This window comes from Helianthus annuus, chromosome 15, assembly GCF_002127325.2.
Source record: "Helianthus annuus cultivar XRQ/B chromosome 15, HanXRQr2.0-SUNRISE, whole genome shotgun sequence".
NCBI lineage: Eukaryota > Viridiplantae > Streptophyta > Magnoliopsida > Asterales > Asteraceae > Helianthus > Helianthus annuus.
The window spans coordinates 60,716,022-60,788,110 of NC_035447.2; the positions used below are offsets into that span (position 1 = coordinate 60,716,022).

The window sequence follows — 72,089 nt, forward strand, 5'->3', positions numbered from 1 at the left end:
CGAGAATTCCACCAATGGTAGGTGTTTGTTCCAACTACCTCCAAAATCTATAACACACGGTCGGAGCATGTCTTCAAGAGTACGGATCGTTCTTTCAGTCTGTCCGTCGGTTTGAGGGTGGAATGCAGTACTCAGATTAAGCGACGTACCAAGGGCCGCTTGAAACGTTTCCCACAATCGCGAAGTGAACTGAGCGTCGCGGTCTAAAATGATGTCACGAGGCATACCATGATTACGAATGATCTCGTCGGTGTAGATTTGGGCTAGTCGCTCCACCTTGTAATCTTCTCGTATAGGCAGAAAGTGGGCTGACTTCGTTAGACGATCAACTATGACCCAAATACTGTCGTGACCTGATGGCATGGGCGGGAGCTTCGTTATGAAATCCATAGCTATACTCTCCCACTTCCATATAGGTATCGGCGGTTGTTCGAGTAAGCCAGAAGGTCTTTGATGTTCAGCCTTGACTCTTGCACAAGTCAAACAGCTTCCAACGTACAGAGCGATATCCCTTTTCATACCCGACCACCAGTACTTATAACGTAGGTCCTGGTACATCTTGTCTGCACCGGGATGAATAGAATATCGGGATTTATGGGCTTCGTTCATGATAATCCTTCGCAAATCGGTCCGCTTAGGGATCCAAATTCGGTCCAGATAATAGAATATCCCATCTGGTTTGCTTACTAACTGAGCTCCATCGTGATAGATCCTTTCTCTCTTCAATGTACGCTCGTTAAAGCAAGCATGTTGAGCTTCTCGGATAAGGGTTTCGAGGTTGTGCTGTGCTTGGATGTTTCGAGTACTGAGCACGTAACTCTTTCTGTTGAGAGTGTCAGCAACCACATTCGCCTTGCCTGGGTGATAACGAATCTCACAGTCGTAATCATTGAGAAGTTCTACCCATCGGCGTTGACGCATATTAACCTCTCTCTGATTAAAGATGTGTTGTAAACTCCTGTGATCAGTGTAGATTGTACACTTAGTGCCATACAGGTAGTGTCGCCAAATCTTCAATGCAAAGACAACCGCGCCTAGCTCGAGGTCATGGGTTGTGTAGTTCTTCTCGTGGATCTTGAGCTGACGAGATGCGTAGGCTATAACCTTGTCTCGCTGCATGAGAACACAGCCGAGACCAAGGTTAGAAGCATCACAGTAGACAATGAAGTTGTTGCTTCCGTCGGGCAGTGTAAGAATCGGTGCGTTGCACAGCATATGTTTAAGGGTTTGAAAGGCAGTCTCTTGTGCGTTTCCCCACACAAAAGGCTTGTCCTTATGGGTAAGAGCGGTGAGCGGCACAGCGATCTTGGAGAATCCTTCGATGAATCGTCGATAATAGCCCGCTAGTCCGAGGAAAGAACGAACTTCTGACGGGTTATTAGGCGTAATCATGCTTTTGACAGCTTCAATCTTCGCAGGATCGACATGGATACCCCGACTATTCACTATGTGACCCAGAAACTGAACCTCCTCCAACCAGAATTCACACTTGGAGAATTTGGCATAGAGTTGGTTCCCCTGAAGTAACTCGAGAACCAAACGTAGATGTTGCGCGTGTTCGGCTTTCGATTTGGAATAGATCAAGACATCGTCGATAAACACGATGACGAAACGGTCAAGAAAAGGCTTACACACACGATTCATGAGATCCATGAAAACCGCGGGTGCGTTGGTTAAACCAAAGGGCATGACAACAAATTCGTAATGGCCATAACGGGTTCGAAAAGCGGTTTTAGGTATGTCTTCCTCTTGAATCCGTAGCTGATGGTATCCTGAACGCAGATCGATCTTAGAAAAACATGCTGCACCTTGTACCTGATCAAACAAATCTTCAATTCGTGGCAAAGGGTATCGGTTCTTGATGGTTAGTTTATTCAATTCCCGATAGTCGATGCACATCCGGAATGACCCGTCCTTCTTTTTGACAAAAAGGACTGGCGCGCCCCAAGGAGAGGTGCTCGGGCGAATAAAGCCTTTTTCTAGTAGTTCCTGGAGTTCGTTCGAGAGTTCCCTCATTTCGGATGGAGCGAGTCGATAAGGGGCTTTGGCAATGGGGTTAGCTCCAGGAATGAGGTCGATACGAAAGTCGATATCACGACTTGGTGGTAGTCCGGGAAGATCGTCAGGGAACACCTGAGGAAATTCACGAACCACTCGAACATCTTTGACTTCAACTTTCTTTTTCTTTCCCTTCTCCGCTACTACAATGTTGGCCAAAAAGGCTCGGTATTCCTTGCGGAGGTACTTGCTGGCTTGAATACATGACATAAGCTTGAGACCTTTCGACGTTGTTTCACCGTATACACACAGGAGATCACCATTCGCGAGCGAGAATTGAATCATCTTTTCAAAGCACACAACTTCAGCATGGTTTTCACGAAGAAAGTCCATGCCTATTATGACGTCAAAACTCCCGAGTTGCATTGGAATAAGGTCGATTGGGAAGATGTGATTGTTGAGTTCGAGTGTGCAATCACGGAGTACTGAGTTAACGGCAATAGTTCTCCCTGTAGCAACTTCAACTTCGAATGACGAGGATAGATAAGAGCGCTTACGACTAAGGAGCTTCTCGAATTCAAATGACACAAAGCAGTTATCGGCTCCAGTATCAAACAAACATGATGCATAAATACCATTCACAAGGAACGTACCATTAACCACGTTGTTATCCGCCTGAGCCTGGCGGGCATTGAGGTTGAAAGTTCGGGCATGGGCTGCTTGCTGCTGCTGCTGAGGCTGCTGTTGTTGCTGTTGCTGCTGGGGCTCTTGCTTGACTACCCTGTTCGGGCACCTGTTGGCAAAGTGGTTAGGGTCACCACATGCAAAGCAGACTCGAGCATTGACTGCTGGTGCTGGAGCTGCTGGTTGGCCTTGAGGAGCAGGGAGTAGAGCTTGGTTGACAGTAGCTTGAGCTGGGGCTTGGCGAGGACCATAGCGGCAGTTCGCAGTGAAATGACCGTAGAGGTTGCAGTGAGCGCAAAAACGACAAGCTAGGCCCACTGGATGATGATACGAACATGTCGGGTAGAGTGGGTGAGGGCATGTGTATGCACGCTTTGCTGGCGGTGCATTAATCACTGGAGCTGAACGCTGGTGTTGCTGCTGTTGAGCTGGTACAGATTGCAGGGGAGCGGCGGTGGTTGCGGCAGCACAGCTCTTGTTGCTGGAGCTGTTGTTGTTGTTCTTCTTCTTCCTTCTTGAAGACTTGGAGGATTGAGCAGATGAGTCGGTGGGTGTTGCAGTGGCTTGATGCATAGACTTGGTTTGCTTATCCCAAAAACCTGACTTGACTCGCTTATCGTTGATCTCAGCGGCGAGTAGGTAGGTTTCTTCGATCGTTGCTTGTTTGGCGGCGTGAACAAAATCGGCTACACAGTCGGGTAGGGCACGGATGTACTTCTTGATGGCTTGATCTGAGGTCTTGACTTGATCAGGACAGATAATGCTAAGCTGCTTGAAGCGAGCAGTGAGAGCAGCGTTGTCTCCATCCTTCTGCTTGATTCCCTAGAACTCGTCCTCCAGCTTTTGGCGCTCATGAGGAGGGCAAAATTCTTCGATCATAATCGCCTTCAACTCCTTCCACGATAGCCCGTAAGCTGCATCATTTCCTCGCTTGTTTCGTTCGGCCGTCCACCAGTCTAGAGCACGGGACTGGAAGACGCCTGTTGCATTGAGTGTACGGAGATGCTTAGGACATCCGCTCTGGCGCAGAGTGACTTCGACCGAGTCGAACCAGTGAAACATGGCTGTCGGACCATCTTCGCCAGTAAACTCCTTTGGCCCGCATGCTTTGAACTGCTTGAAGCTGAAAGCAGCCTTGCTTGAGTCTTTAGGGATTTCAGCTCGTGATTCTTCAGACGACTTGCTGGCGTTCTCATACACCTCACTCACAGCTTTCGCCACAGTTTTGGAGATGATAACAGCGAGACGTCTGTCCCTCTTTTCCTGGCGGGTAAGTGGGGCTCGGGGTCGGGATCCAGACGACGACATGGTCTGCATTAGACATCGTCACGAGTCTCAACACAACGAAATCGAATCTCACCTCATGCGTCTACTACTATCTAAAGCTTAGAATCACGTCGAAACACGTATCACATAAACACATAAACACCTAACCACATATACACGTAAGCACAGAAACACATAGAACATGTAGGTCACAGAAGCACATAAGTACAAAACACAAAAACACGTAAATACCTAGGCACTTAATCACTGAAGCAGTCAGAAAACAGAAACCTATCCTTCTAAGCTCGCGTGTCGTTCGATTAGCATGTCGAATAGCGTCGTATTAGCCTAACTTAGTCGTACAGCACAGTATAGTATGATATCGTCTTAGAGTTGCGATAACTGAATGTCGAATTGAGATAGAACAGCAATTGCGAATCGTGTGTGTCGATAGCAAAATCGAATAATATCCCAAAGCATAAGTGTACAATAAGAACGCACACATAAACACATAAAATCAACAAGTCATCAGAGTACACAGTTACGGTTCTCAGAATCGAAACACATAAAATCGAGAGATAGATTGTCTGCGGCTACTAGACATCGACTACCCAAGGCAACTCGACTATTCACAGTGGACTTGTCATCACTTTTGACTTTAGAGGTCGTGTTTCTGCCTCGATTCTTGGGCATTCCGCACGCGCTCCCTAGGTCATATTTGTGAGTTCAGGTCGTTGGAGTCCATCGAGGCCTTGGTGAGATAGATAAAATCCAGAACAAACTGCCAAGGTCAGGTTTTCACCCCTTGGCTCAGCAATTTCTTCCTTGTTTTTAATAAAGTAAAGGAGGTTATTCGTCAAAATATGGAATTCACTCCTGATTTGGCATAACCTCCATGGTTTGTTGGTGAAAATAACGAGATGAGCATAAATAATTGAATAGAATCGGCATAAGTCAGGCAGCTTGGTCAGGAGTTTGCGGCTTTCACACCTATTCCCAGCCAAATCTACTGACTTTATTTGAAAATCCGAGTGCAGTGATAGGGAAGAATTACAGAACAAGGCACATAAACTGGGTCTGATGGTTCCTAACTATAGTCTAGATCTCTAAGACAGCGACCCGGACTAGGTTGTGTCTTCCTAATTCCCTATAGTTATGGCTCTGATACCAATCTGTCACACCCCAACCGATGGCGGAATCATCGGGGCGCGGCACTGAGCGAAACAGATTGTTCAAAGAATTTCCATAACAACTATTATTACCAAATAGTTTTAAATATCACGTCCCATACCGTTACCCATAAAATAAATCTAGTTATTACAGACATAGGTATCCTTTAAACAAAACAAGTTCCGACAACTCAGATTTAAACACATAAATGTAAATTGTCTTGGTTTCTAGACTCTTCCTAGCCTCAATTTCATCACCATACACCTAAGCATCCTAGCAGCTTAAACACCTGTCACATACGTTAAAATAAAGTCAATACATAAAATGTAAAGGTGAGCATACAAGTTTGATAATAGCATATAGAGTTTGAATTGTTTACGCATAACCAGCACGTACACAGAGGGCAATGATGCAAGTAAATTATCGACATGGACCTATCAATACCAGTGACTGCGGGTTGACTGTCCGAGACAGTTCGCAATACATGATCAATACCGTAAATCATGCAAGTAGATTGTCCTTAACAACCCCCGTGTGAACGGGTGCTGAGTCCAAACTATAGTATACGTTGCTAAGGCAGGTAGACAGCATTCCACGTGTAAACATAATAACAAGCATACATTTAATCACGTAATACATGCAATCGGTTAGCGTTCAAATAGTTTGTATAGTGTGTTCGATTGTGATTTTGATAGGTAACGTATGTAACACCCAAAAGTGCTAAAGTAAAAAGGGTTCGAGTATACTCACAGTGATTGATTGTGGATTGAAGGGAGCGCTGAGAGTAAGATTATCCTGAATATTTCGATAGCATAACAGATAAGTAACGCGGAAAAGTAAACAAGTATGGATGGATCGAATGGGCTGGTCGATCGAACGGCAGGTTCGATCGGACGGCCTGTTCGATCGGCTGGTATATCCGATTGGATAGTCCTGTTCGATCGGCCGGTTGGCTCGATCGGCTGGACCATTCGAGTGGATTGTTTCTTCCTCTGGTGTGTTTGTGTTAGAGGATTTGAACTTTTGAAGTTTTTGTTGCAGTATTAGAGAACAATGAAGTGTTCCTACCTTTCAAGTCGGTCGATCGAGCGGTTCGCTCGATCGGCTAGCTCACTCGATCGGCTAGCTCACTCGATCGGCTAGCTCACTCGATCGGCTAGGAGCTTCAGGGTTAGTCCTCAACTGAATGTCACTCGATCGAATAGTCTGTTCGATCGGCTGGCATTCCCTACTACGAACAAGTTGTGAAAACGATTAAGTGTTGAAGCATAGTATCTCATGTTCCGAACAGTAATGTTTACCCATCGAGTGACCCATTCGATTGAACATTAATTCGTCAATACTATTCTTCAAAAGTTTGGGAGTGTGGGACCATGTGCTAGCCGATCGGCTGGCCCGGTCGATCGGCTGGCATATCCGATCGGCTGGGTTGTTCGACAGCCTAGCCGTTCGGCCAGCATTTCTGACCTGGTCGGCCTTTCGTCTAACACTTGGTTGTTTGTTTATTTGCCATTCTTTCAAGGTATCTTGACAACGTGTTGAACTGTGATAACCTTCGTTCCTACCTGTTCCCTTGGCTCGAACAGGAATCACCCAAGTCCGGCCGGTGAACGGTTCGGAATGTCGGTTTAGAGTTTAACCGATTTCGGGTTAACCTTGTATATAGAATCCGGATCTGGAACCTTTTAATCTATTTGAATGATTAGTTAGCCGGTTTAAGCTCTGTTTCTACCGGTTTGAAAGCATTGAGCGTAAAAGAGTGGAAAGAAAGTTGGAAATCCTCCCGTCAATCTTTCACGTCATGAAAATGTTTAGATCTATGATGGATCTTAACTTGTTTATGTGGAAATCGGTTAGATCTAAGCTAATCATAGTGGAATGAGGCCAAAACATGATATTCTTCAAGAACACCATGATGACGTCACCCAAGAACACTTAGATCTTGGTGATTTCACGGTTAAAATCCAAGTTTTGAAAGATAGAAAGGTGTAGAATCAAGTGATGATTAAGAACGTACAAGAATTAGAGTGAAAACTTACCGGGATTGAGAGAAATCTGAGAAAAGGTAGAGAATAGGAGCTGGCCGGTCAGAACTTTCCAAAAGTGGAAATGAAGACAAGGACAGCCCTATTTATAGGCTTCCAAAAGAGGAAAGTGGCAGCCGATCAGCTGGGAGCTCCGATCGAGTGGGCTGCTCGATCGGCTGGCAAGGTGCTAGCCGATCGGCTGGCCTGTTCGATCAGGATGGTTCCTGTTCGATCCGCCACGCACTTCGAGTATTTTGCGAAGATTTTCGACGTTTCGATTCCGATGGACGATGATACGAATACAATAGAGTTCCTAGTCAAATTACTTTTAATCCCAACCACTATATCTAACATACAATCTTCGTTAAGTCACGTTTCGATGTCGGTTTCGATTGAGTTCGATTGCCTTTCGAGTTCGATTCCATTTTTGATTGATTTGCTTGAATACCACACCAAACATAAAGTAAACACGCACAAGTAACACATATAAGGCACACACACGTATAGCAATACCACAAGTCGCATAATTCGAGTCTCGAGTTCGATTGATTGTTAGATCGGTTTGATTACTGATTAGGTTAACTTTATCGCATTGTTACTTCCTACTTATTCACAGTCGTAGATCGGTTCGCTTTAAAATACATTCGATTACTTCGATTCTTGCTGATTACAACACTTACTCCACATAATACAACTAAAAATATAAAATCGACTATCTACAGTCAAAGAAAGTCAAAGTTGAATTGGACTTTGACTTTGACTTTGACATTCGAAAACACGGGGTGTTACATTTTGTGCCTTGTGCATTCAAATCAATTTTCTTAAACATTTTCAAAATGAGTCGGTTAATTGTGTTTACCAGTGAAAACTGACGTATTTTCCCAAAAAGGTTAAGTGCAGGTACTAATCGAAATAGGCTGGTTTCTCCTAACATCAATAAAGAGTCTTGTAAAGCTTAGATGTTTAAGAATCTGTTGAACAATGTTGCTTTTATCTTTGATCCGCCTGTGGATCCTTTACAACCGTTTTTGTAATAATTGATATTACTTTCATTTGGTTTGTAATGATTTTATCTTTCGACTTCCGCTGTGTATTAAACTATGATAAATTGTCTATGATGATAGCAACTACGTCACGATACTCCCCACCGGGCCCACTGGTAATACGTGGAAATATCGGGGTGTGACAGGTAGGTATCAGAGCCAATATTGAGTGAATTAAACACTAGCCTTTTGTGTTTAATCTCAATGACACAGTTTGCACATTCCTAGACTTCCGAGTCTAGACAAAGAACTTAGGACTAATCCTAATTTATTTAATTTTATTTTGCTCTTTATTGTTTTTCTTTGTAGTTTCTTTTGTTTGTTTTGACAGGTTCAACAAAATGCCACCAAGGTTCAGAAGAGGACGAGGCAAGGCGCCATTTACCAGCCACGATCATGAGGTCGGGCCTTCCCATCGGCGAACTCCGTCTGTAACAATTAGCACAAGTCCTCAGGAGGATTGGAGGACATATTTGGAGCCCGCGAGGCGATCCGTCTCGCTAAGTTCATCACCCTCCTACCATCATTCATTTTGGCTGCAATCGGAGAACGAGCCCAACGTTTCGCACCATTCTTACCTACCATTGCAGCGGTCGGGGTCGCACCGCGCGTTTCAAGACCCGACCCCATTTTTCCAGAGCCGGTTTAACCCGGTAAATCAGATTGAAGAACCAATGGGTCATAACCCATTGGTCCCAGAAGACCATTTCCCTGAAGCTCAGGACATGGAGATGGATAATGATCCGGATCCCGCCGAACCACCGTTTGGGACACCTACTCACCCCATCGAGATTTCGGATGGGTCGTCTTTTCATGGATCACCTTATCGTGGTCCAGACAGCTATGAGGTAAGATTTGCCTAATGCGATTGGGTGTTTACCCCCTCCTACCACTCAGCACCTCAGCAGCAGCAGCAGGATCCCTCTGAGGATTCACGTTTTGTAGCGGTCACTCCACCGCCACCATCTCCAGTGCAGCAGCCGCCTCCGGAGCCACCGAGGCGAAGAAGATCAACGCACGGATGTCCGTGCGAGGGGGAGTCCGTATCAGCACCCGTCAACCTTCTAGTGGTAGTCACTAACCGCCACTTTACGAAGACCCGCAGATGGGTGGGCCTTCGAACCCGGTTTCCGAGGTGGAATCTGCGCCAGTTGCACCACCACCATCATACGTGGGTTATGATAACCCGATTCCTGCATACCCCGGTTCAGCGGCGTACAACCCTTTTGAGCAGCCGACCTATACTAACTACAACTACGCCGAAGTTGACCCATACCTCGTAGCGGCGAACTACAATGCTCTCCATCCTGAAGGAACCTATGGAGCTCCCTAGGGGATTGGATACTCGGCCTATGGGTACCAACACCCACCACCTCCTCAACCTCCGCAGCAACAGCAGCCGCCGCAGATCCAACCACCACAGCAGCAGGAGATTCTTCAAAGGTTGAGTCAGGTGGAGCGTGAGGTTCAAGAAGAGCGTAGAAGCCACCGAGGATTTCTTAAGGGTTTGGCAAGTTTAATCAAAGGGAAAAGCAAGAGGGATTTTTGAAGATTCCTTATTTATTTAATTGTATTGTAACTTCCTTGTTTCAATCAAGTCCCTGCGTGGACATCTATTTCTGTATTCAGTCCCTGCGAGGACTTGTATTTCCAGTTAGGCCCCTGCGTGAGCAAGTCACTTCTGTTAAAGTCCCGTTTAGGGCATTCATGTACTCTTTTATTTTATTATGGAATGTGTTAAATTTTAATTATCATTACATGCATAAATATAATATATAAAATAAAGCAAAATATCATTCCTTTTGAAAATTAATTCTGCCATTTTATATAAAATAAAATCTTAAAGGCAAAACCTAGCCCATGTGTCATTTTAAGACAGGGCCATGATGGTAATTCCTTATTAAGATTCAGATCCTTGATAACATCTGAAAACATGTTAACACTCCTGGCAAATGTGATTCGATAATATCGCATAAGTCACCCTTATATTGGATTCTCCCAATACCTGTCTCTAAAATCATCCATTAGTGGTGAAGTGCCTACGGGCCATAATTAATGTCCTTTCAGACTAAAGACAGTTGTAGTCTACGACTCCCTGTCAAGAAAAGGCAATGAACTATGATTCAAGCCTCAACGCCTCGATCCTATAAAATCTTGGCTTATAATTTAAATTGTCCTTTTCACTTGGCCTTTTGTGCCATTATTATATTTTTAATTATAACTGAGGATAATTATAATGAGAATCCTGAATGAATATACTTATCAAATTAAATAATATGGTTTATTAATACCATGGTTAATAAATCTTCAAGAATGATAGTATTGTTATAGACTTCTGAATAAATCATTGTCATTATTATATGTAGCAATCAAGCTACATGGCAGAGTCTGAAGAAGTCAACAGTCACCCTCTCGAAAATCATGATACCACCAGAATCAACATAGCTGGTGCAGAACTGCAGGCATTAATAGACAATGCCGTTACTCGAGCTCTGGACAGACGAGATAATGAATCGAATGGTACTCGAAGCAAGACCCTATCTGCACCTCATTCTAAATCATACCCTAAGACTCACTCTGTGGCTCATAGCAAGCCACCACCTAAACCTCATGAGTCAAAGAAAGATGATGACCGACACTCATCAAATCAGCATAGTGTTCCGTCTAAGAAGATTGTATTTGATCAGGAGCCACGTGCAAAGACCTGCTCCTATAAATATTTCGTTTCTTGCAAACCCAGGGATTTCACCGGGGAAAAAGGAGCTATTGACTGCATGACGTGGCTAGACGAAATGGATACCGTGGTTGATATCAGTGGTTGCGCTAATAGGGATGTTGTGAAGTTTGTATCTCAGTCGTTTAAAGGAGAGGCACTAGCTTGGTGGAGGTCTCTAATCCAAGCTACTGGGAAGATCCCGTTGTACAATCTGTCTTGGGATCAATTTGTGACTTTGATCAAGGAAAATTTTTGTCCTCAACATGAGGTTGAGAAGATCAAGACTGACTTCCTGATGTTAGTTATGAAGAATTTGGACTGTCAGGCATACCTTACAAGTTTTAATACCATGTCTCGATTGGTTCCTTATTTGGTGACGCCGGAACCAAAACGAATAGCCCGTTTCATTGGGGGTTTAGCCCCGGAGATCAAAGCTAGTGTTAAAGCCTCTCGACCGACTACCTTTAGGTCCATAGCCAATTTGTCGTTATCCCTTACCCTTGACGCGGTCAGGCAGAGATCGCTCAGGAATACTGATGCTGGAAAAAGAAAACGTGAGGATGATAACTCACACCGTTCAGATAAGAAGCACAAGGGTAACTCTGACCACAAGAAGAGTTCAGGGTTCAAGAAGGATGATCAACAGTCAGGTGAGAAGCCCAAGTGCAAGACCTGCAAGAAGCGCCATCTGGACAAGTGTAGGTATGAATCGAAGTCCCAATCACAACCTAGGGCTTGTGGGATCTGTAAGTCTTCTGAGCATAAGACGTTAGATTGTAAAAAGATTAAGGATGCAACTTGTTACAACTGTAACGAGAAAAGGCATATCAAGTCTAATTGCCCAAAGTATGCCAAGAAAGCCGAGGAAGGTAAAAAGACCAATGCTAGGGTCTTTCAGATGAATGCACAAGAAGCAGTTCAGAATGACAACGTGATAACAGGTACCTTTCTTATCAATGATGTTTATGCAAGGGTATTATTTGATTCGGGTGCAGATACGTCATTTCTTAATGATAAGTTTTGTAAGCTATTAAATCTGCCTGTTAGAACCCTAAGCATAAAATATGAAGTAGAATTGGCCGATGGTACCATAGAAACTGCTTCAACCGTGTTAGATGGATGTTTCATATCCATTAGGAACCACTCTTTTCCGTTGTCTTTGCTTCCTTTGAAATTAGCTGGTTTCGACATAGTAATTGGCATGGATTGGTTATCTCACAACCAAGCTCAGATAGTATGTGATAAGAAACAAGTGATTATCAAGACTCCGTATGGTGAGCCACTTACCATACAAGGAGATACTCAGTATGGGTTGCCTAAGCAAGTGCTTATGCTTAAGGCGTCAAGGTGTATGAAGAAGGGTTGTGTCATTTATATGGCACTAGTGACTATTGATGAACCAAAGCCCAAAGTTGAAGACATCCCCGTTATTTCTGAATATCCAGAAGTATTCCCTGAAGAGCTACCTGGTTTACCCCCCAGATAGGCAAGTGGAGTTCAGAATTGACATCATTCCTGGAGTAGCACCTATTGCAAGAGCACCTTACAGATTAGCACCGACGGAGATGAAAGAATTAAGGACTCAACTTGATGATTTATTGGCAAAAGGATTTATTCGACCTAGCTCATCTCCTTGGGGAGCAACGATCCTGTTTGTGAAGAAAAAGGATGGATCGATGCGTCTATGCATCGATTATCGAGAACTGAACAAGGTCACAATCAAGAATAGATATCCATTGCCCAGGATCGACGATCTGTTCGATCAATTGCAAGGGGCAAGCTACTTTTCCAAGATCGACTTAAGGTCTGGTTACCATCAGCTGAAGGTTAGAGATGAAGATGTGCGTAAGACTGCATTCAGAACTCGCTATGGTCACTACGAATTCTTAGTGATGCCGTTCGGGCTCACTAATGCACCAGCAACATTCATGGATCTCATGAATCGCGTTTGCAAACCCTACTTGGACAAGTTTGTTATCGTCTTAATTGATGACATTCTTATATATTCAAAGAATCAAGCTGACCATGAGAAGCACTTTCGTTGTATTCTTAAACTTCTTCAGCATGAGAAGCTCTACGCCAAGTTTTCAAAATGTGAGTTTTGGCTTCGTGAAGTCCAATTTCTTAGACATGTGGTTAGTGAGCGTGGTATCCAGGTAGATCCCGCTAAGATTGAAGCCATCATGAGTTGGCAAGAGCCGAAGACGCCCACAGAGATTCGTAGCTTTTTGGGTCTGGCAGGCTATTATAGGCATTTTGTTGAAAACTTCTCAAGGATTGTAGCGCCCCTAACTTCACTAACCCACAAGAATATCAAGTTTGACTGGGGTCCTAAGCAGCAAGAGTCCTTTGACATTCTTAAGCAGAAGTTGAGCAATGCACCTGTGTTGACATTGCCTGATGGAATAGAGGAATTTGTGGTTTACTGTGACGTATCACACATTGGTATAGGATGTGTGCTCATGCAGAAAGGCAAGGTTATTGTCTATGCTTCTCGACAATTAAAAGTGCACGAAAAGAATTACACCACCCACGATTTGGAATTGGGTGTCGTTGTGTTTGCACTAAAACTTTGGAGGCATTATTTATATGGTGCCAAGTGTGTGATCTATTCCGATCACAAGAGCCTTCAACATTTGTTTAATCAGAAGGATTTAAACATGAAACAGCATCGATGGATGGAGACTTTAAATGATTACGATTGTGAAATCCGATACCATCCAGGCAAGGCGAATGTAGTCGCCGATGCTTTGATCAGGAAGGAAAGAGTTGAGCCCATTAGAATCAATGCCAAGAGCATTGAATTGAAGAGCAGTTTGAATGACAGACTGTTAGCCGCGCAGAAGGAAGCCGTATTAGAAGCTAACTATCCAAATGAAAACTGGGAGTTACTGCAGAACAGTTATCATATGGCAAGGATGGAATCCTAAGATTGAATGGGCGAATATGGGTTCCAATCTATGGAGGACTTCGGGATGTTATCCTTCAAGAAGCCCACAGTTCCAAGTATTCTGTTCATCCTGGAAGTGACAAGATGTACCAGGACTTAAAGGCAAATTACTGGTGGATAGGTTTGAAGAAATCTATAACCACTTATGTAGCCAAATGTCTGACATGTGCTCAAGTTAAAGCAGAACACTAGAAGCCGTCAGGTTTGCTACAACAGCCTGAGCTTCCCACCTGGAAGTGGGAAATGGTAACCATTGATTTCATCACAAAGTTACCAAAGACAAAATGAGGAAATGATACTATTTGGGTTATAGTGGATAGACTAACTAAGTCAGCCCACTTCCTACCTATTAAGGAAACACACAGCTCAGATAAGTTAGCTCAGCTGTACGTGGACGAGATTGTATCTCTCCACAGAGTGCTAGTGTCTATAATCTCTGATAGGGATACGGGGTTTACATCGCATTTCTAGAAAAGTTTTCAGCAATCCCTAGGCACTCGATTGAACTTCAGCACAACATATCATCCTCAGATGGATGGTCAAAGGGAACGTACTATACAGACACTCGGGGATATGCTACGAGCTTGTGTTATTGACTTAGGAGGATGTTGGGATGATCATCTTCCATTGATAGAATTTTCATACAATAATAGCTATCATTCCAGTATACAAGCTGCACCTTTTGAAGCATTGTATGGAAGAAAGTGCAGGACGCCCGTTTGTTGGGCAGAAGTTGGAGATGTCCAACTAACAGGACCTGATATAGTCCTGGAGATGACATACAAGATTGTGCAGATAAGAGATCGTCTCAAAGCTGCCAGAGATAGGCAGAAAAGCTACGCAGATAAAAGGCGTAAACCTCTAAAGTTTGAGGTTGGTGACAAAGTGTTACTGAAGGTATCACCCTGGAAAGGGGTAATGCGTTTTGGTAAGAAAGGCAAGTAAAGCCCAAGATACATAGGACCATTCAAGATCATCGAATGTGTCGGAAAAGTGGCTTACAAGTTAAACCTGCCTGAAGAGCTCAGTGGAATCCATACTGTATTCTACATCTGCAATCTAAAGAAATGTCTAGCTGATGAGTCACTAGTCATGTCACATAAAGATGTGCATTTTGATGGGAGCTTAAAATTTCTTGAAAAACCTTTGTCGATCGAGGATCGACAGGTTAAGAAGCTTCGAAGGAAACAGGTACCGATTGTAAAAGTTAAATGGGATACCCGTAGAGGTCCCGAGTACACGTGGGATGTAGAGTCCACAATGAAACAGAAGTACCCTCATTTATTTCAGTAAATCTCGAGGTCGAGATTTCTTTTAAGGGGGTGAGGATGTAACACCTCGTAAAATCACGACCAGTATTATAAAGACACGTGTCATGGAAAGTAAACGTGTTATAAACCCGGATCAATTGAAAGATATCTGAAGGAATTAAAAGTGTCAACATGTTAAAATTGTTACCTCTGAGTGACCTTTTATTAATTCCAAACCTTAATATGTTTTTATAAACATCTGATATTAAATCAAATCCAGTTAACTAATGTGATGAATAATTCAAAATTTCAAGAATGGAATCTTAGGTGCATTTACAACAATTCTCATTCATTAACCTTCATCAATAAAGTCCAAGAACTTTCAAGTGCATGGCAACACATGCAAGGGCATGCAAGGCCTGATTATATGGTCCCTCTACTGGAAAAAGACATAAGATTCGAAGTTATAAAAGTTGCATGGTCAAAGCCTAAAAGTTTAAAAATTTTTGTCTTCTGGTCAACGGATGCGGACCGTATGAGCCTAGGCTTACGGTCCGCAAGGACTGTAACTGGGTAATTCAGATCAGAGTCGGATGCGGACCGTATCCATTCGGACTTGTGGTCCGTATGAGGTGGATGCGGACCGCAAGGCTTTTTGCTTACGGTCCGCAAGACTGTCGCTGACAGTAAAAATAGACAGATGCCTGTTCCAGCTAGTTCCACCGCCTTATATGCATGGTTTTCGAATTCAGGGGCTGCACCAGTGGTATTTCATGCATAGGGACACCTGGGATTCATCAGAGATCACTTGTAGACTTGTGTGTAATGATCCTATGCAATTAAAATCACTATATAAGAACTTGTTGTTGCAACATCTTTCTTGCTCATTTTGAAAATCATTCTCATACACTCTCTGGAGCTCTCTGGACTTCAAGCAAGCTTCTATCAACTCCTAATTCGTGCTAAGGACCATTGTGAGTGTTCTTAGCCTTCCTAATTCAAGTTTTATTAGTCTAATGACCAAAAGTCAAAGCCATCGTAATTAAGCTTTGACTTAGTGATTAATCACTAATGGTCCAGTCATTTTTCAAATTGAAAATGGCTATGAGTTGGTAATTATGTGGGTAATAAACCCTTAAAAGGGCACCCTCTGATTTCCACTGTAACTAGATCAATTGTCGGGTCAAACTTATATATAAAAAGTCAACAGAAAGCTATTTTGCAAATAAATACATAATTAGCAATGTAGAAGCTATGAAACCTGTTTTGACACTTATATAACTTGGTAACTAATGTAAGAAAATGTCTAAGCATGTTCAATCCGACAATATTGAATTTAGGCTCGGTTCGAAACCGAAAGTCGCAAAAGTAGACTTTTGCTTTGACTTTCAGTTCTGACCCGATTTAGCTAAGTTTAGGCATGCCTTAGAGTTCCATTTGGACCAGGTTATAGGTTAGTATAATCCTCTAAGATTATACAACTTGGTTCTTAATTTATCCGATTCATTTGTATATTTCCGATATATGCCTAAAAGTTGACCATTATGCCCTTTTGACCTTAAAACGAGATTCTTGAAAATGTGAGAGTAACAAAACCTTTATTACTGATTTATAAACATGTCCTAAAAATTTGAAATCAGTTTGAGGTCTAGATTAGGAGTTATGCTCAATAGCGTAAATTGAAAGCTTTTTATTAATTAAATGGCTTATTCGGCATAAAGCCTATTTAAACTCGAATTTTTATAGCAAACCTTTTATCCACTGATGTAATATAATATTTTGGGATTTTTGAAGATTTTTATTTATTTTTAAACTGAGCATAACATAGGGTTCTAACTTTAATTCGGTAATTGTCGGTTTTACCCTTTTCTTGAATAAAATGAGTTTTACATAACATTTTGATACCAAACCTTTTGCTACTGATTTTATATGATAAAGAAAGTATTTTGAACTTTATAAACTGATCAAAAACTCAGATTTCCAATTTTGACCTTTAAAGCTTATGTGAAATTAACAAAATGCCCCTACGGTGCATAGTTTGGTTAGAAAAGATAAACTTCACATATACGTAATACCCTACTGATATGAATTCTAAAAATAAATATTTTTACTGATCTTTTCAGTCCAGAATCTCAAATTAATGTTTAACCTCTTTTATAACCTTTAAAATGACCAAAATACCCCTACGGGGCATAAATTGATTTTAAATTCGTTTTGGGCATAATGGAAGGTATCCTACTGATATCACAACATATTTAAAGCATATTAACTTAGGAAACCTGTTCATGACTCATTTTGTTTACCCGTTATGCATTTTTCATGTTCGGTGCGGTTTATGTGACTAGGTTGCACAAATTGACCGAAACGGGTCAAACCTTATTATTTTTATCTCAAAATCCAGAATGTGTTTAGTTTACCCATATTATACAAGTCTTCAAACTTGTTGGGTCTAAACCACATTCTAATCCGGTCTTCGCTTAATCTTGCGTTTTGAACCATATATCTTCCTTTAAAACTAACCGGTCTTAGTTTAGACTTAATTAAGACCCCTTAGTAATCTAATAGGTTATTAAAACCTTCGTTCCAGATTTGGAGCCCCGTAAAAGATACTTGCAATTGCTGAATTGTACGGCCGGGGTAAATTTGTATAATTTGCTCAGGTAAATACTTTTAACTTATTTCCCTTATACGAGCTTGGGGTACGGTATATAAAATACCGCTTGGTCGGGTATTGAATCTTTATACGTATGAAGGTTAAATCATTGAGATAACCCGTTTATTCTGTTATGTTTGTTTTAAGCCTTTGAGGGGTTAATGTCCATGTCCTGGATATCCTCGGCTCATTCATTGAAATGGTCACGACTTAAGCACGGGGTGTAGGCATACACCTGCCAGTGCGTATGTAAAAATAATATACTCGCCTGTTCAAGAATAACTCGCCGCGAGATATATTATGTGGTGTGTCTATTAATCTTTAACCCGGTATTCAGCCCGGGCTACTGAACGTATAATAAACATGTAATTCTTTTACAAGATTATTTTTAAATAATTATCCCAAGTTATAAAAGATATTTTGTGCCTTGTGCATTCAAATCAATTTTCTTAAACATTTTTAAAAAGAGTGGGTTAATTATGTTTACCAGTGAAAACTGACGTATTTTTCCAAAAAGGTTAAGTGCAAGTACTAATCGAAATAGGCTGGCTTCTCCTAACATCAATAAAGAGTCTTGTAAAGCTTAGATGTTTAAGAATCTGTTGAACAATGTCGCTTTTATCTTTGATCCGCCTCTGGATCCTTTACAACCGTTTTTGTAATAATTGATATTACTTTCATTCGGTTTGTAATGATTTTATCTTTCGACTTCCGCTGTGTATTAAACTGTGATAAATTGTCTATGATGATATCAACTACGTCACGATACTCCCCACCGGGCCCATCGGTAATACGTGGAAATATCAGGGTGTGACTGAATTAGCATGATCAGAGTTAGCAGATAATAAAGTTACATTCTACAATAAATTCATATCAACATCACATTGCGAGCAATACTGAAGCTGAAAATCATCATCATCATCATCTTGACAGTCAAATTTTCTTCTCTTACCGGTGCCAGAAGTCTTAATATCGGAATCTGTGCTCCGGCGAACGATTCCGTGTGAAATTGAAGACAAAATAATGGACATCATGTCAGGTGAACATGACAAATTTTTAAGTTGGGTTAAGGGTGGTGTTAGTTGTAAAGGCCAAAATTTTTAGATAAATAATGTTGGGGGTACAGATGTCAATTTGTTTTGGCTAATAGGGTAAAAGTGACATAACCATAGTGGCAAAATCGTAATTTACTCGTTACATTTAAATAATTAAAATAAAAATCAGTTAAAGCTAGGGTTGTTCATGAGCCGAGCATGAAACCATGCTGAAAATCTAAGCTCAGTCACAGTTTAATTTTTAACCAAGCTGACTCGGCTCGGATTGGTTTAGCTCCATTTTAAAAAGAAAACTTGATACATAGCTCTCAAAATCCAGCAATTTAAAATATTATTTAATACTTCAAAAAAACATATCCAATATAATTTAACCTAATACATTACAAGCTAAAATAAGTTTAACAACACAAAAAAGGTTTAAATTTCAACAAAATATACCACTGGTGGTGGAGTGGTAAGGGAGAGACTTGATTTTCCATGTGGCCCAAGTTCGATTCCTACCCCCACCATTTAGTTTCGGTTCCACCTAGTGATGATGATAGATTATACGAGTAGGCGGCGATCGCTAGTTCGATCCTTGAACTGAGCGGGGTTTACCTCACTATATTGTTGTGCCTTCGGGCGAGTGTTCACGGGCTTCGACCCTAGGTGAGGGTTTTCCCTGGTTCGGAGGCGACTGTATCCCGATGTGGTTAATTTCGCCAATTACCCATTTGGAGAATTCGTTGGCCGTTAGAAAAAAAATTACCATAAAAAATATATTATAAGTAAAATAATCCGAGCTATCAAGCGAGCCAAACCAAGTTAATCCCGAGCCAACTCTGATAAATCAAGCCAGAGCGAGCTGCGAGCGTTTTGAACAGAAGGTAATTTGGAAAAAAAAAATCAATTATTATTAGGAAAAAACAAGAATAGTTAGAAATATTAATTTAGTATTCATTGTAGTTCTATTTTAAAATATATAACCAGTGGGATTACTCGTGTTTCATGACACAGGCTGACAAGAATTTGGTCATTATCGTTTCAGCTTGGTACGTTACCGGTTCTCGCTATAACAAGCGAAAAATGAAACCCAAGTAAATAAAGTCATAAAAGCCCAAAAGTATAAAGTTACCGATGTTTCGTCGGTGTGGTGCATCAAGGTATCAGCACCACACCATACTGACATTCGAAAAATAAACATGCTATTTTATTATAATTTTGTTGTAAACAAAATTTATAAGGGACTAAACACAACCTTATATTAGTTTTTTTAGAATTCAAGAGCACAAGTTATCAAAAAAGAAAACAAAATTTATAAAGAACTAAAGTACAACCTTGTATTTCGTTTTTTAAAAGTTCAAGAGTATAAGATAACAAAAGCGAATTAAGTGGGTAAAATATATATATTATTTATGGTGTAAGGTGTTTTAAAAATATTAAAGGGTAGCGAAAGAGGTCTAAAAAACTAAAGTGTAAATAAAGAAATTAAGAATTCTAATAATGAAAATACGATAAAAAAAATTATGCTATAGCAAATCCTATTTGTTTTTAGGGTTATTGGATTTTATCACTCCCAACTATTAGGTATTTGTCGCTTTCACTCCCAACTATCACTTTGACTCCCACCACTTCCAACTTAACACTTTGTGTGTTGTGTCACCCCGCATGTAAACATTTTTTAGTGTTTGACTTGTGTTATTGGTGATATTAGGCTAACACTTTGTGAATTACTAATGGTTGCATGTGAATCTGCTCCAAAAAGACAAAATGGAAGCCAAAAACCACTCAACCGGAGTCACACAACACACAAAGTGTTTAGTTGAAAGTGATGAGAATCAAAGTGATAGTTAGGAGTGATAACGACCAATAATAGTTTAAAATGATAAAATCTAATAACCCTTGTTTTTAATTATATTAAATCAAGCTATAGTAGATCTTGCTAGTTTTTAATTTAGATATGACGTATAATAATTTATATATAAAAGTAGTGGCGAATCTTGAACTTAATAGGTGTTGAATGTTATAGAAATCATGGGGGTCGGGTCCCCGTTCCCAATTAAGATTCACCCCAGTGAAAAAGTGATGCTCAAATGAGCCATTTAGCAAACTAAACACCGCGTCACTGCTCAACGTCCCCAAAAGCCAACTGTACCGATCATGGCATTTTCTATCTCGAAGGTCAATATTAGCTACTCATGTTTTTTATGAGTCATCAACTTGTATTCTTTTCGAATCCAGAAAATGGCATTTAAAAAACGTACAAGATATGCCCATTGTAGATTACAATCCCCTCTATATTCTAGTTTTGTGGCATGGAGAATAAAGAATGTCAAACAAAGTTCCCCACAATCACATGTACCCAAAGACATCCCTGCAAACTAAAAGTCATTAATAAATATAAAGAAGTGCATAACCTTGTAGCAACGTCACAACAATTTTGGTTATGGCACACATTTAAAAGCAGCATCATGGCATCATGCCTCAGCTATTTAAATGTATAGATCGATGAATGGAATCAACCAAGTGTACGTATTCCTTAATCATCAGGCCGGCTCCATAGGTATGACAACCTAGGCACGAGTCTAGGGCAACTAAAAAGTAAGAGCCTCCAAGATAATAATAATATATAATACACAATAGCAATATATTTATATAAACCTTAAAAGACAACGTCGGTGGCCAATAGAATTGTGCCAACCGACTTGGGTTTTACTTTAAGTAATTTAAAAATGCGTTTTGGTATGTAATTTAGCTTTGGTCCAGATGGTTAGTATTTTCTAGGTCTAAACCGTTCATGGCCGGCTATGATGGTGTGCGGGGAGTACTTTCGCACATGGCCCGTGATTTCGACGGACATGGGATTTTTTAAAAAAATTTGATATATATATGTATTTTTTTAATAAAGTGTAAATACATACCAATTCCAATATAGGCCCATTATCAAATACTTTTTAATGGTTTATAATTTATAGCCCACTACACATTAGGTTTATTGGCCCAATACTAATATGATTTTAATAAAAAAAATATAATACACGACGGCCCTGGAATCTGAAAGGACAAGACGCAAATAAGGAACAGTTGAACATCAGAGTTGAATAAGGAACAGTCGAACATCATCATAACTAGACTCATCAAAGCTGTATAAGGAACAGTCGAACATCATTATAACTAGACTCATCATACTATGAATTTGTCATTATCATAATTGCATTGTTTATCAAATACTACAATTTTTATCATTTTCGTAATTATATTGTTTATCGTTAAATCATATGGACACAGTTTTCGAGCTCGAACAGAGTACGTGAATTCTCAGAGACGCCTCTGAGACCGTTCACGTGAGTTCGAATTTGCTTGGTCTCTTTAGCAGATTTTTCACTTTTTCTTTTAGCGTATGCTTTTTATCTTTTTTTTTGTTTGAGGCCTCACCTTCTCTATTTTTAGGTGTTATTTATCTCCTTTTTTGTCGTTTCTTTAACTGAGTGTTTTTTTTTCTTTCTCCATAACGGTATAATGGACGTAAATTTAGTTTGGAATGAGTCGGGTTTTGTTTATATTTTTTTTGTATTTTCTTTTATTATGTAAGTTTTTTTCGTGAATCCGTAATGGTATAACAGACGTAAATTTAGTTTGGAAGAAACGAGTTGGGTTGATTACAGTCTATACGTTATCACGCCACGTATGACGCTGCCGCAACGCGTGGCAGGTAAAAACCAGTTAAACTAATTGTTGAACACAAGTATCTCATTTTCTCCTTATACCGAAAACATCCCATTTCAACCAACCTCGTTTTAATCCATTAACCTACCTTGATCATGATTGTGTTGACTTTACACATGCTAAAACCTACATTAACCAACTACTTTTCGATCATTAGTCTAAGATCACTAAAGGAACATCAAGAATCAAGTCCCGTTACAAGTGTTTATGTGTCCTTATTCAGATAAAGAATTAATATATATGGTTATATTGTCCTTTATTTGCTTTACTCAACATGTTGCATAGTCACATTGTGCATACCACTATTCAAATATTCAGATTTGTGATTTGATGTTACATGAGACAGGTAACGACAAGGTTACAATCAAAAGTAACCATGCATACCATCGCCATTTCAGAAATTATCCTAATGCATGGATCGAATCCCCCATCACCAACTAAAAACACGTATAAATACACTATAATGGGGATCAAACTATACACATTCCAACCTTTGTTCATTCATTGTGAAACTCCGAAAGCCTTAATCATCATACATATAAAGATGACCACGGTGGCAAGTCTGTTATCTGAGAATCCAGTTGTGATATTCAGCAAAACGACATGTTGTATAAGCCACTCGATCGTAGAACTCATAAGAAAATTCGGGGCTAACCCTATGATATATGAGCTTGATGAGCTTCCTAGTGGGAGTAGAATAGAGAGAGAGTTAATAGAGTTTGGATGCAACCCTAGTGTGCCTGCTGTGTTCATAGGGAAGAAGCTCATTGGTGGTGCTAATGAGCTGATCAGCCTTAATTTGCAAAGCAAGCTTAGACCACTACTCATCAATGCTAATGCTATATGGATGTAGGGTGTATTGGAAGAAAGTTTTAACAATATACCAACTCTACAGGTTTAGCATATCTACTATTACTATACTAAAGTCTTTTGTAATCACTGGTATTACATATATAGGATCTTATCTAGTTGAGAATAATTTCACATGCCTATGGCATATACTTGGTAATGTACTAATGAAGCCTGCTTTTGTAAACAAGTTCAGAGGGATGTATTTCTAATGAGTTATGTATTTGTAAGTTCAAATTAATGGATAAATTGGAAAAATAAGATTACCTATAAAAACAAAACTTATCAACTGGATTCGATGGGTCAAAAGTGACCTATCTTATCTTAATAATGCATAGATGAAACTAGCTCATTAGTTACATTGAAATTGATAACATTGAAATTGATAACATTGAAATGAAAGAATTAGTTACTAATGATTTATTTAAAGAATACCATAGAAAATGAAAAGCCTGAATACGTAATGGTTAATGCCATTTGAGGGGCATTTTCCACCATATCAGCATCATAACGCCCCTTAAAAATGTGTGATGGTTAACCCCTTGATGCCCTCATTCCATCATCACTTTTCAATTTTATTATTCTCATAGGATATTATATTAGAAATGTCCTTCTACGGGGTGTTGGGGCATTATCAAGTCATTAAACGCCCATGTAATAGTGGTCTAAAGAAAATAATAGAGAGTTGACAACTTAGCCCCTACACTATTAGACTTGAACCAAATTAATATTTTGTGTTATGCAATCCATTTTAACAACGTAGAAAAAGAGAAGACACAAAGTAACCCATGGCAAAATATCACCTAAGTACTTCAAATAAAAAATCATGGATACTTTGGCCCTTCCAACATTTTCATTTCCACATGTTCTATGTCGATTGCAAAACCCTTTCCAGTGTGCATCCAGTAATCCGCCGCACGTGCATTCCCAGGCTTAGACACTGCAAAATTGGCCCTTTGTTTCCTAAGCTCCTCAGTTGATATCTTAAACTTGTTATCCCTCACGCGCACCAACTCTGGCTTTATAACCCCCATGTTTACTACTTGTGGTGACATCATTAGAGCGGGCGCGCCAAGGGGAAGCCTGTCACCTGCACCGCACTCACACTTAGTTAACTCCGACAATCACAATGTTGCAAGATTTACTAAGGTTAACTCCAACAATTACAATGTTACAAGATTTAACAGGGCATTAATATAACATAACCCAACAAATCTACACAATCTTTTTAGTAAAGGTATAATTATTATGTTTATCATATTAAAAAGTATAGGTATAGAAGATCTGTACTCGAGAAGCAAAACACTACTAGAAAAACGAGTATCACCCACAGATATTTACCTCTATCCACTTGCCAAGTGCACCAAAACTTTCCATAAGTATGCGCAATGTTTTCAAGCTCGGATTTTTGAATCATCTCAGGAACACCTGGATTCACCCACATTCCGGATGTCACCTGTACCAGATAATTATTCAACATAGGAATACATGTATTTTGTTTGATTCAAACAAGGATGGAACAAAGGAAGGGTCAAAAGGGTGCGCTGATCGTGGTAACCAAAATTTGTTGAATTTTTATATATGTAATCAGAGGGTTTTTTTTTTTTTTTTTTTTTTTTTTTTTTTTTAAAGAAAATTTACACCCACTATTTATAGCTATTATAGAAGACAATATGATGAACCTGACTAAAAAGTTTTGGTTTCGCAATTTGTAATAGATAATAAAATTATATATACATATAATATAAGATTAGGAGCATGTTAACACAGTAGTCTTGATCTTTTTAAGTCAATTTAAAGCTCCCCAACGTCCTTGGTGGTTGGTACAACAAGAAAAACAATGCAAATAAAAAACCTCATGATCATGCGAATGCCACAGCTTCTGTTCTTCATGTGACAAGGTATCAAAGATCCTATCAGACACAATGTATTCCACACCTACACAATTGTCACACTTTAATTAATCACATTTCCTTTATCCAAACAAACCTAAATCAAATCTCATATATGTGATCTTAGTATCACCGATGGCCCAATTCACCCACAGATTGCCGATAACTGTTGTGGTCTCGGGTGTTTGTGCTACGGATTACCACGAATACCTTATTCATGGTAGGCAATATTAATAATTTTAAAAAATAATATTGTATCTTATATATTTAAAGAGCATGACAAGGAATAGCAAGCCTCACATTTCTCCATTGACCTAAAAAATTTACGATTTTACACTTAGTTCAAAATTACTATTTTGCTCCCAGTTTAAAATTACAGTATTGCCATAATTGTACCTTTTGACAAATTACGATTTTACCCCGATCAAAATTACGATTTTCCCTCGAGTTTAAAATTACAGTTTCTTTCTATCGTTTTAGCATTTGACAAGTTATGATTTTACCCCAATCAAAATTATGATTTCACCGATCAAAATATAGTCATGCCATCGTTCTAATATTTTTAGCAAACCTAAGGTAGCCTAGTACACGGTCATTGGTCCTGGCAAATTATAGTTTTGCCCCGACCTCAAAATTACACTCTTGCCATCATTTTAGTTTTTTTCTAGTAAACTATGATAGTATTATGTTTTAATTGGTCGAGAAATATTATGCGGGAGGGGCATAAAACTAGTTGATGTAAAAATCCCTAATAATGAAAATAAACTATTAAATACAAAATACTGAAAAATAAAAATAAATAATAAAATAAGGTCGCCGGGCCAATATAGTTTGTTGAATTTTTATGTATAAAATTTGAGGTTGGATTCCCGAGTTATAACAGTAAGCAGTAAGCGGCAGTGTTTTTAGACCCGGACCGGCCGGACCGGAAACCAGAGGTTGCGCCGGTGTGGGTAATGGTATCGGGCTGGAAATGCATTGAACCAGAGTTGATCGGCGACCCGGCTGTTTGACCAGGAAACCGGCCAGTCGGACCGGTTTTTGAAAGGGTTGGACCAGTTTTTTATATATTTTTTCAGATTTAACCTTTAACCCTGTTAATTTTTATAATATTTACGATACCTTCCGGTTCTTACGTCTGGTCCGATCGGTCCAACCAATGAACCGGTAAGAAGACCGGTTCGACGTCCGGTCCTGTTATATTTTGAAATATTACGGTTATGTGACTATATTTCGAAAATGAAGCATATATATATATATATATATATATATATATATTCTATACCTATAAGATGAGCGGATGAGTCATTGGAGTCATAAACAGCAGATTGAAGGAAATCTTGATTGACTCGGGTAATATAATGATGAGCTTCGATCTGGCGACTCATGTCATGTCCATAAACGGCAAAAGTGCAAACATGTTGGCTCATTTGTTTGATTGGTTTTAACGTTTGTAGCATCTGAGCACTTTTGTCAATAACTTGATGCCCCATCGTCAAGGGTTTTCCCGGTGGGACTGATCCGTCTCCCACCGGCATCGAATCTGGAGCTTTATCACTGGAAGCCATTGAAGCTAACTTTGTTTTTTGTTCTTCGTTTGTTTTGATAATTTTGGAGTTGATTATTAGGTTGGTTGTGTTTGATGTTGTTTGTGAGGGGTTCATAGGACAACATGTGTCATTGATAATGACTTTGTCAATGTGCATGTTTGCTACGTGTAGCTATATGAGTTATTCTTTCCTAAAAAAAGAAAGTAGAAAAGAGTTATCTTATTCATAGGACTTTTTCCAAACTTCCAAATGAAAGTCACCTTTGCAAAATGATGAAGTTAGTTAGTAAAAATTAAAGTCACCTTCTTAAAATAATTTTAAGTTAATTAGTAAAGTTGGAAGTATGTGTTTTTGTAACATATAGTATATAGGCTAGGGATAATCCGAACTAGAAGTTTATTACTTTTTTATATGTAACGTGTATTATGATTTTTTTTAATTGGCATCAGTGACTTTTAAACAATGACTCTAGAAATTTTATTAAGGTCACTTCCAAAGTATAAATCTAAGATGTTGCATTTGAAAAATAAATTAAAATGAAAAGAAAAAACGTAACGAATTTAAGAAAAATTTAAGTTAATCTTTACTAATTAATAGTTATAGAACATTGCCTTTAGCTTTTTAATGGTATGATTACCTTAAAACCTTATTGCACATTTTAACCGGTTATAACGGCAAGTTAACATTATTAATGTTACCTGTTCAAGCAAAAATTCAAAAGTTGAGATAACAGACATGCGATCGTGCGATCCATCACCAATAAACGATGCTACCGTACTGTAGGTCCAGAACTACAAGTAAAACGTGTTTATCAAATGTTATAATAGGTAAAAAGAATATTGACAGTATTCTTTTTTTTGACAAAGTAAGTACAAAAGTTGTTTGCTAGTTCATGAACCAACTAAACAACATATAAATAAATTACAACACACTCACACCATCACATTAACTTAAAACTTACAAGTAAAAAATAAATTATACACCCCTAAAGCATAAAAACAGAATAAATGAAGATCAAGAAGCGCAAACTTAAGAAGCACAATTACAGTTAGCGATCTTTAATTTCACATATCATTACGGCTTTGTCCTCGTTTGATGTGGCTATTCATACTCATCTTCATCATCAACACTTTGTGGCCTATACTTGTAGTTTGATGCAACAAACACGTAAATTATGAAATTGATCAAACTTAATATAGCAAGTAGCCAATAAAAGTTTTCCAAATGATTCCGATTTATATTGTTTCCGACCAACCATCCTCCGCTTTTTGTAACCCCTTTTGTTGCATGGTTTACTATTTTCACCATAACACTACTCATGAAATACCCAATTGCCATTGAGGTCCAAAGAAAGCAAGATGAAATAGATTTGATTGATTTTGGTGCTTGCGAGTAGAAAAACTCGAGTAGTCCCACGTAAGTGAACATATCAGCTATACCAAATACAAAATATTGGAAGGATAACCAGAAGACACTAATGGGCAATGGTTGAAGCACAGGGACTGCATCTAGCATGTTATGGTGTTTAGCAACGTTTTTTCGCTTTACCTCCATAATTCCAGCAATTGCCATAGATATTGCTGAGAGGATAAGCCCTACTCCTACTCTTTGCAAGTAAGTTATGCCAGTGGGAATGCCAGTAAATTTACGAAGCAAAGGTACAATGATTTGGTCATAAATTGGAACTAGAATGAGGAGGAATACTATAGGAATGACTGGGAGGGATGCAGGTGGCATGTTGAAAGAGTTTGTGAGCTTAATATCCATGGTTACTCCTTGTTGAATTGAAAATGTTTGTAGTTGGGCTAAGCAAAGTGTCATAATAATACTACATAAGAAAACTGGAACCATTGCTAGTAAGATTTTCGCATTTTCGACTTGTGTAACTGTACAAAGTTTCCAGGGACTTGGAGATTGATTAGCTTTATCAACTCGGATTGCTGCTTTGTCTAGCCACCTAATAAAAAGAACCACTAGTTATTTTGTTGCATATTTAAAACATCAAAATATGTGCACAAAGTTCCCGCATGCGTGGGGTCCATGGGGTGTCACGCCAATTTAGGTTTGGTGTATGTATCCTTACCCTGCAGTTCTGCAAGAGTTTATATATACGACTTGAACCCATGACCTCCACATCACATGGCAACAATCTTACCGTTGTTGGTTCACCCTTTTGTTCAGAGCATTAAAAGAATGGAAATAAATTTAAATTAGATGCAAAAGTAAACCTGTAAACATCTCTATGTGGCAAGAATTCTTGATGAAGTGCTATTTCTTTGTCCATTGGGATCTCATGTAGTTCAGTAGGGTCCTTGGGAAGTTGAAGCTTTCGGTTTCTAACCGCTGCAACGTAAACCTGAAAGTTAAACATGCTTAAGGAAATCTAACAAGGCTTAAATAAACTTATAAAAGATATAACATTAATAAAAGTTTCTCTTAAAAAGTTAAGTCTTTCTAGATTACACTTAGTTGATACATTCAACACACTATAAGTTTTGTCGGATGTTTTTCAGAGAGTATTCCCACGACAGATTTTCTCAACGAAACTAGTTTTGTTGAAAATGGTCCTTTCCTACATATTATCTCAACGGATTTTGGTGTAGGAAACGACCTGGCTGGTTTTCTAGTAGTGACAAGTATTAAGATCTTGTAAAACATTCAAATGTTTATACCCCACCTACCTGTATAATTTCAGTAATGGCACTGCTTCCTTGCACAAGATATATTCGATACCATGGCAATCCAAAAATACAGATGATCGCACCCAAGAACATGGTTATCAACGAAAGCCCAAATCCCCAATCAAACCCCTTGTTATCTTGTACCCAGACAAAGAACGTTATGCTAATTGAGCCCCCTGCTGCAACACCTACTAGCAACCAATTAAAGAAACTTGACATCTGTTTAGCCTCTTTTGGATCTTTCTCATCAAATTGATCAGCTCCATGTGATGGTAATGCTGCTTTTACACCCCCGTCGCCAACAGCCAACAGGTACATTGCAACGAATAGGAGCGCGGCCTTTCCTCCACTCGCTTTCTCACAATTTGATGTTGGCAAAAATATATTACAAAGAGCTGGTTTGAGGTTTGGGTAATGTGCTTGTAGTGTGAGCAAAGAAAACCCCTAGAGTAATCATTTATTAATCAGAAGCAAGATATTAAATAGACTCCCTTGAAATAAATATGTTATTTTAAGATTATTTTTTTTTAATTTCTATGTGTTTCAGAAAAATTAAAACACTTTCAAAAACCTCCAAGAACATTGTGTTTCATAGAAATCAAAACACTTTCAAAAACCTCCAAGAAACACTTATCATTCTGCTAACACACCTAGAATTCACATAAATTCATTGTTTAGGGAGATATGGTTATTTTAATCAATACTCACCAGGCATTCCACAAACATTGCAATAAGAAGAGTTCGAAATCGGCCGATTTTGGTATCAGCAAGACAAGCCATAACAATGGAAAGGATGTAACCAGCACCCATAAAGTTCGTGACATGGTTTGCTGCTTCGGATACGTCATAATGCATTATCTGGGTAAAATATGTCACGAAGTTCCCTGATATTGCTATGTTTGCCATATTTTCGAATGCAAACGTAGCTGCAAAACAAAAACGGACATAATATTAATTACCTTAGATTCTTAAAATCTTGTGAATTGCCTATATTATGCATATAAAAGTTAACAAACAATGTAACACGAACTTTTAAGTCGGTGTCATTATAAGGTCCTCTTCTCTACAAATTACAATTAGAGGGGTCCGACTCGTGGTTTTTTTTTTTTTTTTTTTTTTTTTTTTTTTTTTTTTTAACTAAGACTTCATATAAATTTTTTTTAACAAATTCCAATGATAGGGTTAACGGACCCTCTTGACCCCTGTTCATGAAACTAAGAATCGTACCTACTATTAGAAGTGCAGCCCGCATGCCTCCATGCTTATTCTTTGTTGCAGCTCTTCCTTTCCAGTCCACCTTACCTTCAATGAACACATCCTTTTCCTGATAAGAATTAGAGGTAAATCATGAAATTTAGAAATGTATAAATCAAAAGGTAGGGAACAAAAACAATAAAAGAATATAAGAATATGTGTAAGAATTACAGTGAGGTCCATGATAATTAGGTTTTGAAACACTGCTACAAGATAGAACTAGAAATTATAAGAATGGTGGATGCATAGGCTTCATCTCATATATATAGAAAAACTATGTTGTGCTACTTGTACAAGAACCTATAAGTGATAAGGGCATAAAAGTAAATTAATTTAGTAATGTATGTATTTGACGATGTTGAAATAATCAATTGCCTTTAAAAAAAGGTAATGGCCAATTAGATTAACGTATATATGAGCGGCCATTCTGATGGTTTAACTTTGGTCCGTTGGACATAAATCACAAGCCTTGTATTTTGCGTGTGTTTGGTATGAAGGTTAATAGAAAGGAGGATGGTAATTATAGATAATTTATGCCAATGAGGTAGTGTGGAGTGGTTAGGAAAGAATTGGTGTTCTTTGTGATATAGGTTTGATTCGCACCCTCCTCGTTATTTTCTGCGGTATCCAAGTGAATAGCGAATACGGGTGGCGCTGGTTCGACCTGGATGGCAGGCGAGGTCTTACCAATTATTCCACTGCCATGCCTTCAGGCGGGTGAAGGTCGGGTTTATGCGCATCTGGGAAGAGCCAAGGGGCTGGCGACGGTCGAGTAGTCGCCCTTGGCCACAGTGTCCGGTGTCACGGTGGTTGGCACGTCGTTCCTTGCCGTTGAAAAAAATTATAGATAACTAGTGGGTTATCACCCGCGCTCCGTGACGGGTTCAAAACATAGATAAAAATAAGGAAATCCAAACGTGACAATACAAAAACCACTTGGTGACGGTATATTCGAAAGTCATAGAAAAGTTACGTCGCTATATATGAAAACCATGTTAGCCGAACAAAGTTTACACCAAAACATATATAAAGATAAACACGACGGTCACGCATTACAACGCGTCGGTTTAAACGTAAACAAAAAGACACGTTACTATGGTGTATTTAGAGATGAGCATCGGCAGGTATAAAAATCCAAACGGTTTAAATAATGTTTAAAACAATCAGTTGGTTTAAAAACAACTTGACAAAAAGTCTCGTCGAAACGTAAATAAAAATAACTCACGTAAGAGAAAGTTCATTAAAAATTCAAAAGAGTTAATTGCCAAAATCGTCCCTGAGGTTTGGGCATGTTTGTCATTTTCGTCCAAAATGACAATTTTGTACCAAATTGCCCCCAACGTTTGTAACTTTTTGCCATTTTCATCCAAACCACTAACTTAGTTTATTTTTCCTGTTAAGTTGAGGATATTTGGATGAAACTGGCAAATATAAAACCAAAGGGACGATGTTGGCAATTTACTTAAACCCTTTTTAATTTATTTTATTTAATTATTTTTGTTACATATATAATAAAAAAGAATATACATGGAGTTTTTAGAAGAAAAAAAATTAATACTTTTGTCACATAATTTTTATAAATTTTCATCCAAATCACTAACTCAGTTTATTTTTTCTGTTAAGGTGAAGGATGTTTTAAATTTTATAAATTAAGACAAAAATTAATTTACAGCTTCTTTATATAAATCAGTTTTATAAAGAGAAAACGTCATTGGTGTGCAACACATAACAATCGATTACAACTTTTAGTATTTATCAGTTGTAGAGATAGAAAAAAATTGTAAAACGTTACATATTTTTTAAATGTGTTGAGCACCTAGTAAAATATTTTTTTAAATGTGTTCACCAGCATTTTAGTTTTATAAAATTTAGAGGTTTAAGTAGATTTTATTTTTATAAAACTGATCTATATAAAAAATTAGAAATCAATTTATGTCTTAGTTTATAAAGACTCTTCGCCTTAATAGAGAAATTAACTTAGTTAGTGGTTCGATGAAAATTTATAAAAATTATGTGACAAAGCTATTAGTTTTTTCATATAAAAATTGCATAACAAAATCAATTAAATAAAAGAAATTTAAAAGAGTTTGAGTAAATTGCCAAAATCGTCCCTGTGGTTTTATATTTGCCAGTTTCATCCAAATATCCTCAACTTAACAGAAAAAATAAACTAAATTAGTGGTTTAGATGAAAATGGCAAAAAGTTGCAAACGTTGGGGGCAATTTGGTACAAAAGTGTCATTTTGAAAGAAAATGGCAAATCTGCCCAAACCTCAGGGACAATTTTAGCAATTAACTCAAATTCAAAATGATAAACTTATTAAAGTTAAAGTTCAGAGGTTTTAATGTAAATCAGTTAAAAAGAAAAATGAAAAAATAAGAAACCTAAAGATGAGGGGTGCAAATGAAAAATATCAACTAAAAAAAATTTTATATACTAGTGTGGCTAAGAGAATTTGATGGTCAAATTCAAAAACATAAAACCTTATAGTCAAAACAAAGAAGTTAAAAAATCAACTTTATTTAAGAAGTTGGTAAATTTATATATATATATATATATATAGGGTTGGCTATATAGAAAACCCTAGAAAACCCAAGCTCCCGACATTTTTTTTTGAAAAAAATAACACATGTAATATATATGTTTTTAAGACTTTTGAGCCAAAAAAATCAAAAAAGCGTCGAAGGGATAATTTAAAAAAAAAAAGTTTCAGCAAATTTCAGCAAATTTATGTCTTTTTTGCCTAACACATGTTAGGCACTGAAATTTGTTTATTTTTTTAAAAAAAATCCCTTCGGCGCTTTTTTTGTTTTTTTTTGGCCCAAAACACTCTAAAACATGTATATTACATGTGTAATTTGTTAAAAAAAAAATGTCGGGAGGTTGGATAAAAATGGGTTCCCATTTGGGTTTACAGAGTTTTCTAAAAATTTTAGGGTTTTCTGTCTAGCATTACACTATATATATATATATATATATATATATATATATATATATATATATATATATATATATATATATATATATATATATATATATATATATATATATATATATATATATATATATATATATATATATATATATATATATATATATATATATATATAGGGAGGAGCTCATGCGAGAACCACCCTTAATATGAGAACCGCGAGAACCAATGTGAACACAACCTAAAATAACTAAAAAAACCTAACCCTCCCCAAACTAAAATGCTAAAAACTAAACCCCCAAAAAACCTAAAAAAATCTAAAAAAAAATCCACAAAAATAAAAAAAAATCTAAATTCTTTTTAATATTTTGTATGCTCAAATCGCTACTTTTAGTGGCTAAAAAAAAATTTTTTTTTTAATTTTTTTTTGGCTTCGAAAAGTTGCGATTTTATATAAAAAAATATTAAAAAAAATTTGTGTGATTTTTAGCTATTTTTAGGCATTTTTTGTTGTGTTCACATTGGTTCTCGCGGTTCTCGCAATAAGAGGTGGTTCTCGAATGATCTTCTCCCTATATATATATATATATATATGGGGAAGGTTCAAATGAAAACCACTAGTTATTGTGAAAACTCGAAAACTAATTAAAAAAAGCCAAAAAAACATACAAAAATTTTTTTTTTAATTTTTTTTTTTGCAATCAAAATTTCGCAGGTTTTTTAATATAAAAAGAAAATTTTCAAAAAAAAAAAAATTTTTGTGTAGTGCACATGTGTAATACTGCACATATGTATGTGTACTACACATGTGTATTATTACACATGTGCACTACACAATTTTTTTTTTTTTTGAAAAAAAGTTTTTTTTTATATATAAAAACTAGCGATTTTTATAAAAAAAAAATTGAAAACAAAAAAAAAAATTTTGTGTGTTTTTTAGTCTTTTTTTAGTTAGTTTTCGAGTTTTCACAATAAAATTGGTTTTCATTTGAACCATCCCCTATATATATATATATATATATATATATATATATATATATAATATTTGTTTAGAAGTTTTATAAAACTCAAGCAAAAAATTTCCACTAGAAATTTTAAACAAATGCAAAACTAATTATTTTAGTCAAGAGTTTGATTTTTAAAGTAAAACTAGAATTACGACCCGCCGCAATGCGGCGAGGATTCTTTAGTTATAACTAAGTCGATTTAGGACGTACACGTTATGTTGAACCTGTCAAACAGGAAAAAATAGAAGTAAAAGAATCAAATTAATCAAAAGGGTTAAATTACCAAAGATTAAAACTTTAAACTTAAATTGTCAAAGATTAAAACTTTAGGGTTAAAAAGGAAAGAAAGATTAAAATTTTTTAACTTAAATTGTCAAAGATTAAAATTATAAGGAAAATTGTTAAAGATTAAAACTTTAGGGTTAAAAAGGAAACAAAGATTAAAAGTTTAAACTTAAATTATCAAACATTAAAACTTTAAGGTTAAAAAGGAAAATTTCTATTTTTTTTGAAAGACTCCCAAAGCCAATTGTACAACTATCATATGCACAAATTAGTTGCTTATTAATAAGGTTTTAATTATCAGTCGAATCAGGAACCGGCCATAAAACTAGTCCAGTTAAGCCTCTTTGATCGGTTCCTCATTTAAACCACTCAGATTGGCCTTCATATTTTTTTTTTCACTTCTAAATCTAATATATTCTGATTCATTTAGCATTCGAGACTCTCGATATTTTTTTATTTTATTCTTAGTAATATTTTTTTTTATAAATGAAAATTCACATCACTACATAAAATGTTTTCATACTTTGTTTGTATCAGATATATAAATATATAGTTTTATTTTTTTTTATAATATTTGTTACGTTATATTGTTACTAAATCCAACCTGATCAGTAGATCGTATCGCCATCCAATCCAGTTATGAAAACTTTGTTTTTGACCACAGCTTCCGTTAATTATATGATCCACTCTTATAAAGAAAAACGATCGACTTTTTCTTTCAAAGTTTGAGTCTACACATTTAGTATTTACTTCCTTCAGGCAAAAATGTCTATTTTCAAATATCTCATTATCTTGAATCAATCAAATTTAATTAGTAGCAAGAGAGTTTCATTGTTATAGGTATGATTTATTGTATAAATAAAGACATCTACGTCGAGTAAAACCATTGAACAATATATACATTTCCATTTTATCGTACCGTTTATACCGTTTACTAAATCTCATATTGCTATCTAAATTGACCACCGTTTAAATGAATACATATGGTCATTAACCCCATAACAATGATTAGTTTTACAAATGTTGTATGTACATGAATATTATTATTTGCCGTCTGATCTCTCATTTGCTTTTAATCATTCAGACAATAATTAAATATTGATTAATAATCGTTATGCCGACTTGTAGACAGCAACTGACTGACTCCAAACAAGGAGACAAGAACATATAGAGAATATATCCAAAGAAGATACGGTTGGCTAACAATTGGACTTTAGTTCTTATAATATAGGGTTCATCACAATGGAGTAGTGATGAACACTTGAGCTTGATTTAGTCTGCATATTATTGATTCTAACGGCAGTTTTATAACCGACATTGCTTGAAAGAAACCATGGAGAATCACTTAATTTTTATGTTTATTTTACTATTTGAATTGAAAAGCTTACATCATACGTAATGGTTAATACCTTTTTAAGGGGTATTTTTTGCCAAATCAGTATCTTAACACCCATCCAAAAAAATTGTAATGGTTACCCCTAGGGTCCTTTCAATAATTATTTTTCAACTTTTTCTTCTCATCATTATACATTATACTAGAAACACTCCTCTCTATTTATTAGTTTAAAATGGGGAACCATTAGTCTAAATGTAGAAACGCATAGAAAGATTCATCTTTTTACATTAAAAAAAATTCATTTTTACATAATTTTTTATAGAAATTTTACATACAAACACATTTAGAAGTCGTACAAATAAAAAATATATATAATTTTTGTAAGATATTTTTTTATACTTTCTAACTTTTTTCAACTTTTTTTTTCTAAATATTTTTATCAGAGTGGTTTCGGCTTCTACGTGTATTTATATAGAAAAACTCTGAAAATAGATAAAAATGGATTTTTACATGTAAAAATGATGTGTTTACAAGCTTTTTATATGTTTTACTTATAGTTCCTTAGTTCTCCACTTTTTTGTACTTTTTCAATGAATTGATCACCCTATGAGTGATAAAAGTTTGCTTGGTGTTTAATTGAGAGACCCCATAAATATTTTGTTTTCGCATTGAATTTATGAATTTGTAAGTGATCGGGTTGATTGTTAGTGATTTTTAGTGTTTCAAATATTATTATAGTATGATTGGATTTATTTAAGATTACTTTAAATGAGAATAAATGTTGATGCGATTTACAATGTGTGGAGTACAAGCTCGTGCATGACTACTAATGTTTCATGCACCAACGAAATAGATAGTACAAGGAGGTGGTGCCCCCTGGTAGAGATTTAGGGGTTGTTTGTTTTTTTTGTCAAAAGCACTTCAGAACCACTTATGTCTGTCCCACGCAGACCACGCGCAGACATTTAAGTCTGCAGCGTGTTTGTTTTCTTGAAGTGTTTTCATTAAAAAAGGTCTTCAAGACCTCTTCCTCAAGCAGATGTGGACTAGTGTCTTTAAAGCTCTTCTATCCTCTTCCTTCCTCTCTTCTCTTTCAAAACAAATAAACCCTAGCATCCATCCAGCCGACACCTCAATTTGATCTCCACCTCCACACATATGGCTGCCATCTTCCCGTTGTAATGCGTACACCACCGTCGAAGCCACCACACCTCCGTCGAAGCCACCACACCTCCTTCGACTACACCACCTTCTTCTCCACAGCGACCATAATTCGTTTGTTGTGAAGAGATTGAGCTGTTTTAGGTCATCGGATTATGGTTATCCGATGGTTGAAGAAGTGGATGTTGACGGTAACATTGATATGGAGTTGGATGTTGCTAGTAAACGGCAGACGCACCTTGCTGTTTTGGTCAATGGTTTGATCAGAAGGTTAGTTGTTAGGTTTTTTAATGTTTGTGTTGTTGATGTTTGAGTTTTGTTGATTATTTGTTGTTTTGATGAGTTGTTGTGAGTAGTTGTGTGATCTTGTAGTGTTGATTGTGAGGTTAGTAATCGTTTGATTTTCGGATCATTCGGTGAAACTTTTGAATGATTCAGATATTGATATTACAGATCGCTTAAAATTGTTTTTAAACTGAAAGTTTTGCATCTTGTTCATAAAATGGTTAAATAAAATTGTTTTGAAAGCACAAAAACATTGTTCTTCGACTGATACAATACAAAATTCATCAGATCTTTTATAAACATCTGAATCTGATACAATAATGAAATAACGGACGGAAACTGTTTGCTTTAGATCTGCAGCTTATGCGCATCATTGTTATGTTGTTTTGAATTTAATCGCACTGAGATTTGAATCGGTTGAAATTCATATCTGAATTAAATTTCAAATATGATGGTTGTTTTAGATTGTTGTTCGAACTATCGAAGTAGTTTACTGATGCGCAGGTTAAGGAAGTAGTTTAGATTGAAGAAGTTAAAAAACACTTCTGTAAAACAAACAGTCTTCTTCTTGCAGACTACAGAGGTTTGGTCCACCTTTTCAGCTGCATATGTCTGTAGATGTGGTCTGCAGACTGCAGACGTTTTACATCTAAAAAACAAACAACAACGATGCCCTTGGAGGAGATTTCAGTCCAAATTCTATGATGGGGTTGATGGGCAACAATCAAAATTCTCAATTACCTTATTGAAATAGTACTAGAAGTTGCTTCAAAATTGCATGATTGATTGAAAAATTGCAAAAAAAAAAAGAGTATATCATTAGTTGTTGTTGTTGTTGTTGTAACTATAACCGGTAACAACAATTTGGTCTGTTAGTGACAAATGATTATCAGTAGCAATTGACCATTAGTGGTAGCTAAAGATTAATGGTTACTTAGTAGCAATTGAACAGGAATGATAACTAGTCAGTGGTAGCTAATCATCAATGGGTTACTTGGTGATAAGAAGAAACTGAGTAACTATTGATAAAGTTTAAATGATAGTTTTCTACTGTTGTAATTGTCCAACTGTTGGCAGTTATAACTGCCAACTGTTAACTATCCATTGTCAATTCAAATGTTGTGATAGCTCACCCTTTATATATGGCAGATCTTTGGTCTAGTTTTGGTATAAATTTTCGGAACAAAACTTACATATTCATTCGAGTAAACTTCCGTTTTGCTCCCTGTGGTTTGGTCATTGTAATTGTTTTGCCCCAATCCTTTAAAAATAGTCATTTTACTCCAATAGTTTACTATGTTTTTTTTTTCCATTTTGCTCCCTAGCATTAACTCCATCTAAAATGTTTGTTAGCTAGAAGGGTATTTAGGTAACTTCAAGTATAAAACTAAGGGTATTTTAGTAAAATTACAACATTTGGACTCCAAATACTCCATAAATGCCAGTTTAATATCCCTATCACGTCGTCTCCGGCGACTCCTCCATCGTCGCCGCCGTCACCACCGTCGTCTCCGGCGACTCCTACGCAGCAGCATTCAAACTTCACCGTCTTCCTCCGATCTCATGGCCACACAAGAACGGTTGAAAAGGCGGAAAAATGCATGAGAATACTTAATCTTGTTGAAAATAATTTAAATGAAAACATATTGGAATCTAAAGGTAATGTAGACTGACAACCAGATTTATAAGCTAACTAAATTTGATGTAGATGTATAGGCGAAAACTCAAGAAGGTGTAGAATGCACAAATCTGGTAAAATTGTTGTATCTAAAACACCCTTTCTCCTATTGAAACACCCTATCGCGTCCGACACCACCTTCCTCCCCACTCCTCTGTTCCCCGTCGCAGCCGTCACCACCGCCGTCTCCGGCGACTCCTCCGCTGCAGCATTCAAAACTTCACCGTCTTCCTCCGTACATTCTCCAGCTTCCGTCACCGCTTCCAGTTTTGGTTCAACCAATGCGACGTCATATTGCAGCGGCGGTTCGATAACTTTTCCGGCGAACCTCTGGTGAGTGATATTCTCTTTCTACTTTGATTTCTTCTTGTTAACATGTTCATTACTAGTTAAAATTTGTTCAAATGGTTCAATAGCTTGATGAATTAGCTCACGATTAGGTGGCGTGTCTTGTTTAAACCATTAATTAGTGTAACAATCGAAACAATCGCATTCAAAAACTGGAGATTTGTGAGAATTCAAACCTTTTTTCGGCGGTTGCTCCCTGTGGTATGGACCTAAATACCCTTCCAGGGAAAAAACATAGTAAACATAGTAAAAGGATTGGTGGCAGGTGGTTGGTGAGGCGGCGGTTAAGTTTGTACGAGAAAAGGAGGCAGCGACGACATAGAGTGGCTAATGCTGGTTATTGAGTTGTGGCGGCTGGATGGTGGTAATAGCCGGTTAGATGGGGGCGATGCAAGGTGGTGGTGGTTGGATGGGGGCGGTGCAAGGTGGCCGTAGTAGGTGGCTGTGGTGGTGTTTGTAGGAGGTGGCTGTGGTGGTAGGGGAAGGGAGGGGTGGTGGTGATGGTTTGCACTCTGCAAGTTGTGGTAGAGAGAAGAGGCAGAGAGATGTGTTGGATTTTTGGAGTTGATAATAGAATTAAAATTAAATATTTATATATAAATTTACTTAAATACCCTTACTTTAACTAAAAATTTTAACATAGTTAGAGCCGTGGAGCAAACTGGCGACAAAACCAAAACATCAGGGAGTAAAATGTCTATTTTTAAAGGATTCGGACAAAACCGTTAAGAAAAACTAAACCACATGAAGCAAAACGGAAGTTTACTCTATCCGTTCTTATTATTCTCTATAAATTATCATATTGAACTTATGGTAAAATCATCGATAAGTGTCCAACACATAGAAAGGTATCCAAGCCCTACAAACTATAAAACCTACATTGATTATAGACACTTATATAACAAAAAAGGTTAGAAAAAAAGGTCCAGCAAACATACATAACTTATGGTTCGTTTGGAGCTACCAGCCCACAGATAGTTTCTCCAACTCTCAAATCTAAATAGATTCATCTAGAGCCCCACCTTTATCTAGGAAGATGTTTCACCTACTTTTCTTGCATTTAATATGATTTTTTTATAATTGTATAAGGCATGAATCATGTATGTTATTGATGTGTGTCACAAAAATGATTCACATTTTAGTATTGACTCACGTTACTGAATATTAAATACGGTAAAAATGCATTGGTATTTGTATAAATACACTATATTGATTCTATTTTGTATGTGTTCGAGTGTGGGGATGACCAGGCACCCGGCCTGGATGGGTTTAATTTTCGGTTTTTCAAACTTTTCTGGATGCTTTTTGAGGAGGATTTTGTGAGGCTTATGGCTGCGTTCTTTGAGACGGATAAGATTAATATCGGCTGCGGCTCTTCGTTTATCACTCTCGTCCCCAAAAAAAGAGATCCCTCGGGCCTCATCGATTAGCGGCCCACTAGTCTTGTCGGGATGGTTAATAAGGTAGTGTCTAAAATTCACACCAACAGACTAAAGAAGGTGCTTGGTTCGGTTATTTCTGACTCTGAATCAGCGTTCTTGAGTGGTAGATTTATTTTAGATGGGCCTTTAATTATTAACGAGGTGTGTTCGTGGCTTAAAAATGCAAAAAGAATGCGCTTCTCTTTAAAATTGATTTTGAGAAAGCCTATGACAACATCAACTGAGATTCGTGGTGGATATTTTTGACAACTGGGTTTCGGGTTGAAATGGTGTAATTGGTTATGGGGAGTTCTTTCTTCGGCTCGGGCGTCGGTCCTGGTCAACGGGTCTCCAACTTTCGAATTTAAGTGCGGCAAAGGGATGAGGTAAGGGGACCCTATCTCTCCATTTTTGTTTGTAGTGGTTATTGAACCGTTATCCTGCTTAATCGATAAGGCTGGTGAGGTGGGTGTGCTTACCGGTATTCATCTCCCAAATGATGGGCCGAGGTTGTCCCATTTATTCTTTGTTGACGATGCCCTTATTATTGGAGATTGGAATGTGAATAATGCACTGAACATTGTAAGAATTTTTAGGTGCTTCCATGCCTATTCACGTTTGAAAATAAGCCTTGGAAAGTCTAATTTATATGTTATTGGGGTTGATAATGCGGAAGTGGGGGCTGTGGCGGACGTGGTTGGGTGTAATCCTGACTCACTTCCTTCCAAGTACCTCGGGCTTAAAGTGGGGGCGAATATGAATCGCATCAATAATTGGAAACTGGTCTTTGATATTTTCGAGTCCAAGCTAGCTCTTTGGAAATCTTCGATTATGTCCTTCGGTGGGAGAATTACGCTTAGCCGTTCAGTCCTCGAGAGTCTCCCGACTTATTACTTCTTGTTATATAAGGTGCCTTCGAAGGTTGTTTTGGACCTAGAAAGGCTGATCAAAAAGTTTCTCTGAGGAGGTTCGCGCGAGGTTAAAAAAACTCACTAGGTGGCTTGGGATAGAGTTGCTATGTCGAAGAAAACCGGGGGATTGGGGATTAGCAAGTTAAAAAATTTAAACCTTGCTCTGTTATGCAAGTCGGGGTGGAGATACAAGCGTGAAAAAGATAGCATGTGGGTTAAAGTGGTGGACGCAATTCACTCCGATGGGTCAGGTTGGTCGTTTCTTCCGGTGAAGAAGTCGTTTAGTGGTGTTTGGCACAACATCGTCATCGTTGTAAACAAACCTTTAGCCGGTAACTCTTACCTTCGAAGCTTTTTTAGGGGTTTGGTGGGTAGAGGCGATCGCATATTATTATGGCTTGACCCGTGGCGTAAGGAAGTATCGTTAAAAGAGCTTTTCCCTAATCTGTTCTCGTTATAGAGATGGTGAAGACTTGCTCAGTTCGGGATCGGCTGCTTGGGGAGTGGTTGTGGAAGCATGATCCCGATATGAATGATGAGTCGAGGGAGCTGAGTTCTCTTAATACAGCCCTTGCTTCGGTCTCCTTGGGAAGCAGGATCGATGAGTGGAAATGGTTGGGTGATCAGTCGGGATCCTTCTCCGTCAACTCAGTTAAGAAAGTTCTGGTGGGTGCCGTTGACATTAGCGACATGTATGTATTGGATTGGTGCAAGTGGGTCCCGAGTAAGTGCGATATGTTCGTTTGGAGAGCGGAAATGAATAGAATCCCCACTGCGGATGCGCTGCGAAGGAGGGGCATCGTGGTTGGAGACGGGTTTTGTCCTCTGTGCAAATCCGAGAACAAGACGGTGGAGCACCTCTTTACTTCGTGCATTATTGCCGTTGTTTTATGGAAGAAGATTAGTCGATGGTGTCGTGTTCCTCCCATCTTCGCCTTTTCGTTCAAAGACCTGCTGGAGATCCACAAGGCTGGGCATATCAAAGCTGGGGAGAGGACTATTATTCAAGGAATCATTGTTGTTTCTTGTTGGTGCCTGTGGATGGCTCGGAACAGGGCGGTCTTCTCGGCAACTGAGGTTAAGGTGGACAACGTTTTCAGCGAAGTCAAATCCTTGGGTTTTTATGGTATAACCACAGATCGAAGTGCAATCCTATCTCGTGGTTGGATTGGTGTAAATTTGTAATTATGTAGTGTGTTTTTGCTTTGTTGCCCGGCTCTGTTTTCGTGCTTGGGTGTCTTTTAATGAAGTTCTCGTTTAAAAAAAATGAAGTAAATAAGCTTATGACAAAAGATTTGTGATAAAATAAAATATAAAAATCAAATGTGAAAAAAAGCTTAGAATTTGGAAGATCAAACTAATGATGGTTAATTGCATTTATTGTTTAAATGGTTCTAAAGTGAATATGAGAAAAGAAAGAAATGATGGGCTAACCTTGAAACAATTAATTAATTAATTGAATTAATAGTGCAATTAGTACTTTAACGAGACATTCACTTTGCTTGTTTTGTTTTGTTAGAAGTTTTGTATAGGTGATATGCATCCTAGAAACAATAATAAAAAGGTTTGGACTCTAAAATCATCACACCGCAATCGATGGTGAAAACATCAAGCCGAGGCGTAATAGATTGCTCAAAAACAACATAACACTAAAATTGTGATAATATATTAATATTGAAAATTTCATTTCACTTCATCGAAACAACCATTACATTGTTCAAGGAAAAAGAAAGTACAACAAGTGAGATTTCAAGACTAAAAATATTAAAGTGCATAACTATAATTTGGTGCGTTTCTAGGTCCACGCTAAGTAGATTTCTTGTAGTATGATCATCATATATTTTCTACAACATGTGTATATAAAATACCCTTCAACAAAAATAATGTCAGTAAGCATACTAGTTTGTCTATATCGAAAATGTATGAATAAAATTTCAAATCCACATGTTAATTGTACACAAAATCATATAATCATACTAGCATGCAAGACTAAATATCAACCCAAGGTTTCCACTAGCATAACCTTATCACTGAAGTGAATAAACCTGTAAAGATTGAATATTTAACAATGAGCCAACAAACAGGTGGTGTGTTAATCCGATGGTGCTATACATGTAAGGGAAGCGTTTTCAAGTTAATGATAAATAGCATATAAAAGATTGTCCTAGTATGTATAAACAAGTAGCATAACAAATAGCATGTTTAAGGATTGAGTGTTTTCATAAGATTGGTTGTAAGTGTCATTGTGATTTTAATACGGATACATGTTGCAACCCAAATAGTGTTTAAAGCGTAAAATGGGTCAAGTATGAACTCATGGTTTGCAAAGATTTCCACAAAAGCGAGTAATTGGTCTTGAATGATGGAGTCACCAAAGCTTACCCTAAAATGGTAAACGAAGGTGTATGAGTATATGAATTTGGAAAGTAAATGGAACTTATAAGTATTAAAGTACATAAAACATATCTTGCTTAGACACTTACTTGGACACTATTTTTAGTTGTGTTTTTCATGGGCACTAAGTCACCCATTATAAGTCCAAAAAAAGGAATCCAAAACAAAGATATTTTCCACCTTGTTACATAATATTCAACCATGAGTTTGGCTGATATCATGGTTAGTTTTTAGAGATTTATATCATATATATTAGCATGTATACAGTCAAGTGTTAGTCAAGTATTGTCATGCATAGGTAGGATAAATCCTTTAACCTCAAGAATTCACCGATTCATAAATCATCACATGGATGATCCAGATGATCATGAATATAAGTATGAAGAACATAAAATAAACTAATCTAACTCACTATGTAACCAAATGGATATAACTAGACGAGTGCTTACAACATTGTTATGGTTAGAGACTTAGTGTAGTTTGTCCACTTTGTTTACTTGGAAGCTACTTGGTGACTTAGAATGTATGAAATGTAAATATATAATCACAAGATTTCTAGAACAAAACTTCAATTCAAACCTATCCAACATAGGGATTTGTTGGTAACTTGAAGTTGTTCCAAAGATAAAGAAAGATAAACTTGTTTAAAGTTTCTAATATAACCCAAGAAAAATCCTAACTTTGGACCTCAAAATGGTGATATACCATCTTTTTTTACCAAGGTAAACATGTGGTAATATTCCTAGTGGTTATCCAAGGAAGGAGAAAAAGAAAAACATGAAGAAAAGGTGAAGAAACAAGCTTAAACTCACTGATTTGAAACTTGTATAAATCTGCCCAAAGTTGAGAAATGTGAAAATTAGAGGGTGTTTGAGATAGTGATTTGGGTATGGAAAATGTTTGGAAGGTGTGGAAGTGTTGTATTTATAAGTGGGGATTAGTGTTTGGTCATTAATGAAGTGGTTGGGAGTTAGGAGGAGGGAAAAGGAGTTGAAAACTCAATTTTCACGAGTTTATGTTGTCAGATGGGTGCCTTTTTGACCGCAAGGACCCTTATACGGTCCGCATGGGTCTTCTAAAATATCAAAAATTAATTTTAGGCCCTTTAACTTGCCGTGTTGGTCATTTCGAGGCATAAACGTATAGTTAAGCACATTTTTAGGGTTTTAAGGTGTACATAAGCATATGTAATGCCCAAACACGTATGAATATTATTCCAAGAAAATATAATCTCGATGTATTTTTCGATTTTGAATACAAAATGCGTATTTCGTGATTGTATATGTATTACGCATGTATGATTAAACAAGATTGATATAAAATACGATTGCCATTATGAGCAAGTCTCGGAATTAAGAGGATCTAAATGAAAATACGAATTACAAGTAAATGAAAACGAATCAGAAAAGAATATGGAACATTACAGTCTCCCATACTTTAGAAAATTTCTTCTCAAAATTTATTCAAGATGAAGACTCTAGGAAGAGGAGTTGGTACTTGGTCTCCATTTCGTCCTCGTGTTCCCAAGTAAATTTGGCACCACGCATTCCTTTCGAACGTACCTTGACTATAGGAGTACGACTACGTTGGAGTTGTTTGACTTCACGATCCATGATTTCCACCGGTTTCTCAATGGAGTGCATAGACTCATTGACGCGTATGTCGTCAAGTGGAAGTTGAAGTCCTTTGTCGGCTAGGAACTTCTTGAGATTCGAAACTTGAAAAGTTAGATAAACATTTATAAGCTCTTGAGGTAATTCGAGTCGATAATCCACTATTCCAATCTTTTGGAGAATCTTGAAAGGACCTACATAAGGTGGAGCAAGTTTTCCTTTCTTTCCAAAATGAACTACTTTTTTCCAAGGAGATACATTGGGGAGTACAAGATCACCGAAATTGAATTCCAAAGGTATATGTCGCTTGTCTGCGTAAATCTTTTGTCGACTTCTTGCCTCAGGTTGTCACAGATTTGTAGTGATTCTTTTGGCATTAAAAGTGATTCCTTTATCTAGGTATACAAACCTTATCAGGAACACTACCGCCTCAATCAAATCTAACCTATACTTTTAATGTATCTTAGCTCAAGCGTATTCTCAGTATCCTTAAGACTCGCGATTAACACTTATTACCTTACATTTCAAAGGAACAATTTAAAGGAACAATTTGATACCAAGATTTGAGTTTCTAGTGTTATTACCAAATCTAAACGATATCCTTTACGCCTATGAAAAACCCTACGCACCATTTTCTACACGAGAAATTTCCTTCTAATTTTGGGACAAAATTTTCAAAAGTAAGGGGGACTGTAACATCCGTCCAAAACAGATCTTAGAAACCCAACCCTTATTGCAAAACCGGATTTTTCAGAAATAAATAAAAATGGGAAATTTTATGATTTTACTATTTTTAATATTTTATTATTTAATTATCATCTCATTTGGTTGAAACTGGACTAAAAACGTTAAAAGTATAAAGGTTTCAGTTAGTTCAATTGGATTTATATAAGAGAAGCATTAGCGGAGTTATTTTGGTTAGTTTAATAAAGTTATAAGTTAAGGGGTTGTTTTTTGTTATAGTAGAAATTTTAAAACTAAAAGAAATCAGTTAACAAGGTTAATTTGTTAGTTAACTTTATAAGAGAAACACAGTAACTAAGTTAGTGTTATCGGTAAACTTGGTTAGCAAGGAATGAATCGTGACGGGTCAGAGTGTAGAAAGTTGAAACTTGTTATTAAACTAGTACCGAAACCCGCGCTTCATGGCGGGGTCATAAGAGGATTCTCGTGAGGATGTATTTGTTACATGATATATCAATGGATTATTATAGACCACGCAGGCTTAAAAAAATTGGTAAAAATAAGTAATCAACATGGTCAAATAAACATATCTAGAGTTAAACGTTAGTTATAACTTTAATAAGGTAAATAAAAAAAATAAGTTTGTTACATGAAGATTTAATATAGACTATGTAGTCCTTAATCCAAACCGCGACAAAAATAAGCAAGCAACTGATTAAATAAGGAATAAATTACAAGTTTTATCCTTTATGTTTACAGCGTTTTGCAGGCGGTGTCCTTTGGGGCAAAAGTTGACGAGTTCTTTCCTTAATGTCTCAAAATCTTGCACCATATGCCCTTTGAGCCTAACCCAATTAATTTTTTCTGTTAAATCGGGGTATTTTTGTAATTTTAGTAAGTAGATAAGGGTCCTTTTGTAATTTTCCCTTCAATTAAAATACATGCTAACTAAAAAAAACAAAAAAATAATACATATAAACTCAAAACCCTCTCTTTCTCTTCGTATCTCTCTATCTCTTCTTTCTCTCTTTATCTCTCTCTCAGCCATCATCCACCATAGACCACCACCACCAACCCGCCACCCCCACCACCTCCGGCGACCCACCCACCTACCCTCTTTGCCACCACTACCATCAGTCTCCATGCCACCACCTGCTACCTTCCACCAACACCTTAGAAACCCAACCCCTCTTCTCCTCAGATTGGTGCTCATAAGCTACGGTGGCCCTAGAGTTTTACCCTAAGGCTCACCAGCGACGGTAAAAGAGGTGATGAGTAACAGTTAATGACGACTAGCAATAACCCCCAAAACCTCACTCTGCCCCACCTCTCACACTTTCCTCTGACCACCGCACCGTCCACTTGTCGCTGATGTTTGTAAAATGCAACATGTAAATTACATCAAATGAGGCATAAAACTAGCCCTTTTTCAGTACTAATGTTGGAAAAAGAGTGTTTTTGTCTTCCTTTTGTATTTTCAGGATTAAATGAGCTCAAATTCACAAAAGAATAAAAAAGACAGCTAAATCTAACATAAATACAAGAAAAGGAACATAAGTGGATTGCCCGACCCCTCAACAGCATCCTCCCAAGCAAAATAGAGAAGGTAGAAGACTGAACACGCCCCGTGCCCAGCCAGCACGGGGCCGTGCCCAAGAAGCAGCAGAAAAGACAAACCTATAGAAGCTTCTATTGCCCACCACGGGGCCGTGTCCAGCGGACACGGGGGCGTGGCGAAAGTACAGCAGGCGCATTAATTGTAATTGTGAATTACAATTAATAAAGAGAGAGAGTGTCAGACAGGCACGGGGGCGTGTCCAGCGGACACGGGCCCGGCCTTCTGTTCAGCCTATAAATAGGAGTGCTTGGCTTCATTTCAACTCATCCCTTGGCACACCACCTCTCTCACACTTCATCCACCACCCACCACTATCACAACACCATCATCCACCACCATCATCCATTGTCCATCATAGAGTGTGTGAGTCGTCTCGGTATCCAAGATTGATCGTAAGAGTTCTTGACAATCAAGGCCATGTTTGCCTAAGTCTCTTACATCACTTGGTGAAGACAAGTGTTTAGTATAATACTTTTTATTTTTAATCTTTTGCACTTTTTATTTGGTTTTCTATTAATGACTTTAATAACTAGTTACTTATGTTGAAGGTGATATTTCCTTATCGTTTGTCCGTGGTGTCTTGGCGTTATTTTACTGTCTATATAAAATAAAAGATTTTCACCATTCATATCTCCACGGTCTATATGGAGGTATGTTGGCTACCTGGTCGGGGGTTAAGAGAACGGTTTGGTAAGGGTCTTGCCCTTGTTCAGCGTTTAGAGGCCCTGCAAGGGACCTGGGTCAAATTTAGTAGGATCTCCTTCAATGCCCATAAGTATTGGATGGCGGGGATCCAAACTCTTTGACCCCCTCATAAGTTAACTACTATTAATACTATAACCCGGCTAATTAGAACTGTATCCCTGCTGACTCAGACTACTTAGTCGAGGGTAACGTCACCGCCAAAAGCGGGGCCTACCATAATTTGCATTAATAACTTAATTCATTATCTTTCAATAATCCGACCCTTTAGGATTGTATCCTTGCTGACTCAAACTACTGGGTTGAGGGTAACGTCGCCTTCAAAAGAGGGGCCTACTACAATAACTAAGATAATCTCTTAAACAAGTGCAAAAGTGCGAAAATAATCAAAGGTTATGCTAATACACGAGTCGGATCCAAGTGATTCATCTTGTCTATCTGTTTTTTTTATTTTATTTTTCAGCATTTAGTTAGTTTTTATTTTCTTAGTTTAAAAATCTTTTATAACTTTTTGATTTGGTTAGACGTTGAGGATAAACCGGTACTAAAAGCTCTTGTGTCCTTGGACGACCTCGGTATCTTACCAACACTATACTACGTCCACGATGGGTGCACTTGCCCATATGTGTGTTTAGTGTTAGTAAATATCGTGTTTTATAAATTTAAAACTTGGCTAAAAGTGTAAAAAGGGCTTAAATATATATCTAAAATATAACACACTTCACGCACATCATCGCCGATTCATCACTCTAACTGTTTCTCATAATTCAGGTTTGTCTACATCTACTCATCGATGTAATTTACTCATTTCTGATTTCAAATCCACTTATCGATTGTTTCTCTTATGTCACACCCTCAAATCCCACGTGCGGAGTATCACCGCGAGGCGTGTGACTGTCCAGGATCAAGCCATCAATTACAATGAACATTTAATATAAGTAAAATAAAACCATCATCGACGTAATTAGTGACATAGCATTTGAGTCTAAAACACAGTAAGTTTAAAATAAACTTCCAAACATAGTTAATATTTATGGTTCTAATGTTTAGCGGAAGCATGAAAACATAGATAGTAGACGACCACCACAGCGCTCCAAGCAGACCCTAGCACAACATCTACGGACCTGCAAGCATGCAGTAGTGTGTGTCAACATAAAGTTGGCGAGTTCACAGTTTTCGAAAAAGGTTTTTCTTGTTTATCCAAAAACATTTGTTTTATGAGTTACCATGTTATCAAAACATGTTGTGGGAAATCCATCCTATAATGAGCGACTAAACTGTGTAGTACCGAAACTTTAACGTGGTTGTTGTTTGCCCTCTTAGGTCAATGTCTACCGTCATTGACCCGATATCTGGATAATAGTTCACACCCGGCTCCCCGCACGTTGTGAGGTTGTCAAACCTAATAGCACTATCAACTAATATCTCGTTCGCTCCCCGTGATTAATCGGTATAAGTGTAAGCTCCCAAACCATTGGGAGTGCATGCTTTATGAGTTTTGTTAAGTTGTCACACCGTTACCTTGGTGTGTGAAGTTCCTAAACCACTAGGAATACATGCGTTTAGTTTTAGTGTGAACTCACTATTGGTTGCTTGGTAGATCGTATTTTTATCCGAGGCTGGGTCAACCACGACCTATCATGGTTACCGACATCAGACTCTTATACAACTAAATCACGTATATGGTTCACGTATTAAAGACAAACAGTGGATAGTATCAGTCATCCTACAACAAACTGTCCATATTTGTATACCAATACTAAGCAGTGATCATTCAAATACATGTCGATAGCCAAGGATATTTGAAAAAACTTCCATATTGTAAGAATACTCAAATAATATTCATCCTGAGCATGTGTAAGTGTGTGGACTCGTAGGAACATGGGTTCCTATAAAGTGTGCGGCCCAGATAGATCGTAGCCCAAATAGATGAAATGCAACAGTGGACTATGCGCCTAAGGTTCAAATGTGTGACTAAGGAGTATGTCCCCATTTAGTGTGCACACAAGTGTGCGACCACACCTGTTGGCATGGGTTTTTGCCATTGTACGGCCCAATTGGACCTATGCAGCCCAAAATAGGTGAGGTCTAAAAAGTGGTTTTGTGACAATCCACACGTTCCGCTTCGTACCGTTCTGTTAGGTAATATAATCCTACTATTTGATAAGTGATGTTAATGTAAAAAATGGGTTTTATATGTATATGCATCGGAAATATATAATATATGAATGTGAATGGATTTTTGTTTATCATTACTAATTTATTTTAGTATATATTATGGCTTGTCGAAAACGTACACTACTACCCTATTCCCTCTCATCTAGATAATGGGCTACAATTTTGAATCCTCTATACACGAATCGCACATCTGTGATCCAAGCCCAATGCCAACCCAATAAACCCACCTTGGTGCCCTAATAGGGATCGCACAACTGAAACGGAGAGCAATTAGGGGAGTGTGCGACATACTCCTTGACATATTTCTAAGTTGTGTAATCATTATACAAACTCTGAATAGTTCAATTATCAATAAAACAATGTGTTTTGATCCAAATATTTGTTTATATAATATATGAATGTGAATGGATTTTTGTTTATCATTACTAATTTATTTTAGTATATATTATGGCTTGTCGAAAACGTACACTACTACCCTATTCACTCTCATCTAGATAATGGGCTACAATTTTGAATCCTCTATACACGAATCGCACATCTGTGATCCAAGCCCAATGCCAACCCAATAAACCCACCTTGGTGCCCTAATAGGGATCGCACAACTGAAACGAAGAGCAATTAGGGGAGTGTGCGACATACTCCTTGACATATTTCTAAGTTGTGTAATCATTATACAAACTCTGAATAGTTCAATTATCAATAAAACAATGTGTTTTGATCCAAATATTTGTTTATTTATGTTTGACATTTTTCACGTTATGATTTTGTTCGATGTTAAACTCTAAATCGCTTTCTAGAAAGTTATACGCAAACTGATGCGTAAACGTAATCAGTTTAGTGCGACATACACTCCAGAATAGCAACATATGCTTAATATACCTTAAATAACCTTTACATAACTTAGAAATAAGTTTTGAAGGGTTTGGTATGGCAAAAACAATTTTATTCGACTACAGGGACTCTTTGCAACAAACTGCAAAAGTCTGCCGATTTGTATAGCAACAGACATTCCAGAACATGATCATAATCTAAACATACCATAAATAACCTTAACATATCTTAGAAATAAGCTTTGAGGGGTTCGGTGTGAGAAAATATGCTTATTTGATCAACAGGGACTAAAAGCGTCAAAAAGTGCATAAGTTTGCATTTACGCGCATATCTTACGTTCTGAACATATCCGGGCATCCAAAAATTTTGGTAATCATTAAAATATTTTATGTTAGTGATTGGAATGCTAAAATACCATTCGTCGCGTAATTTGGATCGTTTTTCGCGTCCGGTTGAGTTTCGTCGTAATTAACCGAACAACGTGACCGTACGACCAAATGAATTGACATCTGTGATATTTTCAAGCATATTTCAAGTCCCCTACGCTTTAACATCCTTGTAGAGCCTTGAAAATGGGTTAACAAGGCTTAAACGCATCGAAAAACAAGTTTGGAGCCACAGGAGCCTGTTCTGCCAAAAGTTGAAAGTTACTGTCTGAAGAGGCTCGCTGGGCGCGAAGCCTGTAGTGTCTGTCTTCACGGCCCGCGATAGCTGGAGCTGGGCAGATTCTCAAAATCTTCAATTCAGCTGCTGAAACATGGTTTTAATCCTAGTTTTTCAATACCTTGAGCTGGTTTAAGTGTTCCTCAAGCCCCCTAATCAGATTATAACATGTGTATGGTGTTGATTAAGCTTTGATCCACTCAAAAACACTTGTCATTGATCCACAGGTTCATGAAAATCTATAAATACCAATAAATTTTTTCATTCCAACTTGCTTATTCTTCATTTCTTTCACTTTGGATCTGATTCAAGCTATCCCACTTGGTTAAAGGCTTCATACTTCAGTTTTATTTGTTCTTTCTTTAAGCTTAAACTCTTGTAAGTGTTCTTTCATGCTTGATTATGTATTTAAGCAAGAAAGTCAAACAGTGTTTGACTTTCTTCTTTGACAATGATTTGGTCAAGTCAAAGTTCGTTTGAACTTTGCAACGTGAGCGTAATCACGATGGTTATAGTTCCTTGTGACTATACCTACTGATTACCATGTTTTCTAACTTAGTTAAACATGCTTTAACATGTTTAACTCATCCCTTTTAGTTTAGTGCTTATTTAGGGTCGTAAGTTAAGCAGTCTAAACAACCGCTTAGACTTTCGAACCCGACCCATTTGGTCGATCATTAGGATCCGACCAAACATATTTGGTGACCATAGTTGTATAGGGAATAACATTCCGAGGGTATACCTTATGGTCACTTAGTTTAATTAGTTGTATGATAGGTAGTTTATATGCCTTAGGACAATGACCAAAATGTCCTTTTCATGCATAATTTAAATTTATGCATATGTAGATTAATTTTTGACACTTAAACTGACTATGCAATGTTATTAGACATGTTAAGGCATATAATACATGTCATAGGACTAGTTAGGCCGTCCGAATGCGCTTTTGCGTGAACGACACGTTAAAGTAGCGTAAACTACCTTATCGAGTCGTAACGGGTCATAAGCACTTAGGATAGGTTCCAATTTAGAATGTAGGCTTTGTTAAACCATATCATATGAGTTCCAATACTCATTTGGTTTACGAGACCTCATTCTATCCGATCTTCCGAATTAGGTTCGGTTTATTAACATAGTTACCTATATTAGGTGCCATTAGATTCCGTGATCCTTCAAGCGTTATTTGATCTTTATTCCAAGACTATTAAGCAATATCAAGTGAGTACATAGTCCCCTCTTTTACCGCTTTCCAATATTTTGGGGTGATACATATGTGCCTACTTGTTACTTTCGTGCGTTTCATGCTTTCATGACATATACTTGCTATGTTCATTAGTATGCATATAATACATGATTTCATTTATGCTTTGCTATGTATGTTGACTGAGCATGCTAGCACATTTATTTCATAAACACTTTTGTTGCATATGTTTATTCAGCATATGGACACATTGATTTACATGGACATTTCTACTTTGTATGTTTACTTAGCATGTTTAGTACATGGTTTTTACATAACATGCTTACATTTGGTATGTTTAACGGGACAAAAATACGTTCATTAACATTGATCACGCCGCTCAGTAGTATGTAGTGGTACCATAGGACTTGACAAATCCCATTCCTGGCTTCCTGGGTTTGTTTGGAAGTAGGGAATGACAGAATCCGATATACATAATCGATAAACCATTAACTTGTTAAAAATAATCAACATGGTCAAATAAACATATCTAGAGTTAAACGTTAGTTATAACTTTAATAAGGTAAATAAAAAAAATTAAGTTTGTTACATGAAGAGTTAATATAGACTATGTAGTCCTTAATCCAAACCGCGACAAAAATAAGCAAGCAACTGATTAAATAAGGAGTAAATTACAAGTTTTATCCTTTATGTTTACAGCGTTTTGCAGGCGGTGTCCTTTGGGGCAAAAGTTGACGAGTTCTTTCCTTAATGTCTCAAAATCTTGCACCATATGCCCTTTGAGCCTAACCCAATTAATTTTTTCTGTTAAATCAAGGTATTTTTGTAATTTTAGTAAGTAGATAAGGGTCCTTTTGTAATTTTCCCTTTAATTAAAATACATGCTAACTAAAAAAACAAAAAATTAACACATATAAACTCAAAACCCTCTCTTTCTCTTCGTATCTCTCTATCTCTCTATCTCTTCTTTTTCTCTTTATCTCTCTCTCAGCCATCATCCACCATAGACCACCACCACCAACCCGCCACCACCACCACCTCCGGCGACCCACCCACCTCCCCTCTTTGCCACCACCACCATCAGTCTCCATGCCACCACCTGCTACCTTCCACCAACACCTTAGAAACCCAACCCCTCTTCTCTTCAGATTGGTGCTCATAAGCTACGGTGGCCCTAGAGTTTTACCCTAAGGCTCGCCAGCGACGGTAAAAGAGGTGATGAGCAACAGTTAATGACGACTAGCAATAACCCCCAAAACCTCACTCTGCCCCACCTCTCACACTTTCCTCTGACCACCGCACCGTCGCCGATTCATCACTCTAACTGTTTCTCCTAATTCAGGTTTATCTACATCTACTCATCGATGTAATTTACTCATTTCTGATTTCAAATCCACTTATCGATTGTTTCTCTTATGTCACACCCTCAAATCCACGTGCGGAGTATCACCGCGAGGTGTGTGACTGTCCAGGATCAAGCCATCAATTACAATGAACATTTAATATAAGTAAAATAAAACCATCATCAACGTAATTAGTGACATAGCATTTGAGTCTAAAACACAGTAAGTTTAAAATAAACTTCCAAACATAGTTAATATTTATGGTTCAAATGTTTAGCGGAAGCATGAAAACATAGATAGTAGACGACCACCACAGCGCTCCAAGCAGACCCCAGCACAACATCTATGGACCTGCAAGCATGCAGTAGTGTGTGTCAACATAAAGTTGGCGAGTTCACAGTTTTCGAAAAAGGTTTTCTTGTTTATCCAAAAACATTTGTTTTATGAGTTACCATGTTATCAAAACATGTTGTGGGAAATCCATCCTATAATGAGCGACTAAACTGTGTAGTACCGAAACTTTAACGTGGTTGTTGTTTACCCTCTTAGGTCAATGCCTACCGTCATTGACCCGATATCCGGATAATAGTTCACACACGGCTCCCCGCATGTTGTGAGGTTGTCAAACCTAATAGCACTATCAATTAATATCCCGTTCGCTCCCCGCGATTAATCGGTATAAGTGTAAGCTCCCAAACCATTGGGAGTGCATGCTTTATGAGTTTTGTTAAGTTGTCACACCGTTACCTTGGTGTGTGAAGTTCCTAAACCACTAGGAATACATGCGTTTAGTTTTAGTGTGAACTCACTATTGGTTGCTTGGTAGATCATATTTTTATCCGAGGCTGGGTCAACCACGACCTATCATGGTTACCGACATCAGACTCTTATACAACTAAATCACGTATATTGTTCACGTATTAAAGTCAAATAGTGGATAGTATCAGTCATCCTACAACAAACTGTCCATATTTGTATACCAATACTAAGCAGTGATCATTCAAATACATGTCGATAGCCAAGGATATTTGAAAAAACTTCCATATTGTAAGAATACTCAAATAATATTCATCCTGAGCATGTGTAAGTGTGTGGACTCGTAAGAACATGGGTTCCTATAAAGTGTGCGGCCCAGATAGATCGTAGCCCAAATAGATGAAGTGCAATAGTGGACTATGCGCCTAAGGTTCAAATGTGTGACTAAGGAGTATGTCCCCATTTAGTGTGCACACAAGTGTGCGACCACACCTGTTGGCATGAATTTTTGCCATTGTACGGCCCAATTGTACCTATGCAGCCCAAAATAGGTGAGGTCTAAAAAGTGGTTTTGTGACAATCCACACGTTCCGCTTCGTACCGTTCTGTTACGTAATATAATCCTACTATTTGATAAGTGATGTTAATGTAAAAAATGGGTTTTATATGTATATGCATCGGAAATATATAATATATGAATGTGAATGGATTTTTGTTTACCATTACTAATTTATTTTAGTATATATTATGGCTTGTCGAAAACGTACACTACTACCCTATTCCCTCTCATCTAGATAATGGGCTACAATTTTGAATCTTCTATACACGAATCGCACATCTGTGATCCAAGCCCAATGCCAACCCAATAAACCCACCTTGGTGCCCTAACAGGGATCGCACAACTGAAACGGAGAGCAATTAGGGGAGTGTGCGACATACTCCCTGACATATTTCTAAGTTGTGTAATCATTATACAAACTATGAATAGTTCAATTATCAATAAAACAATGTGTTTTGATCCAAATATTTGTTTATTTATGTTTGACATTTTGAACGTTATGATTTTGTTCGATGTTAAACTCTAAATCGCTTTCTAGAAAGTTATACGCAAACTGATGCGTAAACGTAATCAGTTTAGTGCGACATACACTCCAGAATAGCAACATATGCTTAACATACCTTAAATAACCTTTACATAACTTAGAAATAAGTTTTGAAGGGTTTGGTATGGCAAAAACAATTTTATTCGACTACAGGGACTCTTTGCAACAAACTGCAAAAGTCTACCGATTCGTATAGCAACAGACATTCCAGAACATGATCATAATCTAAACATACCATAAATAACCTTAACATATCTTAGAAATAAGCTTTGAGGGGTTCGGTGTGAGAAAATATGCTTATTTGATCAACAGGGACTAAAAGCGTTAAAAAGTGCATAAGTTTGCATTTACGCGCATATCTTACGTTCTGAACATATCCGGACATCCAAAAATTTTGGTAACCATTAAAATATTTTATTTTAGTGATTGGAATGCTAAAATACCATTCGTCGCGTAATTTGGATCGTTTTTCGCGTCCGGTTGAGTTTCGTCGTAATTAACCGAACAACGTGACCGTACGACCAAACGAACTGACATCTGTGATATTTTCAAGCATATTTCAAGTCCCCTACACTTTAACATCCTTGTAGAGCCTTGAAAATGGGTTAACAAGGCTTAAACGCATCGAAAAACAAGTTTGGAGCCACAGGAGCCTGTTCTTCCAAAAGTTGAAAGTTACTGTCTGAAGAGGCTCGCTGGGCGCGAAGCCTGTAGTGTCTGTCTTCACGGCCCGCGATAGCTGGAGCTGGGCAGATTCTCAAAATCTTCAATTCAGCTGCTGAAACATGGTTTTAATCCTAGTTTTTCAATACCTTGAGCTGGTTTAAGTGTTCCTCAAGCCCCCTAATCAGATTATAACATGTGTATGGTGTTGATTAAGCTTTGATCCACTCAAAAACACTTGTCATTGATCCAAAGGTTCATGAAAATCTATAAATACCAATAAATTTTCTCATTCCAACTTGCTTATTCTTCATTTCTTTCACTTTGGATCTGATTCAAGCTATCCCACTTGGTTAAAGGCTTCATACTTCAGTTTTATTTGTTCTTTCTTTAAGCTTAAACTCTTGTAAGTGTTCTTTCATGCTTGATTATGTATTTAAGCAAGAAAGTCAAACAGTGTTTGACTTTCTTCTTTGACCATGATTTGGTCAAGTCAAAGTTCGTTTGAACTTTGCAACGTGAGCGTAATCACGATGGTTATAGTTCCTTGTGACTATACCTACTGATTACCATGTTGATTAGGCATAGTGACGAGTCATAGTTTCGGTCAAAATGCCGATTATGTGCATTTTACGACAAAACAATTTTCGGGTATCAAAACACTTTCTTTTGATATCAAATCAGTTTTCTAACTTAGTTAAACATGCTTTAACATGTTTAACTCATCCCTTTTAGTTTAGTGCTTATTTAGGGTCGTAAGTTAAGCAGTCTAAACAACCGCTTAGACTTTCGAACCCGACCCATTTGGTCGATCATTAGGATCCGACCAAACATATTTGGTGACCATAGCTGTATAGGGAATAACATTCCGAGGGTATACCTTATGGTCACTTAGTTTAATTAGTTGTATGATATGTAGTTTATATGCCTTAGGAAAATGACCAAAATGTCCTTTTCATGCATAGTTTAAATTTAAGCATATGTAGCTTAATTTTTGGCACTTAAACTGATTATGCAATGTTATTAGACATGTTAAGGTATATAATACATGTCATAGGACTAGTTAGGCCGTCCGAATGCGCTTTTGCGTGAACGACACGTTAAAGTAGCGTAAACTACCTTAACGAGTCGTAACGGGTCATAAGCACTTAGGATAGGTTCCAATTTAGAATGTAGGCTTTGTTAAACCATATCATATGAGTTCCAATACTCATTTGGTTTACGAGACCTCATTCTATCCGATCTTCCGATTTAGGTTCGGTTTATTAACATAGTTACCTATATTAGGTGCCATTTGATTCCGTGATCCTTCAAGCGTTATTTGATCTTTATTCCAAGACTATTAAGCAATATCAAGTAAGTACATAGTCCCCTCTTTTACCGCTTTCCAATATTTTGGGGTGATACATATGTGCCTACTTGTTACTTTCGAGCTTTTCGTGCTTTCATGACATATACTTGCTATGTTCATTAGTATGCGTATAGTGCATGATTTCATTTATGCTTTGCTATGTATGTTGACTGAGCATGCTAGCACATTTATTTCATAAACACTTTTGTTGCATATGTTTATTCAGCATATGGACACATTGATTTACATGGACATTTCTACTTTGTATGTTTACTTAGCATACTTAGCACATGGTTTTTATATAACATGCTTACATTTGGTATGTTTAACGGGACAAAAATACGTTCATTAACATTGATTACGCCGCTCGGTAGTATGTAGTGGTACCATAGGACTTGACAAATCCCATTCCTGGCTTCCTGGGTTTGTTTGGAAGTAGGGAATGACAGAATCCGATATACATAATCGATAAACCATTAACTTGTTAAGGGTTTGTCCGACAGTCGCAAGGCTTGAATGTATGCGATAAACATTACTGCATAAATGTTCGTAACAATAAAGCATTGATTTTGCAAAGCATAACTTTTGTTTTAAACTATGGTTTATTCAAAGACATTGTTTTGTTCATGACATTTGGTTTCACATGACATTTGATTATACATGACATTATACCTATGGTTTGAGTAAATACTTTTTATTCACCATACAAGACATTGTTGTTACTTGACATTTGATTAAACAAGACATGGTTTACACATGACATTGAGACATTATACATTGTTTATACATGACATTGACATTGGTTTGAACATGACAATTTTGATGGTTTATTGATAAGTGATTTAAATAACGAAACCTGTGTAGTATGATAAAAGCATGGTGGATACGCCGCTGGTACTTCCTATATATAAGTGCTTTTATAATATTACATATCGTAGCGTTATTTAAACCACTTCGACAAAGACAAGGACATGAAACATTTTATACAAAGACATGACAAGTCATTGTTTTACAAATGACATATTTTATACAAATTCATTTTTCACTTGGTTATTTATTTTACCATACATCTTTCTTTTATATCATCTGATTTTCATAATCGATATTCATATGATTCTATAAAAGAAAACGTCTTTATAAGGTTCATGACTACTTTTTGTTAAACACTTCTTTTACCTACAAGTCATGAATTCTTTATCAATAAAACCTATGTATCTCACATGTATTTTTATGCTGACGTACCTATTTTCACATGTGTTTCAGGAGCTAATGTTTGATGATGTTCATGACACACTTAGGCGGACTCGGGCCTTAGTGACTTAAAAGAAGCAAGAACAGTTTAACTTATGTTATGTTTTCCTTAATTTCCAAGACAATGTAAACAGTTTAATATATAAAACCAAACTTTAATTACCATGTGTTGTGAAACAATAATTCTGTCGATCCACTCCCCGACGTTTATGCCGCGATTTGTTGTTTTACGCAGTCGGGGTGTGACAGAAGAGCTGGTATGAGAGCTCATGGTTATATGGAATTAGGTTATTAGTAATGCTTTTGTTAGGATCTGAGTTTGGATTGATTGTGTTTTATGTTTGAATTAAAATGAAAGATGAACAAGTAATGCAGCGGAATATAGATGGAAACAAACTTTGCACACAATCAAACAGTAGAATTGCTTTCAACACACATTTTCAACAAAGAACCGAATGATTGAATTTATTTCAATAACGATTACAATGCATGCATGTAACAAACTCCCCCTCAGCCTGAGCTCACAGTGATTTTTCATACTGGAAGAAAAGTGGTGAAGAACTAATAGAACAGTATAGGGTACTGTTCTATTTATAGGCACGCCTAAACCACTGTGGCATCTTTGCTGACGTCACCATGAAAGTGACATCTAACCTCCTAACAAACTCTAACAACTGATTTGATACAAACACTGCTATGCTATCTACTGTTTACAATACATTACATAAGAAAAGCTAAACTACTGCTTTATCCTTCCATTGTTGTGAACCTAGCAGTACTTGATATATTCAGCAGTGCTTGACCCATAGCAGTAGATTGATCGGCACAGCTTTAGTCTTCATCAGTCTTTGACTTCATCAGCAGTTGTATGTCAGCAGTTGTAAAGATCAGTGGATTGGAGGTCATCAGATGTTGAAACCACTTTCAAGGAGAGAGACTTGTATACATAACATCTGCTTATTTTGGATCCACTGCTTTGATCTAGTTTTGGCTATAATTATCTGTTCCTCTGATAGGGTTCAATCCCAACAATCTCCCCCTGGAACAGATAGTGCCAAAACCCTTCATTATTGTTGTGACACCTGTGCCACCACGAACACCAAACAAATGCCAAACCTATGAAACATTGTGTTTCATACCTGGGATTTGTATAAATATGTGTATCCTTTGCACATATCAATTCTTGTTCAATTCCGAGCTTTAAATCGCTTTCTGGAAAGTTATACGCGCACTGATGCGTAAACGTAATCAGTTTAACGCGACAAACACTCCGGAATAGTGAAATAGGCTTAACATACCTTAAATAACCTTTACATAACTTAGAAATAAGTTTTGGAAGGTTTGGTATGGCAAAAACAAGTTTATTCGATCGCAGGGACTATTTGCGCCAAACTGCGAAACTATACCGATTCGTATGGTGTCGAACAGTCCGGAACTTGATCATAAGCTAAACATACCATATATAACCTAAACATAGCTTAGAAATAAGCTTTGATAGGTTCGGTATGCGAAAACATGCTTATATGATCTTACAGGGACTAAAAGTGTCAAAAACGGCGTAAGTTTGCATTTTCGCGCATATCTTACGTTCTGGACACATCTGGACATCCAAAATTTTTGTACACACTAAAATATTTTTATTTTAGTGATCGGCATGCAAAAATTCCATTCGTCGCTTAATTTGGTTCGTTTTCGCGTCCGTTTGAGTTTCGTCGTAATTTAGCGAACAACGCGACCGTACGACCAAACGAACCGACATCCGAGAGTGTTCCAAGCATATTTTGAGTCCTCTAAACTTTATTGACCTTGTAGAGCCTTGAAAGTGGCTTAACGGGGGTCAAAAAGGCCTGGAATGGACTCGAATGCATGCAGGGACTAAATCTGCCAATTTTCAAACTGTTGCTGATCTGGGAAGCCCAGGCGGCCCGCGTGAACCCCCTCCCATATCCCACGGGCCGCATCAGAGTGCCCAGTTCCAGAAATTGATTTTTAGCAAACTGTTGCAACTTCAGGGGCTGTTTGTGCAATTTCTTGGAATGTTGAGCAAGTTTGTGTGATCACCAAGGCTTCTAATCAGTTGGTAACAAATGGATGGCTAGATTTCATTGCTTAATGGCTAATCAAAACACTTGTGATGATCTTGTTACTTCACAACAACTATAAATAGCCATCCATTTCTCCTTCATTCCTTGCTCATTCTCATTCTCTTCTCTCTACATCTGACTTGGGTGCTCTCTCAAGCATTGGGACTTTGTCTTCTTTGTTGAAAAGATAGCAAGGACCCTTAGTGAGCATTCTTTCATTCTTTTTATGGCTTTTTCCTTATGTAGTGCAGAAAGTCAAACGTTTGGCCAACAGTTTGACTTTCGGTTTTGACCATCAATTGGTCAAGTCAAAGTTCAATTGAACTTTGACACGTGATTGTAATCACGATAGTTATAATCCTTCGTGATTATAGCCGCTGATTACCACGTTAACTAGGTATAGTGTCGAGTCAAAGTTTCGGTCAAAATGCGTTTTAGCACGCATTTTGCAACGGAACTACTTTAGGGTATCAAAACACTTTGTTTTGATACCAAATCAGTATGTTAAACATGTTTTGACATGTTTAACTCGACACTATTAGTTTAGTGGTTGTTTAGGGTCGTAAGGTAAGCGGTCTAAACAACCGCTTAGACTTTCGAACCCGACCCGTTTGGTCGATCTTTAGGATCCGACCAAGCTTAGCTAGTGATCATAGTTGCTTAGGGAATAACCACTGAGGTTATACCTTATGATCACATAGGATTGGTTAGTCGTATGCTAGTTAGCTTGTATGCCCATAGGAAATGACCAAAATGCCCTTTTGAAGCATAAATCCGTATTTTGACTATGTGAACATATTTTTGACATATAATCTGATTTAGTAACATGTTTAGGGATACTTGGGCATGTAAGACTTGACATAGCACATAGTTAACCATCCGAACATAGTTTTACGCAAACGACGCATTATAGTGGTTTATACTACCATAATGGGTCGAAACGGGTCAAAAGCACTTAGGTAGACTTCCAAATCAGAATGTTAGCTCTATTAAATCATGCCATATGAGTTGCAATACTCATTTGATTTATAGAACTTCATTCTATCCTATCTCCCGATTTAGGATCCGATTGTTTAACATAGCGATTCCATACTAGGTACCACTTGATTCCTTGATTTCCCGAGCTTTGTTAGGACACTTAATCAAGGATACTTGCAATCTCAAGTGAGTACATAGTCCCCTCTTTTACTGTTTTCAATTGTTTTGGGGTGAAACATATATGCATATCTGTTATTTTCCTGATTTTAAACTATATGATTACACTTGCTTAGTACATATACTTTTGATAAATTAAACGATTACCTATGGTTTAAACACTGATTTTCCAAAACTTATAAAACAACTTGTTGTTTTGTACCTATTTTATACATTCACCCAGCCGATTGGTAGTATGATATAGCGCTATAGGACTAGACACCCCATTCCTGTTGTATGGAATGTCAGAAACCAAGTTATAACCAAATAGAAATTGCCTTCGTGGTATTTCTATAGTCTCCAAAGTGTAGTTTGATACACTAAGGCCTGATTGAATACCAAATCACACTCTTTTTTGTATATGTTGATATACTACAAAAGTACAGTTTGATGTACTCTCAAATGTGATCTACCAAAGTATATTTTGATATACTAAGTACAAAATCCAACATATGTTTTAACATACTACTTTGTTATTTACCAAAGCATAGTTGATATGCTATTTTATACCAAAGTATAGTTTGATATGCTACTGTTACCAAAGTATAGTTTGATATACTACCAACATTTTTATTTCATAAACCAAAGTATAATTTGATATACTACCAATACTTTTATCCTTAAACCAAAGTATATTTGAGAACCAAAACTATTATTTTAACTACTAAAGTATATTTCGATATACTATCCATTTAACTATTTCAAAACTAAAGTATACTTTGTTATACTATTTATACAAGCTTTTCAAAACCAAAGTATATTTTTTTTGTCTATACTATAAACTCTTTTCCAAAACGACACGTTTTCAGAAACAAAACTTTTACATTAGATTCATGGTTATTTTGAAAACATAAAACTTTTCTCACATTATCCAAAGCCATAAATCTAATACACAAAATCCTATGTTACTCACAGGCATTTTTATGCTGACGTACCTATTTTCATATATGTTTCAGGTACTGCTGTGTGATGATTATTGATGCATGCTTCACATAGGATGGACCTGTGCCTTAGCGACTTTAAAACTAAGAAACAATTTATTTGTATTTATCTGATTTGTTCCAAAACATTGAGTTAAATAATTTAATAAAACAAAACTATTTGATCCATGGTTGTGAAACAATGATTCTGTTACAACACTCCCCGACGTTTCCGCCACGATTTGTTGTTTTACGTGGTCGGGGTGTGACAATTGTGGAGCTTTATTGCGTCATCAATAGTTCCCTTATTTGCCCTTTGAGTTGTAACTCTAAGTCTAAGGCATCTGTGTCATCTTCATCCCTGCACAGTGGTAGATCAAGTAGATCCTGTAGATCTTCAACACTTAGGCCAAGTGCTTGATCCCTTGAAATCTTTTTCACTTCTCTACTAGACTTGATCACAGTCAGTACATGGGTCTGTTTATCAATTTTCCAATTTAGTACTTTTGAGTCTGGTGGGTTTCTTGGGAGATTTTTATTAGATGAGGAGTTTAGAGATGCTGGCCTTGTGATGACTGACTGAGCAGTGCTTTGAGCTTGAGCAAGTTCAGGAATATCTGCCATCATTTGTTTGTAAACCATTTTTATAACTTGATTACCAGCAGCTATTTCCTCTGCTGTTTCTGCATCCATCTGTTTTTGCCTTCTTCATTGATAAAGAACAACACCAGGTGGAGCAGTGGCTCTCCTGATTTGCAGCTTTGGTGGTCTTGTTGAAACCTCTGCTTCAGGATAGTCAGGTTTTTGAGGAATTTTTGGATTTTTCTTTCTTAATTCCTCCAACTTTTTGTAAGTGACCCTGACTTTGTCTTCTTTCCATCTCATCACTTGGTTCATTGACCCAAATTCAACAGTGATCAATTCCTCTTTCATTTTCCTCAGCTCCAATGCCTTATCAGGTACATTCTTCTTGTACTTTGCCCAATCAGGAGGAGTGTGTTTGACCTTGTTTTTAATCATTTCTTGAATCCTGGCAGCTTCACTTTCAAGCTCACGAATGGTCCATTCTTTATACATGTATTTTTCTCCCTTGTATTTCTTGTAAGACATAATGTTATCAATGTAGTCTTTTCTCAGGGATTCATCTGCTCTTTCTGATATTTTCTGTCAAACATTCTTTGCAAATTGTTCCAAGGATCTGACTTGTGTGAGCAGGAATTGGTAATGCCTTTAAATTTCTTTGTCAGATTTCCCTTGTGAACTCCTTTCAGAGATATCCTCTGCTTGTAGAGCCTTGATTTTGAAATATTCTTCAATATTGTTAGGCATGGGATATCCTCCAACTGATGGCAAACTCCTTTTAGTAGGGTCATCCTCAAAGTAGAAGGATTTGATCTCTTCTCTGACTGCTGCAAGCTCTAGAGGATATTGGACACCTGTAGGAGTAATATAAGTGATTGACTTTTGAACCAGAGCTGATGAGAGAGGAACATGGTTTGGTATAGTAACAAGTGATAGAGGTTGTGAAGATGTTGGTAGTGGTGAAGTATCATCATCTTTCAGAATTAACCTTCTCCTTTTTGGTTGAGGAGAGGCTGATGATGTTTTGGATGGATCATTGGTGGTGATTTGAGAGGTGGTTATTGTAGTGGAAGTGATTGAAGTGGGAGGTTCGTGACTAACAATTGTTGAAACAACTGGTGTTTCAACCACTGTTGCCATTACAACTGATGATGTGTCATCAACTGTCTTCTACTTTTTTGACAGGAGGTGATGGTGGTGAGATTGTTTTTGGTGGTGATGGTTGTTTTGGTGGGGCAGTGGTTGTAGTGGGGGCAGTTGTTGTGGTTGAAGTGGTGGTTTTTGGTTTAACAACTGCTGAAACCACTGAAGTACCAACAGTTGTTGATACAGCAGGTGTTACAACAGCTGTTTAGGTGGAAGATTGATGTGTGGAGACTTTAGTAGGTTTAGGAGTTTGCTTTGTGGGTCTGGATTGTGTGTGTTTGGGTTCCCTCACTTTTCTAGTGGGATTTTTTTTTGGCTTAGGATTTTTATCATCCTTTGGCTCAGAAATACCCTGCTCATTCAGCTCCATAAATGCTCTTTTCTCCTTTTCCCACCTGGATTTATCCTTAGCCTCTCTATCCCTTTTTACACTTGCTTTTGCTTCAACAAGTGCATTTGTGGTTACATCAATCTTATTGGTTCCATCTGGCAAGGGAATGTTTTTAGTCATGCTATCTTTTTCTGGTTCAATATACACACCATCTTCATATCCCCTCTTTTTCATCTGCTTCAACTTCTCCCCCTTTTTGGCATTATCTGGTGGTGGGTTATCCACAAAGATAACAGTGGGAGGAGCAGTGCCAGTGGTGTTCAGTATGTGGGCCTTTATAGCCTTGAAATCAGCTTGGGTATCTTTAAACCTTGACTCCATGAGATTTCTGAACTTTTGGATCTGAATCTCATGGTGCTGATCAGCTAATTCTCTTTGTTTTTGGAGCAATGGTTGAAACAAATTCCATAACTTATTTGCAGCAGGTGCAGGTTGTGCAGTTGCTTGAGCTGGAGCACCAGTGGTTGGTACCTTTTGAGCTTTCAACAACTGTTGCAACATATCTTTAATTTCTGCAACAGAGGTATCCAGTTTGTCAATTTTGTCCGTCAATTCTCGGTACATTAAACCATCACCCAACTTAATGAGATCATCCGATTTCCCACTTAAAGTGGTTGTAACAGTGGTTGACTCAGGGAGTGTACTCCAGAAATCATCCACTGATCCCCCTTTGTCTTAGAACTGGGGACTTCTTCCTTCAAAAAGAGAAACACTTTTTAGTGAACCAGTGAAAACTGGATACACAGGTGTTTCTAGAGAAGAAATTGCCTCCAAGGAAGTCTTATTGACGTAACCACTATCCAAATGCTACTCAGTGGGTTCAACACTTGTAGTGGCTGCTTCACTTGGACTACCATCAAGAGTTACTTGTAACTCAAAGGGTGTAACCTCCTCAGGTGTTGTTGGTGGGTTAGCAATGATTGATACATCAGACCCAGTCACTTGTTGAGGTATGTTCTCATTGACGGGTGATTGAGAAGGACTGGTTTGTGTCTTGTTCAAATCAAGAGCATCCAACAATAATTTTGTTTGTGGGGGAATTGTGGAGGTGAGGTTGGGTGTAGAAAGAGAATTGGCCCCGGGCATTGGGCTGTGGATGATGGAAGCAACTGATTCCAGAGCATCATATTATGATGTCCCTATATATACAACATGTTCTTTTTTTAGAAGAAGTAGGAGGAGTTTCAGGCATGGGTTAAGATCTTTCTTCCATCTGCTGTGAGGAAGTAGCAACAGTGGTTTCTTGTGACTTTTGTGTTGTCAGTGGCAGTTGCTCTGGGATCTCATCTTCCAGAGTTGCCCTTTTTGTAGGTTTGGGGGGTTTTTGAATTTTCTTTTGTCTTGGCTTTTTGGTTATTTTAGGTGTGGGTTTCACAGCAGTTGTTTTGCTGTTGTGATCACCTAGAGCAGTGGGCTCAGCAGCAGATACTTGAGGAGCAGTGGTAGCTGCTAAATTCTACTCAGGTACCTCTACTTGTGTTTTGCAAGGTGTTGAAAGTCTTGTAAAAGTTTCAGCAGTTAAGCTGTTTATTTTAAAAGAATCACCTTGGGTGAGCACATGTGCATCATCCTTTCCAAATTTCTTTTGAAAGTAATAACTTAAGAACCTTGGAAATAATAAGAATGATTTTGCAGAAACATTTTTGACTAAGTCATCAAAGATTTCCTTGGAGTAGTTAAAATTTTCATTTTGTAAAATGGCATATCCCAGGTATTGAATCTTTAATGGTATCTCACTAAAAGCAGTTGTTTTGATTGAAACAAACATCAACAGGGTATGGAATAAAAATCTTGTTGCAGGAGGGAAGTTACCTTTTTGTAAGGTATCCCTCTTCATTTGTTCTGCATACCCCCTTTCAAGTAAATCAGTTTGATATTCGTTTTTAGGGAAAAAGGTTTTACCTTGCTGATCATCAAGTTCGAATACCTCTGAAATGGATTGTGGTGTGATTTTGACTGTTTTACCCATCAGAGAGGAATTAATGGCTATGATGTCTTCACCTTGTGTTTCTAGAGTAGCATTTTTCCAAAATTCTCTCTGGGTTTTCAGGAAAATCGGAGCATCTGCTGTCAACAGAGTTTTGTACTGTGAAGACGACATAGTGTCAATGATGGAATCGAAGGTATCGTTGTTACCCGGTTTTGTAAGGAGACCCAGATAATTGTGAGGAGCTTTGTATGGTATTTCGATGGGTGTGGTAACCATTTGAGTGGCCTTTTTAGAGGATGATTTTGAAATGGATTTTGCAGATGACTTTGATTTTGTCATTTTGAAGAAAGAAATCGATGAAGGATTTGAGAGAAAGAGATGGAAACTGCTTTGAGAAAGGAATTTTTGTGAATTCGATTTGACAGTAAAACCCTGTTTGGAGGTTTTGCTCAGGGTTTTATAGAGAAAAAGTGAATGCTGACGTGGTAGCGGTTACAAAAGATCTGACCACTATGTATTGTCCACGTGCCAACCCCTGATGAAATGAAGGACAAGTGTTTTTATGAAAACCACTGATGGAGCAAGATCAGTGGTTGTAACGGTAATAATGAAAGCAGTGGGTGATTTTTACTATCAGTGGATAGCATATCAGTGGATAAAAACACTGATTTTAGACAACAGTGCTTATCAAGGAAATGAGAGAACAAGGGTTGACTTTAAGTAGTGGATAGATTTTTAAGCAGAACAGATGTTTGAACAGGACAGTGGTTATGACAGACTTTTAAGGATTTAATGAAAAATTCATTTTTAGCTATTTTTAAAGATGGATTTTTGATTTTCTGAAAACATTTTAATGCTTTTATTCATAGAAAAACAGGATTTTGCATGTTATTCCATGTTTAGCATGCCAATCTATAACACCCCAAAAACGGGTTTGATAATCAAACCACGTAAAAATTAAAGAGTGGGTAAAATACCGTTGGCGGAAAAGATTTAACCCGGAAAATTTTAGAATTCAAACAAGTAAGCTTAATAATAAATAAAAGGGAACAAAAGCATTGAGAAGATAAAGTTTATAAGGAGCCCGAGTTAACGAGACTTAAAATAACACGGGTCATGACTCCCTGAATCCGCTAAGTTAACTAGGAATAATTAACCTAGTTAGTGATGTGTAAATGAGTAATGAAACATGGAGTTCTTGTCCATAATAGTTAAAATTAAACTTGAGGGGTCAAAATTGTTAAAAAAGGAAACCGAGTATCAATAAAAGAGACATTAATAGTGAAATCAAGCTAAACAAAGACTGAATCAATGAATTCCGCCTCTGATTCAGTCTGAGCACTCTTCTGATCGACTCGTCAGGTCGTCTAACATTCCTACACTTGATGACGCTCCTCTAGTGTTGGGACGACCTTTTGTAAAAACTGTGACAACTCGTAATTTGAACCTACTTTCTGTAACGCTACGTGCTTACGTGAGCTACTTTAATTGAATGAATGCATGTTACGTGATATGTGTGGCTATTGTATGTTACGAATTATATGCTTATACGTATGTTGCTTGAACTAAACCCACACGACATGGATCAATCACACAAGGCCATTTGGGCCGTAAACCTTGTAATCGGAACCAAGGGGCAACCCAAGTGGGGGTTCGGCCCATCCCTCTTTGATTGTTTAACAACTAGGGTGTTAGTAACCTTTGCACACTTTGGCAAGATCATTCTCACACAAGAAACCCTAGACCTTCTCTCTCTCTCTCGTTTTTGCTTGGAACCCGACGGCAGCCCCTCCCCACTCGAAGCTTTACACATCGGTCCATTCAACCCATTCAAACATCACGGTTAGTGTCTATTGTTTGTTGTTCTTTGATTGTATGATAATGATGATCATGATCGATGTGTTTCATATGATGTTTGATAATAATCTAAAAACCGATTAGATAGGAGATCACCATGACTAGTTGTTACTATGATGATTTCGTGAACCGAATGTATGGTTAATCGGCTGTTGCATGATGTTAATTGATTGAATATTGTTCACATGTTTGGTCTAGAATCCGGTTGCATGAAAGTTAAATGATCCGATTAGTATGCTTGATATATTTGCTGATTAAATGTTCTTGGTAATGATGATATGAACGTATATGAATAAGGATAATTTCTGAATTGAATTCTGTGATTGATCTGAATTGTGAAACTGCCATAGATGTTTGCTGGATTTACGGAATGATTGTTGCTGTGTAATCATGGAAAGTTGTTACATGCACCGTTGCGACACCGATTGCGAGTCGGAATCACCCGTTGCGACTCGAAACCACACACGGTTGCGAGTCCCGTTGCGACTCGAGACCACACATTCCCGGCACAAACCGCACGAGCCGAAACCGCGGTTGCGAGTCAGGTTGCGACTCGAAACCGGACCATGACAAGCCGGAACCACAGTTGCGAGTCCCGTTGCGACTCGGAACCTCCTTCGTTGCGACTCGAGGCCCTTTTACACGTACACTTTGTTATTGGGCCTGCACACTGTTACGAGCCCAACAGATTGGGCCAGATACTTGGACTCTGCTTGTTTACGTGATTGTTTACGCTAAATCTGTGATGTCGAATATTTGCACAATCTGTTACAATATGTATGGAAGATACGTGCACTACTTGTATACGAATCTGACCCGCATAATAACTATGGTAGGACGTGGTTAATCGCTCTATAACTTAATTGAACTGTGTGAATCATACCGAGCAACCCCAGGTGAGTTCATTGCATTTTTCTCAAGCATGCGTCCCGGTGGTTTGGGACAACTAGTAAACATTTGGACGGGAAACATTGGGTAAACAACTTAATCGGTTTTGGTTATTGCCTGGAGGGCAATGGGGGTAATTAGTTGATAGCGCTATTAGGTACTAATTATCTGGGTTTCACTATGGTTGTTTAGAGGCACACTCCTCGGTTACGTAAGGGCGGTTTCCCTAGGGTAACTAACTGAACAACATAGTGGGTTGCTAAGAGGCACACTCCTCGGTTACGTAAGGGCGTCGTCCCTAGGGTAATCTAACATGAGCAACAACGTAATACAATGGTGAATCGTATTAACATATATCTGGTAACACGACTCATGTGCAAACCTTGAACTCACCAGCGTAGTCTGACACACTTGTTTGCATGCTTGTAGGTCATTAACACTTGGAACATGGACTTGCTATCTGGGAGTGCTGGAGTGGTCATGGATCGAGACTCTTGGATTTATTTACATTGGAAACTTTGGTTTTAAGTATTATGAAACAATTGCTAAACGATTTATTAAATGCTTCCGCTACACAATACTTTGGGGATTTGATATTATGTTTTATTTAAGTATTTACTATTGGTTCAATGTGATTG

At 37.6% G+C, this 72,089-nt stretch overlaps 3 protein-coding genes across 3 annotated transcripts; 1 reads left to right on the forward strand and 2 right to left on the reverse strand.

The window, feature by feature from the left end:
* The first annotated feature begins 23,061 nt into the window (after positions 1-23,061).
* LOC110909465 (monothiol glutaredoxin-S1) lies at positions 23,062-23,370 on the forward strand. The gene has a single exon (XM_022154407.2). It carries the CDS (start codon positions 23,062-23,064, stop codon positions 23,368-23,370), a length of 309 nt encoding a protein of 102 aa, XP_022010099.2.
* A 659-nt stretch (positions 23,371-24,029) lies between these two features.
* On the reverse strand, positions 24,030-26,880 carry LOC110909464 (oil body-associated protein 2A). The gene is made up of 4 exons (XM_022154406.2): positions 26,544-26,880; positions 25,222-25,304; positions 24,708-24,822; positions 24,030-24,456 (listed from the first exon to the last, which is right to left on the reverse strand). The coding sequence occupies exons 1-4, from the start codon at positions 26,824-26,826 to the stop codon at positions 24,191-24,193; spliced, it is 747 nt and encodes a 248-aa protein (XP_022010098.1). The 5' UTR covers positions 26,827-26,880; the 3' UTR covers positions 24,030-24,190.
* Positions 26,881-27,629: 749 nt separating this feature from the next.
* On the reverse strand, positions 27,630-30,958 carry LOC110913411 (protein NRT1/ PTR FAMILY 4.5). The gene is made up of 6 exons (XM_022158243.2): positions 30,915-30,958; positions 30,717-30,813; positions 30,198-30,415; positions 29,490-29,933; positions 29,037-29,164; positions 27,630-28,765 (listed from the first exon to the last, which is right to left on the reverse strand). The coding sequence occupies exons 1-6, from the start codon at positions 30,924-30,926 to the stop codon at positions 27,910-27,912; spliced, it is 1,755 nt and encodes a 584-aa protein (XP_022013935.1). The 5' UTR covers positions 30,927-30,958; the 3' UTR covers positions 27,630-27,909.
* Positions 30,959-72,089: the final 41,131 nt, after the last annotated feature.

Excerpts from the sequence above, each read along its gene's own strand:
- LOC110913411 (XM_022158243.2), bottom strand. Across the intron at positions 29,934-30,197 it reads CAATGTTTGTGGAATGCCTG|GGGTTTTCTTTGCTCACACT; the intron begins GTGAGTATTGAT and ends TGATTACTCTAG. Across the intron at positions 29,165-29,489 it reads CCATTACTGAAATTATACAG|GTTTACGTTGCAGCGGTTAG; the intron begins GTAGGTGGGGTA and ends TTTAACTTTCAG.
- LOC110909464 (XM_022154406.2), bottom strand. The coding sequence starts at position 26,826 with ATGGCTTCCAGTGATAAAGCTCCAGATTCGATGCCGGTGGGAGACGGA. Across the intron at positions 25,305-26,543 it reads CTCATCCGCTCATCTTATAG|GTGTGGAATACATTGTGTCT; the intron begins GTATAGAATATA and ends ACAATTGTGTAG. Across the intron at positions 24,823-25,221 it reads GGCATTCGCATGATCATGAG|GTGACATCCGGAATGTGGGT; the intron begins GTTTTTTATTTG and ends TATCTGGTACAG.
- LOC110909465 (XM_022154407.2), top strand. The coding sequence starts at position 23,062 with ATGACCACGGTGGCAAGTCTGTTATCTGAGAATCCAGTTGTGATATTC.